Below are 72,089 nucleotides of genomic sequence, written 5' to 3'. Positions count from 1 at the left end.
TGCAACACGTGCCAAAGTAGTTGGGAAAGGGCATGTTCACCCCTGTGTTACATCACCTTTTCTTTTAACAACACTCAATAAACGTTTGGGAACTGAGGAAACTAATTGTTGAAGCTTTGAAAGTGAAATTCTTTCCCATTCTGGTTTTATATAGAGCTTCAGTCATTCAACAGTCCGGGGTCTCCGCTGTCGTATTTTACGCTTCATATTGCGCCACACATTTTCAATGGGAGACAGGTCTGGACTGCAGGCGGGCCTGAAAAGTACCCACACTCTTTTTTTACGAATCCACGCTGTTGTAACTCGTGCTGAATGTGGCTTGGCATTGTCTTGCTGAAATAAGCAGGGGCTTCCATAAAACGGTGCTTAGATGGCAGCATATGTTGTTCCAAAACCTCTATGTACCTTTCAGCATTAATGGGGCCTTCACAGATGTGTAAGTTACCCAGGCCTTGGGCACTAATGCACCCCCAAACTATCACAGATGCTGGCTTTTGAACTTTGCGTCAATAACAGTCTGGATGGTTTGCTTCCCCCTTTGGTCCGGATGACACAATGTCGAATATTTCCCCCAAATATTTCAAATGTGGACTCGTCAGACCACATAACAATTTTCCACTTTGCATCAATCCATCTTAGATGATCTCAAGCCCAGAGAAGCCGGCGGCGTTTCTGGATGTTGTTGATAAATGGCTTTCGCTTTGCATAGTAGAGCTTTAACTTGCACTTAGAGATGTAGGGATGAAATGTATTTAGTGACAGTGGTTTTCTGAAGTGTTCCTGAGCCCATGTGGTGATATCCTTTAGAGATTGATGTTGGTTTTTTATACAGTGCCGTCTGAGGGATTGAAGGTCACGGTCATTCAATGTTGGTTTCCGGCCATGCCACTTACTTGGAGTTATTTCTCCAGATTCTCTGAAGCTTTTGATGATATTATGGAACATAGATGTTGAAATCCCTAAATTTCTTGCAATTGCACTTTGAGAAACGTTGTTCTTAAACTGTTTGACTATTTGCTCACGCAGTTGGGGACAAAGGGGTGTACCTCGCCCCATCCTTTTGTGTGAAAGACTGAGCATTTTTTGGGAAGCTGTTTTTATACCCAATCATGGCACCCACCTTTTCCCAATTAGCCTGCACACCTGTGGGATGTTCCACATATGTGTTTGATGAGCATTCCTCAAATTTATCAGTATGTATTGCCACCTTTCCCAACTTCTTTATCATGTGTTGCTGGCATCAAATTCTAAAGTTAATGTTTATTTGCAAAAAAAAAAATGTTTATCAGTTTGGACATCAAATATGTTGTCTTTGTAGGATATTCAACTGAATATGGGTTGAAAATAATTTGCAAATCATTTTATTCCGTTTATATTTACATCTAACAAAATTTCCCAACTCATATCGAAACAGGGTTTGTATGACGTGGGAATAGAGTTTTTTTTTTTTTGGGGGGTGGGGGGGGCGTTTAGTTCTTTGAGCCTGTTTCAGGGTTGTACAGTATACCGGTATTAGTATAGTACCACGATAGTAAGGAATCATTTTCAGTGCTAGACCGCCTCTAAAAAGTACCCTGCGCTTTAACACATGGCTAGCTAGCTAGCAGCTAACACTCATCCGCAGTCTGCAGTGTTTTAGCTACTTCTAAATCACTATTTCTCGTCTCCATGGCGACAAATAAAGTATGTTTCTTACAAGTATCATTATCACTAGAGAACGAAGAATAACTAAACATGCTTCATTACACACCGTAGGAGGATACAATAGCTCACCGGCATCACGGCTAATGACGCCACGCCGTACTTGGGTGGAACCATACCTGACATCCACTGTAATGATACCAACCAAGTACAGGAGTGTATCTACTCGATACTTCTATGATTAAATGAATATTTTTTAGCATCACAAAATCTTCTTTCATTTTATAAACTCATGAAATACGTCCCGGGACACATGAGGACTTTGAATGTGACCAACGTATGATCATGTAACTATTTGGTATCGGACTGATACCTAAATGTTTGGTATCAGCCAAAACTAATTCAAAGTATCAAAGGAGAGAAGAATAAGTGATTATTACATTTTAACAGAAGTGTAGATAGAACATGTCAAAAGTGAAAAAAAGCAGATATTAACAGTAAATGAACAAGTAGATTAATGATCAATTTTTACCGCTTGTCCGTCATGACCTATACAAAATAATAGGTAGATAAATGACACAATATGTTACTGCATACGTCAGCAGACTAATTAGGAGTCGTTGTTTGTTTACTTACTACTAAAAGAAAAGTTCTGTAGTATGTTCACTATTTTATTTAAGGACAAACTTTCAATAAGAAACATATTTTTAATGTACCGTAAATGTTTTTGTTAAAATAAAGCTAATAATGACATTTTTTGTGCTCCTTTTTAATTATAAAAGTATGGAAATACATTTTGCTACCGGTCTCAAAATATTGGTATGGGGACAACACTAGCTTGTTTAAAACATGAATGGTCCCTTGATGATTGAACATGCCTACCTAGGTGGATTTGCCATGAGCAGTAAACATCTCTGAGTCAGTATCGCTATTGTCTACAGAATCTGTAGGCTATCATTGCGGGGTTACACCACCCTCGCAATTTCAGGCACGGCCCATCCTGCAAAGATTGCCTTTTTATGAGAGGCGGGGTCTAGTCAAACGTGCTGTAATCGTTCTGGAAACATCTCGGTGGGTTTGTCAGCAAGAAGACAACTCCTCGCTTTTTTTTCAGTGTTGCTGTCAGTCATCAAGGATCCAGGCTGCAGGTTTAGGCCTGTGTCAGAACTCTACTGTGGGAAATGACATTTTAGTGCACCTAACATGAAATTAAGAACAAATGAGAACTGGCTTGGTTAGAAAAAGTTTTCTTATTTAATGTAGAGTCATTCCGATTCAAAACTTGCGTGCGTGGCTTTTGTTTTTATTGAGATAGCGTACTTGACAGACATGAAAAAGGAATAATGGAGGGCTACCAAAGAGCCTCAAAGGGGGCTAATGTCTGCAGCAAATGCAGATTAGACTGGAATACCAAATATTATGGCTTATTAACGGTCCATCAGAAAGTAAAAAGTTTATTGGTTGTGTGTTTTGAACATGTGACTTTAGGGGTCCTCAAACTACGGCACGTGGGCCGGATCCGTATATATATATATATATATATATATATATATATATATATATATATATTAGGGGTGGGCAAATTAATGCGTTAATTACGAGTTAACTCATCAATCTATTAATGCCGACAATTATTTTATCGCACATTTGCGTATGTTGTTTACATGCTTTTATTTTGTTAACGCCTTTTCTTAACAAGATGGCGTCGCCCGGATGGGCTTCGGCGTCAAGGGGCTCTTGGTAAAGATGGAACATTTGGCAAAAATACCGGACAATTCTGCAAATTTCATGGCTAGCTTACAGCGTGGTCACTCCGGGATCTCTTACGACCGCCAGACAATTCTGGATGTGGATGGATCGGGCCGTTTTGGACTGAATGATGCGTGCTTGCTAGACCGGCTAGCTAGCATGGGAATACTTCGCCGGCTACATCCAGCAGCCAGTGAAGCAACGGAGTATATGTGTTGTCTGTCTATTCATGAATAATGCAGACGAGTGTTGGCTGAGTTCTTAACGTTTGCTTTCAGAGCGTGCATATAACAACATACAAGATGCCGTCATGGTGCACCGCGCATGCTCGTCACTCCTGTTGCATGCTGGGTAGAGTAGTTATTTTTTTCCCTGGCTCATAACATCACAATATAGTACCATGTATATGCGTTCAGTTCATCAAAGCACCAAGCAAACAATCGGAAAATTCCCATCATATCAATTCCTAGATATGGTCATAATTATTTTAAGTGCACTACGCAGAATAAACACAACATTATTAATATTGCTACTACGGAGAGTTTGATCAAAAATTCCCTAAAACAGCCCATTACCTATAATATAGGCTTTTTAAACATAAGATCCCTGATAAAAAAAAATGTTTCTGCTGTTACCTCAGAAATTGCCTGTTCAGATGTTATGATTGTGGCTCAGAGATTTGTATGTAGATTATATTTATTTTCCATAACAAACAGGATAACTTAAATACCCTTCCAGTGGCAATAAGCTTAAATATTTGTATTTAAATTTTTTGAGTTGATTTTCATAATATATGCTATTTAACTGCTACTGTTTAATAAGGACTGATTTAAATTGTGTTTGCACAACAAATGTTTTGGCGCTTTTGTTCATGTGGGGGAATATTCCAATAAAGGTGCACTACACACTACTTTTGAATTCATTATTGGGCTTTTCGTATACAATGCAGTTAATCGCGATTAATCTGAGCAATAGTGCGATTAACTTCGATTAAAATTTTTAATCGTTGCCCAGCCCTAATATATATATATATATATATATATATATATATATATATATATATATATATATATATATATATATATATATATATATATATATATATATATATATATATATATACATTTATATATATACATTTATATATATATATACATTTATATATATATATATATATATATATATATATATATATATATATATATATATATATATATATATATATATATATATATATATATATTAGGGCTGGGCAACGATTAACATTTTTAATCGAAGTTAATCGCACTTTTTCTCTGAATAATCGTGATTAACTGCATTGTATACGCAAAGCCCAATAATGAATTCAAAAGTAGTGTGTAGTGCACCTTTATTGGAATATTCTCCCACATGAACAAAAGCGCCAAAACATTTGTTGTGCAAACACAATTCAAATCAGTACTTGTTAAACAGTAGCAGTTAAATAGCATGTTTTATGAAAATCAACTCAAAAAATGTAAATTCAAATATTTAAGCTTATTCCACTGCCAGGGTATTTAAGTTATCCTGTTTGTTATGGAAAATAAATATAATCTACATACAAATCTCTGAGCCACAATCATAACATCCGAACAGGCAATTTCTGAGGTAACAGCAGGAACATTTTTTTTTATCAGGGATCTTATGTTTAAAAAACCTATATTATAGGTAGTGGGCTGTTTTAGGGAATTTTTGATCAAATTATCCGTAGTAGCAATATTAATAATGTTGTGTTTATTATGCGTAGTGCACTTAAAATAATTATGACCATATCTAGGAATTGATATGATGGGAATTTTCCGATTGTTTGCTTGGTGTTTTGATAAACTGAACGCATCATATACATGGTACTATATTGTGATGTTATGAGCCAGGGAAAAAAAGAACTACCCTACCCAGCATGCAACAGGAGTGACGAGCATGCGCGGTAGCCCGGTATAGGTTGTGTTGCCATGACGGCATCTTGTATGTTGTGGTATGCACGCTCTGAAAGTAAACGTTAAGAACTCAGCCAAAACTCCTCGTCTGCATTATTCATGAATAGACAGACAACACATATACTCCGCGGCTTCACAGGCCGCTGGATGTAGCCGGCAAAGTATTCCCATGCTAGCTAGCCGGTCTAGCAAGCATGCGTCATTCAGTCCAAAACGGCCCGATCTATCCACATCCAGAATTGTCTGGCGGTCGTAAGTGATCCCGGAGTGACCACGCTGTGAGCCAGCCATGAAATTTGCAGAATTGACCGGTATTTTTGCCAAATGTTCAATCTTTACCAACAGCCCCTCCACGCCGAAGCCCGTCCGGGCGCCGCCATCTTTATAAGAAAAGGCGTTAACAAAATAAAAGCATGTAAACAACATACGCAGATACGCTATAAAATAATTGTCGGCGTTAATAGATTGATGAGTTAACTCGTAATTAACGCATTAATTTGCCCACCCCTAATATATATATATATATACAAACTCCGTTTCCATATGAGTTGGGAAATTGTCTTAGATGTAAATATAAACGGAATACAATGATTTGCAAATCCTTTTCAACCCATATTCAATTGAATGCACTACAAAGACAACATATTTGATGTTCAAACTTATAAACCATTTTTTTTTTGCAAATAATTATTAACTTAGAATTTCATGGCTGCAACACGTGCCAAACTAGTTGGGAAAGGGCAAGTTCACAACTGTGTTACATCATCTTTTCTTTTAACAATACTCACTAAACGTTTGGGAACTGAGGATACTAATTGTTGAAGCTTTGAAAGTGGAATTATTTACCATTCTTGCTTAAGTTGTTCAACAGTCCGGGGTCTTGTTGTCGTATTTTACGCTTTATAATGCGCCACACATTTTCGATGGGAGACATGTCTGGGCTGCAGGCGGGCCAGGAAAGTACCCGCACTCTTTTACTATGAAGCCACGCTGGCTTCATAGTTGGCTTCATAGCATTGTTTCGGATGACAACATATGTTGCTCCAAAACCTGTATGGACCATTCGGCATTAATAGTGCCTTCACAGATTATTTTCCTATTTGTTCCGGAGGACACCACGTCCACAGTTTCCAAATAAAATTTGAAATGTGGACTCGTCAGACCACAGAACCCTTTTCCACTTTGCATCAGTCCATCTTAGATGATCTCGGGCCCAGTGAAGCCGGCGGCATTCCTCTGTGTTGTTGATTAATGGCTTTCGCTTTGCATAGTAGAGTTTTAACTTGCACTTACAGATGTAGCGACCAACTGTAGTTACTGACAGTGGTTTTATGAAGTGTTCTTGAGCCCATGTGGTGATATCCTTTACACACTGATGTCGGTTTTTGATCCAGTACCGCCTGAGGGATTGAAGGTCGGTCCGTAATATCATCGCTTACGTGCAGTGATTTCTCCAGATTCTCTGAACCTTTTGATTATTTTACGGACCGTAGATGGTAAAATCCCTAAATTCCTTGCAATACCTCTTTGAGAAAAAGTTGTTCTAAAACTGTTCGACAATTTGCTTACAAATTGGTGACCTTCGCCCCATCCTTGTCTGTGAATTACTTAGCATTTTATGGAAGCTGCTTTTATACCCAATCATGGCACCCACCTGTTCCCAATTAGCCTGCACACTTGTGGGATGTTCCAAATAAGTGTTTGATGTGCATTCCTCAACTTTATCAGTATTTATTCCCACCTTTCCCAACTTCTTTGTCACATGTTGCTGGCATCAAATTATAAAGTTAATGATTATTTACAATAAATGTTTTTTATCAGTTTAAACATCAAATATGTTGTCTTTGTAGCATATTCAACTGAATATGTGTTGAAAATGATTTGTAAATCATTGTATTCTGTTTATATTTACATCTAACACAATTTCCCAACTCATATGGAAACGGGGTTTGTATATATATATATATATATATATATATATATATATATATATATATATATATACACACACACACACCCTATTTCCATATAAAAAAAAAGTCATTGTACTATTGTATTTTACCCTAACAATGATGACATCACTTTATTTTATAATAAATTAAAATTACTGTAAGATTATAGTGTTTCTCCTAAAAAAATGCTCACAAACCACAACTTTGTTGAAGCGTATTAATACATATTAGCTAATGATAACACCTAATTATGTTGGATATAACTTAATTCTTGTAAAATAACTTTTTTTTACTTATGACATTATGCCTTTTTTTATTGAAAAAAATTGAACTCGTCCCACCAAAACTCTGGTAAAACTAATTTGTTGAGAAAATGTGTCCTTTTGTGTTTCTTATTATTTTTTCCTATTATTATTATTATTAGTACTATTATTATTTACGAGGGGTGTCCAAAAAAATGTTTTTTTTAATTTTCAATCTGTCCTGTCAAGCCACTCAGACAAATCCTCATGTAGATATAGATGATCCATATCTGCTGTAAACATTGACTTTAGAAAAGAGAAGAGTTGGATACTTCTCTTGCTGTGTCACGAAGTGGTGGTGACAAAACCCAAGATGCAGAGATGACAGACTTGGTACATGAAAACATGGTTTTAATGATAAAAAAAAGACAAGGAAAACACAAACCAGAAACCAGGAAACAGCAAACTGGGAAAGGAGTCGGGATCCTGGGAATAACTCACAGCATACAAATAAATGGTAGTCCACAGCATACAGGAAACAATACTCCAGCCCTAACTGGAGGGCAAGGCAGGTTTAAATAATGCTTCTGATTAGTGCTCAGGCAGCAGGTGAGCGGGCGACCACTAGTCAGAGGCAGGTGGAAATAATAAGTAATCATGGTAACTAAAACAAACAAGGGTGCACAAAAAACAGTAATCCAAGGGGTCTTAGACAGAAAGGCGACTGGTCCAGACGGTGTACCTGGGAAGTTGCTCAAAGCATGTGCTGACCAGCTCTCCTACATTATCACCATCCTCTTCAACCTCTCTTTGGCACAGGCACTCATCCCACCCTGCCTTAAATCCGCCACAATTATCCCGGTACCCAAGAAAGCTACCACAAACAACCTCAACGACTGTCGCCCAGTAGCACCCACACCTGTCATCATGAAATGCTTCGAGAGGCTGGTCCCCCCCCCACCCTAGATCCACAGCAGTTTGCCTACCGGGCAAACAGATCCACGGATGACACCATAAACATGGCTCTCCACTCCACACTGAGCCACCCGGGTAGCTAAGTCAGGATGCTTTTCATTGCTATAGCTCCGCCTTCAACATCATCATTCCAGACATCCTGGTTACAAACTGCTGGATTTTGGCCTCCCCTCACCCACCTGTTTTTGGATTAAGGACTTCCTGACCAACCGACCTCAGACAGTAAAACTTGGCCCCCATCTCTCCTCCCCCCTCACACTCAGCATCGGCTCACCACAGGGCTGTCTGCTGAGCCCTTTGCTGTATTCCCTCTACACCCGTGACTGTATTCCAACCCACTCGGAGAACATCATAATCAAGTTCGCCGATGGGGTGGTGGGTCCCATTACAGGGGGGATGAGTCTGCATGCAGAGATGAGGACCTGAAACTCTCAGCGTGGTGTTCAGTGAATAATCTGGCACTGAACACCACAAAAACCAAGGGACTCATCTTTGACTTCAGGAAAAACACTGAAGACCCCGCCCCCTTCTACATCGACGGCGAGGAGGTGGAGAGAGTCCGCTCCTTCAAGTTATAGAATAGAATAGAATAGAATAGAATAGAGTTTTATTGTCATTATTGCAATGAACAGGTTCAAAGAACAACGAAATTGGAGCAGCTCCTCCTAAGGTGCATATACAATATGGTAGTATACATTTTAAAAAATAAATAAAATAAATAAATAAATAAAAAATAAATTTAAAAAAAAAGATAGAGATGACAGATGTATCTATGTATACATACATAAAACATTATTTCACATTGTAGTCCAAAAAAATAGAAAAACATTTAAACATTACACATGAGGACATGATGGACATATGGACACTCAGTGCCTGTTTAGTGCTACTATGGCTCTTGGGTAAAAGCTATTTTTTAGTCTATTGGTGCTCGCTTTTAGCACCCTGTAGCGTCTGCCTGAGGGTAGCAGTTCCAGGTGGCTGTGCCCGGGGTGGAATGGGTCTTTCAGGATGCTCTGTGCTTTCCTGAGACAGCGGGAGCTGTACAGGTCAGCCAGGGAGGGGAGGGGGCATCCGATTAACTTCTGGGCGGTCTTTTTGACTCTCTTGAGCGCCGTTCTCTCTGCGGCCGTGCAGCTGCTGAACCACACGCAGATGCAGTAGGTCAGGATGCTCTCAATGGAGCACCGGTAGAAGGACACCAGCAGTTCCTGTGAGAGGTGGTTGTTCCTGAGTATTCTCAGGAAGTGCTGTCTCTGGTTTGCCTTCTTGATGGTAGCCGTGGTGTTGGTGCTCCAGGATAGGTCGTTGGCCAGGTGGACTCCCAGGGAGCGGAAGTCGGAGACCCTCTCCACACAGTCACCACTGATGATCAGGGGCAGGATGTCCGTTTTTTTCCTCCTGAAGTCTATGACCAGCTCCTTGGTCTTGGAGGTGTTCAGGGCCAGGTTGTTGACTTTGCACCAATCCGACAGCTTCTCCACCTCATCCCGATATGCAGCCTCGTCTCCCTCCGAGATGAGCCCCACTACGGTGGTGTCATCCGCAAATTTGATGATGGAGTTGCTGGAGTGGGCAGGTGTGCAGTCGTATGTGTAGATGGAGTAGAGAAGGGGGCTCAGCACGCAGCCTTGTGGAGAGCCGGTACTGAGGTGCAGGCTTGATGACATGTGGCGACCCAATTGCACCCTCTGGGGGCGGTTGGATAAGAAGTCCTTAATCCACATGCAGATGGAGTTCGAGAGACCCAGGTCTGACAGTTTGGACACCAGTCTATCAGGAATAATGGTGTTAAATGCCGAGCTATAATCCACAAAAAGCAGCCGCACGTAGCTTCCCCCCGTCTCCAGGTGACCCAGGGAGGAGTGTAGGGCTGTGGCGATGGCGTCCTCTGTGGACCTGTTGGCTCTGTAGGCAAACTGGTGTGGGTCGAGCTCGGGAGGGAGGACTGAGGTGATATGGGTCCGTACCAGCTTCTCGAAGCACTTCATAGCTATAGGTGTAAGTGCAACTGGACGGTAGTCATTCAGACATCTGACAGAGTTCTTCTTCGGCACCGGGATTATTGTGGAAGTCTTCAGGCATGATGGGATGACGGCCTGGGAGAGGGACTGGGTGAAGATCTTCGTAAATACTCCGGCCAGCTGGTCTGCACAGTCTCTTAGTACCTGTCCCGGGACTCCATCTGGGCCCGTAGCCTTCCTCGGGTTCACTGCCTTCAGCGTGCGTCTCACCTCATGCTCCTCCAGTATAAGGGTGCAGCTGCTGTGGGTGTTGGGTGGAACTGTTGTGACGGCTGCAGGTGTTTTTCTCTCAAATCGGGCGAAGAAGCTGTTTAACTCCCCCGCTCGAGAGGCGTCGCCTTCAGCCGAAGGGTTACTGGGTCTGAAGTTGGTCATGTCTTTTATTCCTTTCCATACCTCCTTGGTGTTGTTGCTCTGCAGGTGGGCTTCCATTTTCCTCCTATGGTCGGCTTTTGCCTCTCTGATGCCTCTCTTCAGATTGGCTCTGGCAGCACTGTAGAGTGCCAGGTCCTGCGCTTTGAAGGCACTGTCTCTCTCTTTGAGTAAGCCCTGGACTGTTTTTGTCATCCAGGGCTTCCTGTTGGGGTAGACTCGGATGCGCTTGTCCACTGTGACAGTGTCTATGCAGTGTTTGATGTACCCCAGGACTGCTTCTGTGTACTGCTCCAAGTCTGGGTTTTCAAAAACTGACCAGTCTGTTGTATCAAAGCAGTCCTGCAGCTGTTCCATGGCTCCCTCCGGCCATGTTTTGACCGTTTTGGTTGTGATAGGAGCACTTTTTCTTATTGGTGTTCCTTGGCACCCTCATATCTGCTGACCTGTCCTGGACCCAAAATACAACTGTGGTCATCCGGAAGGCCCAGCAGAAACTCCACTTTCTGAGGGTGCTGAGGAAGAACAGACTGGAGAGGCAGCTGATGGTGACTATTTATCACTCGGGTGTCGAGAGCCTGCTGACGTACTGCATAACAGTGTGGTACGCCAGCTGCACTGAAGCAGACAAGCAGGCGATTCAGAGGGTCATAAAGTCTGCACCTAAAAATCATCGGCTGCCCGCCTTCCCTCCCTGAAGGATTTACATAACTCCCGTTGCCTTAAGAAAGCAAAAACCATCACCAAAGACAGCACATACCCTGGCTACCACCTGTTCCACCTGCTACCATCGGGCAGGCGCTACAGGTGCATCAGAGCCAGAACAAACAGGCTCAGAGACAGCTTTTTTCCCAGAGCTGTCACCATGTTGAACTCTAACTTATAATAATAATAATTCACCCCTGTACAATATCCTGCCCTAATACCCTACTGTGCAATACTAGCCTTCGAGTGTTATTTATTACTTCGGTACTCTTGTCTTCTTGTGTATATTGTACAGTATTTTGTATTTCTATAGTGTTTTGCATATTGTACAGGATTGCTTGTTATTTTTATTGGATAGTAGTCTGTTTATTTCAATTGTTAGTTTTTCCTTTATTACCTCCTGTATTATTTATTTTACCCGATATTTGTTCCCACAACCGCACTTTAAATTGGAGTCTTTAATCTCGTTATATGCAAATATGACAATAAAGTCTATTCTATTCTATTCTATTCTATTCTATTCTGTTCTATTCTATTCTAAGAACAGATCCCAGATGTCCAAAACCAAAAAAACAAGATCAAGAGTCATGGGAGGGCGGGACGGGGACTTGGCGGTGGGTCGCCTGACCTAGTGTCCCCGCAACCAGCGAAGGAGAGTCAGGTGGCGGCGACGTGTAGAACGCCGCTGCACCTGACGAGGCGGGCGACCCGGGAATGGCCACATCCGTGGTCGACGAGGAGGTGGGTACGTCGCCCCTCGTTGCAGGCGTGGAAGCTGCGCGCGTCGTCTTTGTGGCAGGCGTGGAAGCTGCAGGCGGCGAAGCTTGGCGGTGGGGAGCTGCTACTGGCGACGCTTGGCGGCGTGGAGCTGCTACTGGCGGCACTTGGCGGCAAGGAGCTGCCACATTTGGAGGAGCCAGATGAGGTGGTTCGGCCATTCGGTCAGGATGCCACCCAAACGTCTCCCTAGGGAGGTGTTACGGGCACGTCCGTCCGACCGGTAGGTGGCCTTGGGGAAGACTATGTCTCCCGGATGGCCTGGGAACGCCTCGGGATTCTCCGGGAGGAGCTGGATGAAGTGGCTGGGGAGAGGGAAGTCTGGCCTTCCCTGCTTAGGCTGCTGCCCCCGGGACCAGACCTCGGATAAGCAGAAGGAGATGGATGGATGGATGGAGATTGATTTACTGTACTATAACATTTTTTCTCGTTAAGACTGCATTTTCTTTAACATTACTTCACTGTATTTTTTTTTTTGTCCATCAATTTGGCGCTTGAATGTGGAAGTATTATTGTACACAGCAGGTGCAAGACATTGAAATCACGTTGACAACTTTTTGATTTCAGTCCTGAAGTTGGGCAACTCAAAACTATCGTTGAAAGGGCATGCTTTTTGACAACGTTTATTCAATGTCAGGTTCTGACATTGATGTGAACCTTGAATTTTGGTCATTTCCCAACCAATATTCTACAACACAAAACTTACGTTGACACATTATTTTTGACGATGTTTTACGCAATGTCAGGTTGCGACGTTGATTTGACATTGAAATTTGGTAATTTCCCAACCAATATTCTACAACACCAATACAACGTTGAAACAACATGCTTTTTGACAACGTTAAATCCATATTTAGTTCTGATGTTGATTTGACCATTAGATTATGGCCATTTCCCAACCAATATTGGACACTACAAACACAACGTTGAAACGACATGCCTTTTGTCAATGTTTATTCAATGTCAGGTTGTGACGTTGATTTGACATTGAAATGTGGTCATGTCCCAACCAACAAGGTGGATCCAACATTAGAAATCAACATTGTCTCAATTTACAAATACAACTATTTTGCGAGGTTGTTTCGAAGTCACTTTTAAAGGAGGTGTCCGTATAATCAACGTTGTATCCATTTTTTGTGCCTGCTGGGACTCCTTGATAGTGTTGGTTAGTATTTTGATCCTGTGATGTCCTATGTGATGCAATAAAAGTTTTGACATGCAATACATGTGTCGATATTTACCAAGGACAGTTGTTTCCCCCCCCCCACACCCCTCACCCCCACCCCCCAGACGACGTGCAGGTAGTAAGCGTCCATAAAAGGTCTGAGCAGGATTTATGAATCCTCTTTTTACGGGCGTGTAAAACTACTCATTAACCCATGAGAAAACTTTGCTCATTTGTCACATGACAAATGGGGGGCGGGGGGACGAGGCAAGACCTCAAAAGGGAGGTCTGTGCCTGCACCACCAAGCAGAACAGCGCCATAGTAACCATGAAGACCACACTCGCCAGCGCCGCTCTCCTGGTCCTGGTCCTGGTTCTGGGCTGGAGCTGTGAGGCCTTGCAGGTCCAGGTAAGACTCTGTGCTGTCTGTTCGTCTGCAGGTGCCTTAATGCCTCCACTCCTTGCAGGAGAACGGCTTGTCCTTCTCGCTGGAGGCCGTCAAAAGGCTACAGGAGATGTCGGGGAGCAGCAACCCTCGCCTCAGGTCCAGCTCCTCGTCCATGTGTGAGGACCCCATGCTGCCCCAGGAGCTCCTGCCACTGTGCAAACAGAAGGGGGCGTCGGCCTCTCTCGCCAGACTAGGTGAGACTTCGCCACTCTCCTCCCGTCTCCTATCGTTGTGTCACCACAATAAAAGCCCACAGTGCTTTTTTTTTCTTCATATATGCGTCTTTGTTGCAGCCGTGGTGCCTCTGGACGTCTGCGAGATATGCGCCTTCGCCGCCTGCACCGGCTGCTGAGCTAACACGCTATTAAGAGCTCCTAGCTTCTTTTTCCTTCTCTTCAGTTTGCAATTTTCTTGTCAAAATGCGAGCGGAAGGAGAAAGTTTGTTACTTTCAGGCGTTTGAGCCCTTTTTCCTGTCGCTTTTATGTTTTCTTTTGTTACATTTCTATTTAAAATGTCTTCATCCTGTTTTTATTGTTTGGAATAAAAAAGTGTGCATTGCAAGTCACGTTGTTGTGTGTGCAACTTCTTGTTAGTCCAAGTCACGTTGTTGTGTGAGTCCACTTCTTGTTAGTCCAAGTCACGCCGAGAGGAATGTTGTGGGAGTCCACTTCACACCTCAACCAACACCAGAGTAGTTTTATCTTTTGTCTACATGTTCACATTACTTTAGCACATGGTACAGTACAACAACACATTGGTACAGTACTTTAGCACTTGGTACAGTACAACAACACATTTTCACAGTACTTTAGTACAGTACAACAACACATGTTCACACTACTTTAGTACTTGTTACAGTACAACATCACATTTTTACAGTACAACAGCACATGTTCACAGTACTTTAGTACTTGGTAAAGTACAACAACACATGTTCACAGTATTTTAGTACTTGGTAAAGTACAACAACACATGTTCACAGTACTTTAGAGCCTGGTACAGAACAACAACACGTTTACAGTACTTTAGTGCAGTACAACAACACATTTCCACAGTACTTTAGAACCTGGTATAGTACAAAAACACATTTTCACAGTACTTTAGTACAGTACAACAACACATTTTCACAGTACTTCAGTACTTGGTACAGCACAACAATACATGTTCACAGTACTTTAGTACTTGGTACAGTACAACAACACATGTTCACAGTACTTTAGAACCTGTACAGTATAACAACACATGTTTTTAGTACGTTAGTACATGGTACAGTACAACAACACATTTTTACAGTACTTTAGAACCTGGTATAGTACAACAACACATTTTCACAGTACTTTAGTACAGTACAACAACACATGTTCACAATACTTTAGTACCTGGTACAGTACAGCAACACATTTTCACGGTACTTTAGAACCTGGTACAGTTCAACAACACATTTCCACAGTATTTTAGAACCTAGTACAGTACAACATTAGCCCGAAACATGACTTTTATGAGTAAACAAACTATATAACATGATATATTCTGCAACAATTGTTTACCTTCACAACACGACGTAACTTTACTTAATAACACAAAACAAAAAATGTACCCAACAACACAACTACATAAAGCCACAACACAGCGACTTTACCTGACAATCACAGCACAACAACTTTACTCGACAACACAACAACATAAAGCCACAACACAACATACCTTAACCCGTGGGTGGGCAATTAATTTTTACCGGGGGCCGCATGAGCAACCCGAGCACTGCTGGAGGGCCACACCGACAATATTTCAATTAAATGTTGCTCAAATTATTTTTGACATACCGTTAAATAAATAATAATAATAATAATTTAATTTAACCTAACTTAACTTTATACAAAAGCAGATTGCTTTTGATAGTTTTATTTTTAACACTGTCTTACACAAGACTTCTTGATGTATATTACAAACCCTGTTTCCATATGAGTTGGGAAATGGTGTTAGATGTAAATATAAACTGAATATAATTTTTTTTTGTATCCTTTTCAACCCATATTCAATTGAATGCACTACAAAGACAAGATATTTGATGTTCAAACTCATTAAACTTTTTTTTTTTTTTGCAAATAATAATTAACTTAGAATTTCATGGCTGCAACATGTGCCACCGTAGTTGGGAAAGGGCATGTTCACCACTGTTACATCACATTTTCTTTAAACAACACTCAATAAACGTTTGGGAACTGAAGAAACTAATTGTTGAAGCTTTGAAAGTGGAATTCTTTCCCATTCTTGTTTTATGTAGAGCTTCAGTTGTTCAACAGTCCGGTGTCTCCGCTGTCGTATTTTGCGCTTCATAATGCGCCACACATTTTCGATGGGAGACATGTCTGGACTGCGGACTGTGGTGATATCCTTTAGAGATTGACATCGGTTTTTGATACAGTGCCGTCTGAAGGACCGAAGGTCACGGTCATTCAATGTTGGTTTCTAGCCATGCCGCTTACGTGGAGTGATTTCTCCAGATTCTCTGAACCTTTTGATGATATTATGGACCGTAGATGTTGAAATCCCTAAATGTCTTGCAATTGCACTTTGAGAAACGTTGTTACTAAACTGTTTGAATATTTGCTCATTCAGTTGTGGACAAAGGGGTGTACCTCGCCCCATCCTTTCTTGTGAAAGACTGAGCATTTTTTGGGAAGCTGTTTTTATACCCAATCATGGCACCCATCTGTTCCCAATTAGCCTGCACACCTGTGGGATGTTCCAAATAAGTGTTTGATGAGCATTCCTCAACTTCATCGGTATTTATTGCCACCTTTCCCAACTTCTTTGTCACTTGTTGGTGGCATCAAATTTTAAAGTTATTGAATATTTGCACCAAAAAATGTTTATCAGTTTGAACATCAACTATGTAGTCTTTCTGGTGCATTCAATTGAATATGGGTTGAAAATGGTTTGCAAATCATTGCATTCTGTTTATATTGACATCCAACACAATTTCCCAACTTATATAGAAACGGGGTTTGTACAATGCAAAAAAGTAAATTTTTGTCAATTTATCCTGCATCCTCTTTAAAGTTAAACATTTTTCCCCATCAGATTTGGACAACCATCTGTTGTCACACCTGCCAGCTTGTCCCATTTCAGTCCTAACATGTCCAAACACGCATTTACCTCTGTGAACAAGTCATTACCTGTGGTTGTCCCTTTTAATTGACTGCATGGCTGCCAGCTCCTCCATTATTTGAAAGTCTGCTGTTATCCCACGTAAGAAGATTAGCAGCTGGGCGGTGTCACGTACATCGCAGCTTTCATCCAAAGCCAGCAAAAAACAGTCAAAGTCGGCCGTTCCGTTTTTCAGCTGAAGCTCCAAGTTTCCAGCGATGGTCTCAACCCGCCTTGTTACAGTGAGTCGGGAGAGTGACACATTCTCAAATGCGCCCAACTTCTCCGGGCAGAGTCCAATAAGCACTCCTTAATAAACTCTCCGTCAGAAAACGCCTTACTTTTTCTGAAGATTTTGAAAGAAATGACGAAACTTATCCTGACGGCTGCATATCTGGGGGTGTGAAATTTGGCAAAAAGCCCTTGTTGGGTTTGCAGTTGCACCATCAACGCATCAGCCTCCCTTGCGCTCGCTTCATCAGACAGATTCTGGTATTTTTCCTCCTGCTTCGTCGTGTTGCGGCGATTCAAATTATATTATTTAAACACAGCAATCTGTGTACCACAAATTAAGCACACGACTTTACCTTTCATCTCTGTAAAGAAATTCTTGGCAGTCCATATCTTGTTGCAAACACGGCATTTGTCATCAACTTTTCTTTTTTTAGCATGAGCTGACTCTCGGTGGTAACCGGGGATCACTTATCGCTGTGCACCTTCACTCACAGGTTACACACGGACATACGCCCATAAATAACACTTTTCAACATAAAAGAAGCACAGTTGTATTGCACACACGTCATAGATGGTATTTTAAATTTATTTTGTAATTTGTGATTGCCGCTGTTCACAATCACTCACAATCGCGCATGAGCATACATCCACACGGAAGTAATACAAATAATGCTTTTCAAAACAAAAGCAGCACCATTGTATTGCACACTCGACAGATACTTTTTAAAATGTATTTTGTAATTTATGATTGGCCTCACGCAGCCCGAACAGGGACGCACAAATGGCCGGATGTGGCCCACGGGCCGCAGAATACCCAGGTCTGCCTTAACCCGACAAAACAACAACATAAAGCCACAACACAACAACTTTCATCGACAAAACAAAAACATAAAGCAACAATTTTTCCAAACAACACAACAACTTGGGACTTTACAGTATGTTGTGTTGTAGCGATTGCATTTGTAGTAGCTTTTGTAATGGAGTTGTGGCAGAAAGTTGTTGTGGTGTGTCTTTCTGTTGTTGTTTCGTGGTGTAAACGTACTGTGTTGTAGCTTTATGTTATTGTGTTGTAGTACTTGCATTTTAGTGGCTTTTGGAATGGTGTTGTGGCAGAAAGTTGTTGTGGCTTTTTGTTATTGTGCTGTGGTGTAAAGTTGTTGTGTTGTGATTTTACAGTATGCTGTGTTGTAATGTTTGCATTTTACAGTGGATTTTGCAATCATGTTGTGGCAGAAAGTGGTTTTGTTGTGGCAGAAAGTTGTTGCGGCGTTTGCATGTGTTGTAACACATCTCGGCCATAAAATATTTAGTGTTTTTGCATGAAATGTTCTCGTAATATTTGTATTTTTTGACGTAAAATGTCAGCGTTTTTCTTTTCTATTGAGATGTCATTTTTTTCAAGGTTGAATCTGGTAATATTCCAGAAAAGTAACTCCAAGACCATCAGCATTTTGGGACTGTAATCTGTTAGTTATTTTTCACTCAAAGTGTTTTATCCGTTTGCATGTTGAATAAGGTTGACTTCCCCATGTGACTTGAGGCAAAAGGGCTGACAGTCATCGGTTTGAGCTGGGAAACGTGAAAAGACAGGATGTATCCTCCTAGAAGAAGGCAGCCTTAGACAAACAGCTGTAGGGTTGACAATTACGTCGACAGGAAAAGGACCAATGAAACGTGGAGACAGTTTACGAGCCTCAGTTCTTAGGGGGATGTTCCGAGAAGATAACCATGCCATTTGTCCTGGTTGATAGGCTGGAGCAGGAATTCTGCAACGATCAGCCACCACCTTGTTGTGTTCGGCTGTATGAAGGAGAGCAGCTTGTGTGTCCTTCCATACCTTTGGCACCTACGCCGATGATGTTGGACAGATGCCAAGGCCAACTCCTATTCCTGCTAAGGGAATAGTTCTGGTTGATAGCCAAGAGAGGCTTCAAAGTGGGTTAAACTAGTAGCAGAACTCAATTAAGAGTTATAAGCATACTCGACCCAGGAAGAACTGGCACTCCACTGAGTCGGGTTGTCTGCTGCCACGCATCTTAGTGCGGCTTCCATCTCCTGATTTGCCCGCTCCACTTGGCCATTAGTTTGGGGGTGAAAACCAGAAGAAAGGCTGACTGTCGCTCCAATTGACTTACAGAAGAGCTGCCATACTTGAGGTGAATTATGGTCCACGGTCCAAAACAATGTCCATTGGCATTCCATGAAGGCGAAAGTCTTGATTAATAAGGAGATTTGGAAAACAGTCAATAATTGTAAGTATTGCTGTATTACCTTCGGACGGTGGCAGTCCTGTCACAAAGTCCATAGAGATATGAGACCATGGTCGAGAAAGTAAGGGGAGCGGCTGTAGAAGTCCAGAGGGTGGACGGTGTGAAGACTTGCTTCGGGCACAGACGGAGCAGGCAAGGACATACTTCCATGTGTCAGCATTTATTGAAGGCCACCAGAATCGTCGTTTGAGCAAGTTGAAAGTGCAAGTTATTCCAGGGTGGCAGGAAAATCGATTAGTATGGACCCATTGCAACACTTGAGGATGGACAGAACTGGGCACATAGAGCAAGTTATCGGGTGCATTACCTGGATCAGACTCCTTAATATTTGCTTCAATCTCCCAACTAACGGCTGCAACAAAGCAAGTGGAAGGGAGAATGGTCACTGGATCTGAGGGGGTGTCAGAACAGGTTAACTGGCAAGAGAGGGCATCTGGCTTGATGTTCCTGGAGCCTGGACGATAAGTTAGGGTAAAATTGAATCTGCTGAAAGACAATGCCCACCTGGCTTGGTGTGAATTGAGTCTTTTGACATCTGCTGAAAGACAATGCCCACATGGCTTGGCGTGAATTGAGTCTTTTGGCAGTTTGAATGTAAGAAATACTTTTAACAGTCCAGACAATAAATTGCTTTTCAGCTCCTTCAAGCCCGTGTCTCCACTCTTCTAGTGCCAATTTGATGGCCAAAAAGCTCCCGATTCCCTACGTCGTAATTCCTTTCGGTCTGCAATAAACGACAAGAATAGAAAGCACAGGGGGGAGCTTGTCAACAGAGCTTGACCGTTGCGATACGACTGCCACAACTCCATAGTCCGAGGCATCCACCTCCACAATGAACTGACGAGTTTGGTCCAGTTGAATTAAAACTGGTGCAGTAGTGAACAAGTCCTTTAGTCTCAGCCTCCTCAGTCCAAGAAAAGAGAGTATATGACGAGGTTAATTGGCAAAGGAGTTGGGCAATTGGGCTGAAGTTACGTATAAAGCGCCTATGAAAATTAGCAAAACCCATGAATCGTTGGAGCTTCCGACGACTTGTTGGCTATTTTTTGGGGGGTCGGGTCTCACTTGTCCAGCCTCAATAATAAACCCCCCAAAAAAACAGAGTCACAATGAAAATCAAATTTCTCCGCTTTTACATACAATTTGTTTTCCAAAAGCCTTTGCAAAACTAGACAGACATGATCGACATGTTCAGATGGGGACTGGGAAAAAAATTGGAATATAGTCAAGATAAACGAAAACAAAACAGTTCAGAAAGTCCCTCAGAACATCATTAACAAGTGCTTGAAAAACGGCTGGGGCGTTAGTAACACCAAAAGGCATGACCAAATATTCAAAGTGTGCTATGGGGGTGTTAAAGGCTGTCTTCCACTCATTACCTTCTCTAATACGTACGAGGTGGTAAGCATTACGCAGATCTAACTTTGTGAAAATGACAGATCCTTGTAATGGATCGAAGGCTGCCATGAGCAAAGGTAGTGGATATTTATTTTTGATGGTAATGTTATTCAGGCCACAATAATAAATACAGGTACGTATGGACTTGTCTTTCTTTTCCACAAAAAAATCCGGCACCTAATGTGACACTTTTCGCTCCAGCCTGTAATTCTACTATGTAACCAGTTGATGGTGGGGTTGTGCAAACTCAACCAAGGATGTCCCAGCACGAGTGGTGTGTGAGGAGAAGAGATTCTCTTAAACTGAATCTCTTCGTGGTGGTTTCCAGAGAAGCAAAGTGTTAGCGGGACAGTGCAGTGAGTATCATCAGCCAAAAGTTTCCCATTTAAAGAATTAGCTTTAATGGGAGCTTTAAGTGCCTGTATGGGGATGTAAGACTGTTTAGCTAACTCAAAATCTAAAAAGTTATCTCCAGCACCAGTACCAATAAACGCAGACAGAGGTAGGGAAAATTGACCCAAACTAAAAGGTAGCTGGAAGTAACAATCTGGGGCTAAACGCTATTTGAAGAACAACCCACCAATGCTCCCAGGAGTCTTGGAGAGTCTGGTCTTTTTGGCCTGACTGGACAGGTGGTAATTAAATGACACAATCCCCCACAATATAGGCACTGACCTAGCCTCATGCGCTTCTGCCGTTCTTCAGGAGACAGCTTTGCTCTGCCCAGCTGCATAGGTTCATCAGTATCCTCAGGATGGGTAGGATGGGGAATTTCTGCGGCTTTAATTGCTGGTCTGTGAATAGTTTGAGGGAATTTAGACTGACCGGTCTTCTCTTGGCGGCGCTCACATATTCGGTTATCTAAACGAATCACCAATGAAATGAGTGAACTGAAACTTGCTTCTTCGTCTCTGCAAGCCAATTCATCCTTTAGCGATTAATTAAGAACCTTAACAAAAATCTCCATAAGTGCGTTGTCATTCCATCCTGAGTCAGCTGCCAATGTTTGAAACTCTACAGAATAATCGGCAGCACTACGACTTCCCTGCTGCTTTGCTGCACAGCAAGCATAATTTGGGTGGTCAAAAACTTGTTGGAAATGCTCAACAAAGTCATTGAATCTTCTGGGTGCCAGTGGATTCTGGGAATCTTCTGCCTCTGCCCATGTTAACACCCTGCCACGCAGTAACCCAACAATAAACAAAATCTTTGACTTACCTGTAGAGAAGGTAGTTAGTCTGAGTAGAAAAACGTTGGAACACTGCAGAAGAAAGCCTCAACAGCTGCTCAGGTCCCCATGAAAAGGCTCAGGGTTTGGCACGGAAACTTCAGAAGTGGTGGCAGAGGCATGAGGTGAGTCAAGGGTCAAAAGTGACTGGGCAGAGGCTGTGGATGAAAGTCGTTTCATCAAGACAGACATTTGGTTCGTTAGTTGACTCATCTGTGATACAAGGTCCTGATTTCTTTGGACAAGATGGTGTAGTGTTTGTTCATGGAGGCCAAGCAGGATGTCTTGATGTGAAACGGCTTCCCGGATTGCCGCAAGTGTGTCCTCATCAAGGGGAAGATCTGCTGGATTCATCATGGCCAGTTCGTTTTGTTGTGACCCAAAAAAAAAAAGAATCCAAATGCAGATCAGTAAAAAATCTATAATTAATAACCAAAAACCACTGGAGAAAATACATCAGTAGTAATGAAAGATCTACTCCAGTAAAACCGAGTCAAAAGTCTGTCTTCCACCTGAGGAAATACAAAAAACAGGAATTACAAAAGGTTCAGGGCAAAGGTCAGAGTAAGTGAGCTCGGGCTGGATTCTACCACAGGAAACGGACGAACTGGCACCGGCTGAGTGGAGATCCAGGGTTTAAGTCTAGTGGTTGATTAGCAACAGGTGGGCTTGGATGACTGGCAACACACCTGGAACTAACAACAGGGTAGGAGACTTACAGACACAAGAGGGGAGGGGAGTAGGAAAACAAGAGGGGAAAAAAGCAGGAGAACTGCCTTCATGACAAGAGCAGTGTCAGTGATGGAGGAAAGACATAAAAACATCAGTAGTAAATGCCAATTACAAACACATAATAACATCAGTTTTATATGTCAAACAAACAAACAAAACATCAGGCTTTAAAAGTCAAACATAAACACATACAAACATCAGTTTTAAATGCCACACATAAAAACATCAGTTTTAAATGTTAAACAAACATAAAAACATCACTTTTTAAAGTCAAATATAAACACATACAAACTTAAGTTTTAAATGTCTCACATAAAAACATCAGTCAAACAAACACCTACAAACATCAGTTATAAATGTCAAACATAAACACATACAAACATCAGTTTTAATGTCAAACATAAAAATGTAAAACATCAGTTTTAAAAGTCAAACATAAACACTTACAAACATCTGTTTTAAATGTCATAATCACATAAAACATCAGTTTTAAATGTAAAGCATAAACACATACAAACAGTTTTAAAAGTCAAACAAACACATGCAAACATAAGTTCTGAATGTCTAACATAAACACTTACAAACATCAGTTTCAATGTCAAACATTTAAACACATAAAACGTCTGTTTTAAATATCAAACGAAAACACATTAGAAGATCAGTTTTCAATGTTTAACAAACAAATAAAACATCAGTTTTAAATGCCGAACACAAAAACATAAAAACATCTGGTTTAAATGTCAAACATGAACACATAAAAACAGCAGTTTTGGGTGTCAAACAAACACATAAAAACAGCAGTTTTAAATGTCAAACGAAAACACATTGAAAGATCAGTTTTAAATGTCAAACAAACACATACAAACATCAGTTTTAAATGTCTCACATAAAAACATCAGTTTTAAATGTCAAATGAAAACACATTAAAAGATCAGTTTTAAATGTCAAACAAATAAAACATCAGTTTTAAATGCCAAACATAAACACATAAAAACAGCAGTTTTAAATGTCAAACAAACACATAAAAACAGCAGTTTTAAATGTCAAATGAAAACACATTAAAATATCATTTTTAAATGTCAAACAAACACATACAAACATGAGTTTTAAATGTCACACATAAAAACAGCAGTTTTAAATGTCCAACCAACACATAAAAACATCAGTTTTAAATGTCAAACAAACATATAAAACATCCTTTTAAAATGCCAAACAAACACGTAAAAACAGCAGTATTAAATTTCAAACGTAAACACATACAAACATCAGTTTTAAATGTCAAACAGCCACATAAAAACAGCAGTTTTGAACATCAAACATAAACACATACAAACATCAATTTTAATGTCAAACATTTAAACACATAAAACATCAGTTTTAAATGTTGAACATGAACACATACAAACATTTGCTTTAATGTAAAACATCTTAACACATAAAAGCATCAGTTTAAAATGTCAAACATAAACACATAATAACATCAGTTTTAAATGTCAAACAAACAAAAAACATCAGTTTTAAATGTCAAACATAAACACATAAAACATCAGTTTTAATTTCATACATAAACACATAAAAAAGCAGTTTTAAATGTCAAACATAAACACATACAACCATCAGTTTTAAATGTCAAACATAAACACATACAAACATCAGTTTTAATGTAGAACATAAAAACATAAAACATCAGTTTTAAATGTCAAACAAACAAATAAAACATCAGTTTCACGTAAATGTCAATCATAAACATATAAATCATCAGTTTTAATGTCAAACAAACACATAAAAACATCAGTCTTAAAAGTCAAACAAACACATAAAAACATCTGTTTTAAAAGTCAAACAAACACTTAAAAACATCAGTTTCAATGTGAAACAAACACATAAAGCATCTGTTTTAAATGTCGAATGAAAACACATTAAAAGACCAGTTTTAAATGTCAAACATCCATCCATTTTCTACCGCTTGTTTTTTTTGGGGGGGTCGTGGGGTGTGTTGGATCCTCTCAGCTGCATTCGGACGGAAGGAAGTGCACACCCTGGACAAGTCACTCCCTCATCACAGGGCCAACACAGATAGACAGACAACATTCACAGTCACATTCACACATTAGGGCCAACAACATAAACACATAAAAACATCAGTTTTACATGTTGAACATGAACTCATAAAACATCAGTTTTAAATGTCAAATATAAACACATTAAAAACATCAGCTTTAAATGTCTAACATAAACACATACAAACATCAGTTTTAAAAGTCAAACATAAACACATACATAGATCAGTTTTGAATCTCAAACATGAACACTTACAAACATCAGTTTCAATGTCAAACATTTAAACACATAAAACATCAGTTTTAAATGTCAAACGAAAACACATTAAAAGATCAGTTTGAAATGTCAAACAAACACATACAAACATCAGTTTCAAATGTCAAACAAACATATAAAAACAGCAGTTTTAGATGTCAAACATAAACATACAAACATCAGTTTAAATGTCAAACACAGAAAAAACAGGGTCCAAGTAAACACACCTTCACTTCTGCTCATAAATCATCCATAAATGCCTCACCCTTTATAAGTTGAAGAGCCTCACCCTTTATAAGGTGGAGCCTCACACTTTATAAGGTGGAGTGCGGTCCTGCAGGAACAAAAACCTCCAGAAAAGTCAGACGAGTGTTTGGTCTCACCATGAAAAGTGTGCTGGCGTTTGTGTTGCTGTTGTGTGTGTGTGGAAGACACTCCTGTGTTCACGTCAAGGTGAGTGTGTGTGTGTGTGTGTGTGTGTGTGTGTGTGTGTGTGTGTGTGTGTGTGTGTGTGTGTGTGTGTGTGTGTGTGTGTGTGTGTTTGTGTTCGTGTTCTGGCAATGCTTACTTAATGGGGACTTCACTCTGTTTACAAAGTCACCTTTAGGGGACCTTTGACGGTATGGGGACAAAAACACAGGTCCCCTAAAGGAAAACCTTTTAAAATAATAGTAAGAACCAATCTGAAGATGCTTAAGTGATTTTTTAGCTTTTTTTTCCATAAAACATGTTTACTGGTTAGTTTGAGTGTGAGACATTTGCACAGCAGCCCCCTCATCAGCTGTAGCTGGTACTGCACTCGCTTTTCTGTGCATATCCCTTCCCTGATTAGTTATCACTACCTGGTCCCCATAAGAAAGGAGGTTTGTCTGCAGTGCAGGAGATGTCAGCTAATGGGACTCAAAAATAAGCTGTTTAAACCAAAAGGTAAGCACATCTTTCTTATAAATGGAGGTTATTGACTATCATTTGTACAAGAAACATTTGTTCATAACCAAAGTTCAGCCAAAAAATTAGGTAAGGTAGTTACATCTTGTGAGTTAGCATGGCATGATAACTAATTCCACCTGATTCGCTGGAGAAGCTAAGCTAAGCTAAGTATAGCTTGGAAAATAAGCATGTTTTATCAATATATATTTATATATTTTACTAAAAAAAATAAGGATGTATTTTTTTGTAGCAAAGCTTTTCCAACAGGTGCATTTAATTAAAAACACCAGCCTTGCTCCTAGAAACCTTTTGAATCGCTTTGTGTTGATTTTTTTGTTTGTCATTTTGACTGGAACTTAGATTTTTTACTACAAAGAGTTAAACATGTATTTTTTTGGGGTAGCACCTTAGAGAAACCTTTACCAAACGGTGCATTTAATTAAGAACTTTAGCCTTGCTCCTAGAAACCGTTTGAATTACTTTGTGTTGCTTTTTTTTTTTTTTGTCGTTTAGACTGGTTTATAGTCAAAGTAGCTCTAATTTAATGCTAATTGGTTGTCTATAAGGACTTCTAAGAAGTTATATGTATAGGTATGATGGACATTGGAAATTTAGGATATTTTACAAACCTCACATTGATTTTGTTTCACACATTTTAGATGAAAGACAGATGCCCTGGCTTAAAAAGTCCTCCAGTCTGTGACAGCACAACAGTAGACCACATGGACTTGGACGTAAACAGCATAACACCTGATGTCACTAGAACAGAGGAACCCTGCTCAAGTCAGGAAACAATTAACACCGTAGTTGTTTGTGCTTCCCTCAAAAAACATTGAAAAAGAGTTTACACCAAAACATTATTGCTTGTATTACAGTAAGCATTATGCCAAGATGGCAAGGCATCTAGAAACTCCACACAAAAACAGATTGGAAGTAGCCCCACCTCTTAGCTTTCCAACAAGTTCCATGAAGAGAAGGAAACAGCTAGAATATATTCATAATAAAGGGAACTATGCTCACAATGCTGCTATTATGGAGTCAGGAAAGGGTGAACCAGTGCCATTCAAACGACCATCTAAAGCAAAAGGAAATGATTTTATGCACTATGCACATTGCCAAGGACTGTTTACGAGAAAGGTACTGTGGAGACGCATGCAAAGTTGTCCCCTCACACCTGCATCAGTCACCCGAAAACCAGGAAATAACTATTTCCAGTCGATGTGCACATACTGTATATTGGGCCTGTGCCGTCAAGTATATCCAAACAACTGTGGGGAGTAATATGTGCCATGATTCCCACAGTGCCACATCGCTGCGCTGCTGACCCGTCTCCGCCCGGGATGGTCTCCTGCTGGCACCACTATGGACTGGACTCTCACTACTATGTTAGATCCACTATGGACTGGACTCTCACTATTATGTTAGATCCACTATGGACTGGACTTTCACAATATTATGTCAGACCCCCTGACGTCCATTGCATCCGATCTCCCCTAGGGGGAGGTTGGAAAGGGTTACCCACATTTGCGGTCCTCTCCAAGGTTTCTCATAGTCATTCTCATCGACGTCCCACTGGGTTGGGAGTTTTTCCTTGCCCTTATGTGGGCACTGAACCACGGATGTCGTTGTGGCTTGTGCAGCCCTTTGAGACACTTGTGATTTTAGGGCTATATAAATAAACATTGATTTATTGATGATTCCTGATCCAATCGCAGAAATAATTAAAGATGACCATGTCATCACAGATATTGGGTAGCATCTGTTGAACAAAAGTGGTATGTACGCAAAAAATCAACAATGTGTCAGAAACAAGATGCGGAAATTAGGAAGACTGATTCATAATGCCAGGAGAGTAACTACCTTGAAAAAATTTTCTGATTTCGTGAATCCTAAGAACTACTTTGAGATGGTCAAAGCTATCAAATGTACTTGTGGCTATGATAGTGACACTAACAAATTCTGGATTCCATCACTGGCAAATAAACTTTGGAATTTCCTGGTTAGTCAGCAAACTCTTGAAAGCACAAGGTTGGATAATGAACAATGAAGAGCTGGTAAGGAATGCCACTCAGTTTCAAAAAGTCCATCGTGAGAAGTGGAACGAGTTGATCTCTGCAACAGCCCTGAGGAACAAAGCTGAAGGAAAGTGGAATGCACCACAATTCATGCCCTTCACTGAGGATGTTCAAAAAATGCATCAGTTTCTCAGTCAAATATATGAGTGCAGCTGTGCGCTATCTGAAAATTATTTCACGAAGGCTTGGTCAGAACTGACAAAAATGTGTTTGACACAGATCATCCTTTTTAACAGACAAAGAGAAGGAGAGGTAGCAGCCATGCCCTTGTTGGCTTTTTTTTGTCATGAGACACAACTGATCCTCACAAAGATGTTGATTGGGCACTCTCTGAAATGGAAAAAAAACTGTGCAGACATTTTTCAAGGATTGTCATCAGGGGAAAACGAGGTTGACTTGTTCCTATTCCCTTGACTCCAAAAATGGTGTGTGCATTAGAATTTCTCGTTAAGTACAGGGAAACTTGCGGGGTTCTCAAAGACAACAGTTACCCGTTTGCAAGACCCACAGCGATGACACATCCCCGTGGTTCTGACTGCAGACGAGACAATGCAAAAGCATGTCATGGAAAGTATCCTGTGTCACTTACATCCACAAAACTATGAAAACATGCTGCCACCTTTTCAACTGTGCTAAACATGACAGACACAGAGATGGACCAGCTGGCCAACTTTCTTGGCCATGATATTAGAATCCAGGGTGAGTTATATAGACTCCTTGAATAGACATTGCAGCTGGCAAATATCAGCAAAGTTTTGATGGCATGCACTCAAGCAAAGTTGATTATCAGAGTTCCATGGCAAGAACTTAGATGAAATCACAATTGGTCCAAATGGTATGTTGTCATCTTTGTCGTTTCCTTTGTCTATAATTTTTTTCCATCCTTTTTGTTTGGTTTGAACTCAATTATAAGCTTAACATGGTATGTCTCCCACAGAAAGTATTGTGGAAACTGAAGAGGAATATCTAACCAGAGAGGACAATACTCATTTTTGTGGTTTATTAAATGTGGCCTATAGTAAGCATGACACTGAATGTTTATTACATTGAACCCACCAAAGAGGGGGGCTTTCCAACCACTGAGGAGGAAACAATCCCACACTCCAAGAGACTGACACAACTTTCAAGAGAAGGGGAGGTATCATCAGGAGATTGTGCAGTGAGACATTCTTCCAAAGGTAAACTATATACATAAACTGTTTTTAGTCAAGTGTTATTAGTCTTTGTTTTCTCACAAATAATGCAAATGCATATGTATTCATTGTTCTCTGTGGGTCAAAGACATTATAGCAAACACATGTATAACTTAATTTCTTAATCTTCTTTTATTTTCATACACGTTTTGTACGGCCAGCATGACACTATGGTAAGCATGACACTGAATATGTATAACTTAATTTCTTAATCTTCTTTTATTTATTTTAGTGTCATACACATGTTTTGTATGGTCAGCATGACACTATGGTCAGCATGACACTGAATGTTTCTTACATTGAACCCACAGAAGAGGGGGCCTTTCCAACCACTGAGGAGGAAGAAATCCCACCCCCCAAGAGACTGACACAACTTTCAAAAGGGGATACATCCTCAGCAGATCATGCATTGAGACATTCTTCCAAAGGTAAACTATATACAGAAACGTTTTTTTTAGTCCAGCTTTATCAGTCTTTGTTTTCTCAGAAATAATGCAAATACATATGTATGCATTGTTCTCTATGGTTTAGAGACATTATAGCAAACACATTTACACCGGTAACTTAATTTCCTAATCTTCTTTTATTTTTATACACATTTTGTATGGTCACTTGCAGGTAAAGCTACCCAGAAAAGGCGACCCTGGATACAGAAAGAGGTGAAGCCTGTCGAGAAGCACATGAAGCTATTCATCCCTTCTGGTATTGTACCAGAAAAAAGTGACTGTTTAAAATGTTTGAGGGCTGAACCGAAAGCTCTCCAAAACCGGGAACGACAAGCATTGAAGTTCTATGTGTACAATCGCATTACAGCCTACAAAAGGAGATTGCAGCTAAAATAGTAGATTAAGAGAATCAGCAAGACTTGTTAAGTAGAAGAGTTTATGTTCTTTATGTTCAATGTGGTAAAAAATAAAAAAAAGTTTTTATGAGATTGTATTTTATTTCTGTGGTTTTAGGTAAAATAAGATAATCCTTTGTTGATCCCACAACAGGGAAATGTGGGTTATTTTCTTTGCGTGTTTCAAATATTGGTAAAAGATAAAATGAATTTTCTTGAAAAGTGAGACGTGTTATCCTGGCATTAATAGTGCTGTAATTCTGTATAGTATCCATCCTTCGTTAAAACTAATATATTTGTTCCCTTTTCCCCACAAGTGATCATCAAAAACTTGGTCCCCATTCCAAATGATAACCAGTGTGTGTGTGTGTGTGTGTGTGTGTGTGTGTGTGTGTGTGTGTGTGTGTGTGTGTGTGTGTGTGTGTGTGTGTGTGTGTGTGTGTGTGTGTGTGTGTGTGTGTGTGTGTGTGTGTGTCAAGGTGAGTCTCAGGACACAACAATAGGTACACATGAATTTTTCAATGTTATGTTTTGATGCTCGTAAAATAATGTTTTGTCATATTTTATTTGGGGGAAATTCTACTTTATCGTAAACTGACAACTTATTCACCTTTTTAAAGCCTTTTTTCTCTCGTAATATTCATATTGCATTCTCGTGTGTGTGTGTGTGTGTGTGTGTGTGTGTGTGTGTGTGTGTGTGTGTGTGTGTGTGTGTGTGTGTGTGTGTGTGTGTGTGTGTGTGTGTGTGTGTGTGTGTGTGTGTGTGTCAAGGTGAGTCTCAGGACACAACAATAGGTACACATGAATTTTTCAATGTTATGTTTTGATGCTCGTAAAATAATGTTTTGTCATATTTTATTTGGGGGAAATTCTACTTTATCGTAAACTGACAACTTATTCACCTTTTTAAAGCCTTTTTTCTCTCGTAATATTCATATTGCATTCTCGTAAAATGTCTGCTTTTTTATAGGATAATTATAACTTTACTCCAAGAAATTTCACTTTTCTTTTCTCATAATTAAAATGTTTTTTTATTTTAATATTGTAAAATGTTGACGTCCTTTTTATTATTAAATCCAAACTTTATCGTAGGAATATTTCAACTTTTTTCTTAAAGTAATACCTTTTTTCATCACAATATTGCTATCTTATTCTCGGAAAATTCCGATGTTCTTCTTGTAAATTTAGAGTACATTTAACTTTATTCTTTAAATATTTTACTATTTTAGCCGCATAAAATGTCTTTTTTTTTTAATAACATTGCTTTCCTATATACTGTAATATTTATTCTCATATTTCAGTGTTATTTTGGAAAGTTAAATAACACATTTTATTTTGAATATAATGACCTAATTGTTGTAATATTTCTACTTGATGCTTTTTTTAAATATGAATATTTCAGCCTTGATAAGAAAAGAAAATTCTACACCCTCCATCCATCCATTTTCTACCGCTTGTCCCTTTTGGGGTCGTGGGAATTCTACACCCTATTTTGCAAAATTGAATATTGTACTACAGTAGTACCGTAAAATGTCAACTTTAGCATCTGGGGAAAAAAAAAAAAATGTATTTGTACTTTTTGTCTCATAAATATTTCAACATTTACTTTAGAAAATTAAAAACAAAGTTTGTTTGGAATATTATTACTTTATTATAATATAATATAATTTATATATAATTCTGCTTGAAGAAAAACCTAAATTGTAAAATTAGATTGTTCTACTTTAAATGTCACTGTTATCTGAAAAATAAAAAATTTCCTTAATATATTTCTCATAAATATTAAAAATTTATTCGGGAAAATCACAAATAAAATATATTTAGTTTTTTGTGACTTTATTGTTGTAATATTTCTGCAAGTAACTTTTTTAATATAACTTAAAATCTTCAGAGATAAAAAAAAATATATATATATATATATTGTAAAATTAGATATTGTTCTACCTTAAACGTCACTGTTATCTGGAAAATACCAAATTTCCTTATATTTCTCATAAATATTGCAATATTTATTCTCGAAAGTCACAAATTTTGTTTTTAATGACTTTGTTGTAATATTTCTACTTGATGCAAGTAACTTTTTTATTATAACTATTACAATCTTCTGAGATAAAAAAAAATTAGATTTAGGGCTGTATAAATAAACTTTGATTGATTGATTGTAAAATTAGATATCGTTCTACATTAAATGTCACTGTTTTCTGAAAAATTCCAAATTTCCTTATGTTTCGCTTAAATATTCCAATATTTATTCTGGAAAATCACAAATAAAATATATTTTTTTAAGACTTTGTCGTAATATTCATATTTGATGCAAATAACTTTTTTTAATATAACTATTACAATCTTCTGAGATAGGAAACAAATTCTTGCAAAATTAGATATTGTTCTACGTTAGTCCTGTAAAATGTCAACGTTATCTGAAAAAATACCACATTTTGTCAGGAAGTGGAGGTGACAACCCCAAAGGTGCAGAGATGGCAGATTTGATACAGGAAAACATGGTTTTAATGTCCAAAAATACAGGTAAAATACAAACCAGGAGACAGGAAACAGCAAACAAGACCCAGGGAACAGGTCACGTAAGGGAAGTGGCTAACAGCTATCAGCATACAGGATCCAGCAAACGGTCCACAGCATACACCTTACAATACTCCAGCACTGACCGGAGGGCAAGGCAGGTCTAAATAGCAGCCGGCTGATTGACAGCAGGTGTGGCCAGGTGCCAATCAGCCCAGCTGAGGGGAAACAGCGTTCAGGGAGACAAGCAGGAAACTGAAAATAAGAGAGCTGACAGGAAATAAAAACAAACACAGAGGAAAAACCAAAACATAACTAAACTGTCAGTGACAAACTCATACTTGCCAACCCTCCCGGATTTTCCGGGAGACTCCTGAAATTCAGCGCCTCTCCCGAAAACCTCCCGAGACAAATTTTCTCCCGAAAATCTCCCGAAATTCAGGCAAAGCCGGAGGCCACGCCTCCTCCAGCTCCATGAGAACCTGACTCAGTAATGTTGTGACCCTCTTAAACAGGACAATACTGCCGTCTACTGTACATGGAATAGAATAGAATGTAAATATATTCTACATTTAAGTACAGTCAAGGAACATGCATTAGGAAATCTGTTCTGAAGCCCACAGTAAAGAGACGTAACTTCATCACGTCGCCTGGTTATTGACTCCAACCCAACATATTACACCGCCGACGAGCAAAATGAAGAAATACGCTTGCAAGTTCCAGAACGATTGGAAACAAGAATTTCAGTTTATCCAGGAGAGTTCGAAGGGGAAGGGTTATGTTGCCTGTAAAATTTATAGAACAGACTTCTCCATTGAACACGGCGGCCGAACGGATATACTCAGCCATGAACGGTCAGCGAAACACAAAGCGTCCGCAGCAGCATCGCTTACAACCCAGTATCATGGGCCACCTCGCAAAATGGACACCCGATGGTGTAACTTATGCTGAGACAAAGATGGCAATGCTGATAGCTGGAAGCAACATCCCATTCTCATTTGCGGATGTCTACAACAAATCTGTGAAGGATATTTCTCAAATATTTAAATAATTATTCTGGAAATTCAAAAATGTAATTTATTTGGTAATTTATGACTTCATTGTTGTCATATTTCTACTTGATTCAAGTAACTTTTTTAATTTAATTATTACAATCTTCTAAAATAGGAAAAAACATTCTGTAAAATTAGATATTGTTCTACTTTAGTTTGAAAAATGTCAACGTTATCTGAACAATATCAAATGTTTTTCTAATAAAATCGTAATTTTAGTTTCACAAATATTTCAATGTTACTTTGGAAAGTTGAATAGCAAATTTTATCGGGCTTATTAAGACGTTATTGTTGTAATATTTGTACTTGATGCAAGTATTTTTTTTAACATATTTTTTGCAATCTTCTGAGGCAGGAAAAAAAATCTTGCAAAATTAGATATTGTTCTACTTTAAATGTCACCAGTATTATCGGAAAAATATAAAATGCATTTTTAATCATATTGTAATATTTGATTTTCATTAATGTTTCAATGTTACTCTGGAAAGTTGAATAGCAAATGTCATTTGGTATTTTATGACTTTATTGTTTTAATATTTATAATTGATGCACGTAACTTTTTATACAAATATTATAATCTTTTAAGATAAGAAAATAAATCTTCCAAAATTAGATATTGTTCTACTTTAAATGTGACCATTATTATCTGAAAAATACTATTATAATTGTTTTATACATATTTCAAAATGTATTCCGGAAATTTAAAATGTGATTTATTTGGAATTGGATGACTTTATTGTTGTAATATTTCTACTTGATGCAAGCGACTTTTTTAATGTAACTATTACAATCATCTGAAATTATAAAAAATAGATATCTTTGTACTTTAGTCCTGTAAAATGTGAACGTTATTATCTGAAAAATATCAAATTTCTTTCTAATAATATTGTAATTATTTAGTTTCATAAATATTTCAACGTTAATGAACGCTGGCGCCTGCTGTTGTCGCTACTCATCGGTTTTATCTCTTGCCTTAAGATGTTTTGGGTGCTTTTGAAGTTTCTTTTTTGACTGAATAGGCCCTGGCATATGCTGACTTTTACAGTACTTTTAAATGATTATCTTGTCATGATAATGTGAGAAATACTTTACCTGCTGATCATCAGAGTTTGGCGAAGGACACCACTTGTAGTTTGCCACCACAATGTGGATGACCAGATCAAATGTTTGGATCCCGCTGATGTGGATTTTTTTGACCCACATCCACTCTCTGACTGCTCCCCTCCAATATTCTGCTGTCGACCTCCTGCGACTCCGTTCTGGGCTGTTTCGTCCCCAGCTAGTGACGGTTTACCTCCACCGGACATAGCCTATCAGCCTTACCGAAGGTACATCCACCGTGAGTCCCGCAGAAATCACCAGCTCAGTGGCAACACGCCAATAAAATAAATTTGGTCTAAAACACGTCGCCCGCCACGGAATATTGGCCAAGGAGTCGACCACAAAGCGTCAAGTCGGCTAACCCAATACATGAAAATGACAGTGCTAACGTAAACTTTGTGTTGGGAACTCGCATGGCTGCAGTTATGTGTCCCCGATGATGCAAGAATCCAGGAGAGAGGAGTGAAGATAAGATGAATTTAATATGGAACTCATAAGAAAACAAATAAACATAAAGCAGTTGTGCAAAGTAACGTTCTCAACCTGATATTATCATCGAGCCCTGAGGATTGCTCGAGTGAAACATAAATAGACACTTGTTTGATTGACAGCAGGTGTGAACCGCTGCCAATCAATGAAAAGAGAAAAACAACAGTGCTCCATGAATAAAACAGGAAATACAACAAAATAAGAGCACTGAAAGGGAAGTAAACACAAAAACACGAAAAACTAACAGAAATGAAGTGACAGATTGTCACACTTTGTTCTTCTTAATATCTGCTCACTCACGAGCAAAGGACATCTCGTCCAGGATCTTCTTGCTGACCCTAGACTGGACTTCATCTGCCTAACAGAAACATGGCAATACCTCAGTGATTACACGGACATTAACGACGCAACTCCTCCCGGGTTTGTTTAGACTTCCAAACCTCCCGCTACTGGTCGCAGAGGAGGTCTCGCGATGATCTATCGTCAGAAGTGGAAATTCTCACCGTTGTCTTCTACCGCCCTCTGCTCCTATGAATGCACACTTTTGCAGCTATCTGGACCTACTCCCACAATCATTGCTGCTTTTTACCGACCACCAAAATACAACAAAGATTTTATTTGTGATTTTTCTGCTTTTCTTGCTCATCTGTCTTCACTTTCTCCTAATATTGTACTGCTGGGGGATTGTAATTTTCAGATGGACAGCACCAACAGTACAATTGCCTGTGACTTTTCATCTTGTCTTCAAAGCTTTGGTCTGCAGCAGTACATCACTGTAAAGGACACACACTTGATTTGGTTTGCTGTTCAGGTGTGAATATTCATGCCACTTCCAATTCACTACCTTACTCCGATCACCTGCTAGTATATTTTACTACTTACTTACTGTTAAGTTTTTTCTACAATTACCTTTCCCTGCAATATCTGTTTCGGCAAAATGAAGAACATCAACTCTGACACTTTCAATCGCCATTGACAGCCTCCCTCATCCGGTGAACTGCTCACCTACTACGACAATAATCTTCATCATCTACTGGACATGCTGGCTCCAGCAAAAATCAGAAGAGTCTTTTTTCACCAACTCTGCATGCTGGTTTACTACCACACTCCGCAAATTAAAAAGGAAGAGACGCCAACTTGAACGTCTTTACAAAAAAACTGTTCTGACTGTACAGAAGGACATGTACATCCAACATTAGAAAAACTGCCTAAACAATACCAAATCATCCTACTACACAACTTTAATTAGTTTGTAATGAAGGCAACTACAAGACACTTTTTTTTGTCTGCTTGGCAAAATTTGAAATGCTCCTCACTCGATTCCCTCTCATATGGCCTCAACTGTTTTTTGTTGTTCCCTTATGCAATTTTTAAATTCCAAAACCGCCCAGATTCACCAACAACTTCCTTCTTTTTCTCCTCAACCACAGTTCACCCCCCTCTGCCTCCCTCATCCATTCATTTTCTAGTTTTTCACTGCCTTGTCAGTTGGACATCACTGCACTTATCTGTAGATCCAAGCCATCCACCAGTCTTTCAGATCCCCTCCCTACTGCCTTGGTGAAAGTCTGCCTTGCCTCACTGATCAACCTCATCATCAATATCGTCCATTCTTCTTTCATCCATTTAGTGTTGCCAGGGAACTGTTCCCTGGCAACACTAAATGGTCCCTAGTGTGTGAATGTGAGTGTGAATGTTGTCTGTGTTGGCCCTGTGTTGAGGTGGTGACTTGTCCAGGGTGTACTCCACCTTCCGCCCTGATGCAGCAGAGATAGCCTGTAGCACCCCCCGCGGCCCCGAAAGGGACAAACGGTACAAAATGGAGGGATGGATGTAATACAAACCACGTTTCCATATGAGTTGGGAAATTGTGTTAGATGTAAATATAAATGGAATACAATGATTTGCAAATCCTTTTTAACCCATATTCAGTTGAATGCACTACAAAGACAACATATTTGATGTTCAAACTCATAAACTTTATTTTTTTTTTTGCAAAATAATAATTAACTTAGAATTTAATGGCTGCAACACGTGCCAAAGTCGTTGGGAAAGGGCATGTTCACCACTGTGTTACATCACCTTTTCTTTTAACAACACTTAATAAATGTTTGGGAACTGAGGAAACTAATTGTTGAAGCTTTGAAAGTGGAATTATTTCCCATTCTTGTTTTATGCAGAGTTTCAGTCGTTCAACAGTCCGGGGTTTCAGCTGTGGTATTTTACGCTTCATAATGCGCCACACATTTTCTGGACACAGGTCTGGGCTGCAGGCGGTTCCAGGAAAGTACCCGCACTCTTTTTTTACGAAGCCACGCTGTTGTAACACGTTCTGAATGTGACTTGGCATTGTCTTGCTGAAATAAGCAGGGGCGTCCATGAACAAGACTGCACTTAGATGGCAGCATATGTTGTTCCAAAACTTATATGTACCTTTCAGCATTAATGGTGCCTTCACAGATGTGTAAGTTACCCATGCCTTTTGCACTAATGCACCCCTATACCATCACAGATACGGGCTTTTTAACTTTGCGTCGATAACAGTCTGGATGGTTCGCTTCCCCTTTGGTCCGGATGACACGATGTCGAACATTTCCAAAAGCAATTTGAAATGTGAACTCGTCAGACCACAGAACACTTTTCCACTTTGCATCAGTCATTCTTACATGATCTCGGGTCCAGAGAAGCCGGCAGCGTTTCTGGATGTTGTTGATAAATGGCTTTCGCTTTGCATAGTAGAGCTTGAACTTGCACTTACACATGTAGCGACAAACTGTATTTAGTGACAGTGGTTTTCTGAAGTGTTCCTGAGACCATGTGGTGATATCCTTTAGAGATTGATGTCGGTTTTTGATACAGTGCCATCTGTGGGATCGAAGGTCACGGTCATTCAATGTTGGTTTCCGGCCATGCCGCTTACATGGAGTGATTTCTCCAGATTCTCTGAACATTTTGATGATATTATGGACCGTAGATGTTGAAATCCCTAAATTTCTTGCAATTGCACTTTGAGAAACATCGTTCTTAAACTGGTTGACTATTTGCTCACGCAGTTGTGGACAAAGGGGTGTACCTCGCCCATCCTTTCTTCTAAAAGACTGAGCATTTTTTGAGAAGCTGTTTTTATACCCAATCATGGCACCCACCTGTTCCCAATTAGCCTGCACACCTGGGGGTGTTCCAAATAAGTGTTTGATGAGCATTCTTCAACTTCATCAGTAATTATTGCCACCTTTCCCAACTTCTTTGTGACATGTTGCTGGCATAAAATTCCAAAGTTAATGATTATTTGCAAAAAAAAAAAAATGTATCAGTTTGAACATCAAATACCGTATTTCCTTGAATTGCAGCAGGACATATAGTATGCGCCTGCTTTGAATTACTGCCGGGTCAAACTCGCTTTCGCTAAATAATTAGCGCATGCTTAGTATTACCGCCTGGTCAAATTCGTGACGTCACGAGTGACACTTTCTATGTCATCATTTTTAAAATGGAGGAGGCTGATTTCAATACCGGTAATTTGGAATCGCATAAAGGGAAGAAGATTAAGAGCTATTCAGCAGGATTTAAGGTCCAAGCTTTCATCATACTCCAATTTTTACTGAATGCCTTTGGTAAGTGCCGGAGTGAGAAGCGGTTTTAAAATAATTAGCGCATGCTTACTTTTACCGCATGCCTTTGGTAAACGCAGGAGTGAGAAGAGGTTTTAAATTAATTAGTGCCCCGGCGGCAATTCAAGGAAATACGGTCTGTTGTCTTTGGAGCATATTCAACTGAATATGAGTTGAAAATGATTTGCAAATCATTGTATTCCGTTTATATTTACATCTAACATAATTTCCCAACTCATATGGAAATGGGTTGTATTTGATTTTCATAAATGTTTTAATGTTACTCTGGAAAGTTAAATGTGAAATTGTTTGAGTTCAGTATTTATTCTGGAAAATTAAAAATGTAATGTATTTGGAGTTGTATGTTGTATTGTTGTAATATTTCTATTTAATGCAGGTAACTTTTTTTAATATACTATTACAATCTTCTGAGATAGGAAACAAATTCTTACAAAATTAGATATTATTATACTGTAAATGTCACCATCATTATCTGAAAAATACCACATTTCTTTATAATGATATTATAATATTTCTCATAAATATTTTAATATTTATTCTGGAAAATCCCAAATTCGTTTGGAATTTTATGACTTTTTTGATAAAATATTTATATTTGATGTGTTTTTTCATGTAACTGATTTTAATTGTGTAAAATAGTCCCAACTTAAATTCATAAAAAATGTATTGTTGACTTTACTGTTACTATATTTTGTACTATTTATGATTATTAGTTCCCTGTCGTAGAACTGCATTATTATTATTTTGAAATGGTAGCTTTATCCTGTTTGACTTCGGCCAAAAGCAGCAGGTAGAATGTGTGCAGTGTTTGTATTTCTTCCTAAACGTGTGTACACTCAAAGTCTGACTGTGTTGTTGCATGAAGAAAATGTCAATATTGATGTTCGGCGTCCAAAGGTCGACGTGGAATACAAAACAAAAACAAATGTTTGCACTGTGACTTGAAGGCTTTAAGTCCTTTCAGCACATCTTAAGTGGCGCTTCAGTCACACCTTGACCTACCAGTCCAGCAGAAAGTGCCGACATCTGGTTTTAGTCCTGTGAGTAAACCAGGTCTTTTTCACCAAAACCTCCCTCCAACGCTCTTCTTCTCTTTCCCCTTCCTGCCAGGATGGAGACAAGATATTCCCCCTGCAGGCAGTGAAACAGCTCAAGGCGCTGATGGACGTCGGCCCTCACCTCGCCCAGAGCGCCACCGAGGCTGTGTGTGCCGACCCCATCCTGCCTCAAGTCTTCTCCCCTGTGTGCCAGGACGGAGAGGCCGCCGCGGTTTTCTCCAGGCTTGGTAATAAAAAAACAAGCCAAAGAGATGTAAATATGTTCAATAAATGCAACATTAGGCTACAAACCTTTTCTTTAAAATTCAACAGTCATTATTATTGTTGGCATCATTTCAAGTTGTCAACATACTTAAAGGGGAACAGCACTTTTTAAAAGTTGCCCATCATCCACAATTCTTATGAAAGACAAAAACACTCATCCTTAATTTTTCTGTGCAGAAAACTGTTAGTAAGAGGCGGCTAACAATGCAGGAAAAGGGGATACAATCTATCCCGCTTATACAGCACATTAAAAACTATTTAAAGAGCCCCACACGGTTTTATATACATGTTGTAAATACGTACTGTATTTTCAGAACTATAAGCTGCATTTTTTTTCCCACGCTTTGATCCGTGCAGCTTATAAAACGGTACAGCTAATTTATGGATTTATTTTTGATAAAAATGTTTTGTATTCAATAGATAATTTTTCTAAAACACCAACAGAGACCCTGAGTGGGTGTGTAGTTGTCTGTGCTATGGCGCCATCTTTTGGACGGGTTTGCTCAACAGAGGTGCTGCAGGTTGAACATCTACAGTGTTTCCTTCTGTTTAGTGCCTTGAACACAAAGTACAAATGCCGATTTGTCTACCAGTGGTCCATAGCGTTTTCTACCCGTATGGATTCTTCGTTCATCATTTCACGTTTTCAAGTTCTACACAATAACTAAAACAATTCATGCTTACTAAACTGTGGGTTCTTCCGAGGATGTCGTAGTGGTTTGTGCAGCCCTTTGAAACACTTGTGATTTAGGGCTATATAAATAAACAATGATTGATTAATTGACATGTCTTCAAGAGTATTTTATGCATATTTTTATGTGCTATCGTATTGTAGTCAAACTAGCACAGGTGGCATGAGCCAATATTCTAACACGTTTGTTAATGTCTGTGTTAGTATTATCAACTTACAACAGTATTCAGTTTTGTAAATTCACCAAGACGTCACAGTGCAGAGTTTGAGTCTGTTTAGCTGATTTTTGTATTGTTTGATCAGCCGTTTTACTGCCGTGTTGCAGACGCCGTTTGGAAACAATTTGGAAACAATTAAGGTAATTGTTAATAATAATAATAAATGATAATAAACATTTATTAACTATTTCTGTGTAAATAACTCATTTCAAAACAAGTTTATATCTGCGGCCTATAATCCGGTGAGGCTAATACATGGAAAATATGTATTTATTAAAAAATTAAGTTGGTGTGAAATACGGTAATATAATACATTTTTGTAATAATAAAAATTTTGTCAACAAATATTTACAAAATATTTTTTGCAAGGTATATATATTATGATCCGTGGCCCAGGTCATGTTTTTTTATGTTCCGTTATTTTTGGACTCCCTTAGTTCCTGTTTTGTGCACATCTGGGTTTGTTTTGGTTTCTCTGGGGATTAATTGGGTTCACCCGCCTCTGGTTAGTGGTCGGCACGCTCATCTGCAGTCAACCACTAATCAGAGAGCTATTTATTCACCTTTCTCGCCATGCTCAGTCAGGCTTCTTTGTTTTCTCCACGCAACAAGTTATGTTTGGTTATTCGTGTAATTCTTGATTCTTGTTCCAGCGCTAAGCTTCGCCATAGAGTCCCATGCTATCGGCCCGCTTTTCTATTTATTCTTGTTTTGTCTGCTTTTATCTACGGTGTATGATTTATGAAAAATAGATAATATCCTACCTTCACGCTTTAGTTCGGAGTTCTCCGTTCGGCGTCTGCAGTAAGTTGCAACCCCTTAGTAACAATATATTTGCGCCTTAAAATAAAATGTTTCTCTAAAATTCAGTGGGTGCGGCTTACATACCAGCTTATATAGTACGGAAAATATTAAATGTAATGCACGCACTCAGGATAAATATGTAATATTTACAGTACTTTGCTCATTTAAAGCATTACCATAACTTATTTCCTCTGTGTACGATTTTACATAGCAACAAACTTCACTACCCTCAACAACATTAAAAGCATTTTCCGTGTTTGCTACGACTAATGGCGGACTTCCTGGTAGCCTTGGAGCGTTATTAGTAGTGATGTGCGATACCACCAATTCGATACCGAGTAAAATTTGGGTTGGTATCGGTGATCCAATACCGTTACTTTATATGTCTGCTAAAATGTCAAAAGTTGTGTATTTCAAATAATACCATGTGTCCATGTAAAAAAATACAAGACAGAGTTGTTTATTTACTTCAAACTCTGAGGTATATTGAGGTAGTGGCGTGAATAACAATATAGCCCAGCTAATGCTGGATAAATTCCTACAAAGTACATAAAAATGGTGTTTTAAACCATGAAAAAAGGAAATGAGAAAAAAAATAACAGCATGAAAATAAACGTACTATTAAGAACCACTATTAGCACAAAAAACTAATTCACAATTCAGTATGTTACCGTGAAAATAACACTCAACACAATCATCCAACATCGTCATATTGCCTCATTTACAAGTTATAATATTTTTACAGTGTTGATGATACATATTATTTAAAATAACTCAAGTCTTAATACCATATCATTCTGACAGACGGACTGCACATCTCAGCATGCCTCTCTGTATTAAAGGGTGTGCCTCAGGGGTCCATATTAAGTCTGTTGTTGTTGTTTTCCATCCATGTAAATAATCTCTGTGATAAAGTGTTGGATGCATTTATATGCAGATGACGCATATATTTGAATTGTTCAAACCCCATTGTAGCACAAACCTTTCAGGTCCATCAGTTTGCTTTGATGTTGTTCAGTACCAGATGATTTGGCTGAGGCAGCATGGAATTTGAGGGGTTAGTGCATCTGAGTAGTCCTGAGTTCAATACCGGGCTCGGGATCTTTTTGTGTGGAGTTTGCATGTTCTCCCTGTGACTGCGTGGGTTCCCTCCGGGTACTCCGGCTTCCTCCCACCTCCAAAAACATGCACCTGAGGATAGGTTGATTGGAAACACTAACTTGGCCCTAGTGTGTGAATGTGAGTGTGAATGTTGTCTGTCTATCCGTGTTGGCCCTGTGATGAGGTGAGGACTTGTCCAGGGTCTATCCCGCCTTCCACCCAAATGCAGCTGAGATAGGCTCCAGCGACTCCAAAAGGGACAAGTGGTAGAAAATGGATGGTTAGCTGGATAGTGCTAAATGAATAGAAATCAAAGATTATGTTATTTTTAAATGATAAACATCTGCTGTTGAACATTCCAAAAATGTCAATTGCTCATAAGGTTGAACTTGAAATGGTTACGATATACAATTGGGGTTTGTTATTGATGACTACTTGTTTTTGAAGTGTCACACAAAAAATCTTCTGGCTACACCTAAAAAGTAATAGTTGTTTTTTCTTTAGAAACAACGGCAAACTGTCCATCTTTGTCAGTCTGCAGATATTCTCAATGGACGTTTTTTGATAAAGAGCTCACTTCTTGGTCTGGTTCCCCCTTATTTGTATCCTATTATGTGTAGAGACTACAGTCGCTACAGTTAAGGGTCACAGGACATACTTGGCGTGTTGGTTCCTAGAGCCAACACAAGCCTTGGTCAAAAAGCCTTCAGATTTGCTGCTCCATGGTCATGGAACAAATTACAAAATGATCTGAGGCTCCCTGAATTCATCCCATTGGGGGAATTTCAGGCCATTTTAAAAGGATCAAGAAGCTGTTTTATTGGCCACTGAACATTTTCTTAAACTTTTATTTATTTTATTTTTTTTACCTATTACGTGTTTTTACGTTTATTTTGTAAGTCATTTGTACTGTACTTATAGTGTGTGACTGCTCCTGTTTGTTGTTGTTGTTGTTCTATTTATTTATGAAACTTGTTTTTGCTGCCCTCTTGGCCAGATCCCTATTGGAAAATATATTTTAATACTCAATTTGATTTTTACCTGTTTGAAAATAGGAAAAAGTGAAAAAAAAAAATCCAAAGTATCGATATTTTGATTTGAGAATCAATATTACAGAATAGATATCTGGTATTGATGGTATTGATACTTCAGTATTGATCAGCACATCACGGTAATCAAATTGGAAAATAAAACCATGACTTACAGTGTCCGCTCTCACTGGGATGTCGACTGCTGGGACGGTTGTATCTTCCAGAACTTGAGCTCTCATTGAGCTGGAAAATTCCTAATAATCCTCATTCCTTGGATAATAAATGCTTCCAGCCATAAAATATCAAGTTGATGAACCCTTCAGCTTGGTGCTGCAACCTAGGACAATACAGGTGAATCATGATTAAACCTTGCGTTAACTCTTCCAAACTCCAAGGCAATACAGCAACAGCAGAAGCAGCTTATTTTTACGGTGGGTCGCAACCAACTTTATTAGCAGCTTAAGCTAGCTAGTAGCTGGCTACTCGCTAGTGGTCAAAGGAGCAAAAAGGAGTTCCTCTGTGTTTGCTCTTACAATAACAATGTTGCGATTGCTTGGTTAAAATGCAGGACACGGCATTTAAATTGAGCGTTGTTGGCGTTTTTTTAGAGGAGTTACTGAATACCGCATCTTACTAGCAGTTTTTCACTATTTGGTATGCACATTAAAGTGAAGACGTGTGTTCTTGCCTCACCTAAGGATTGTGACATATGGACAAATGGAAAAAAGTGCAGTTTTCCTTTAAGAACGTACCAAATCTTGGTGCAAATGTCCATTTTTAAGCGTCCCAATCACAATCTTTCCAAAATCTGCTGCACAACTTCATCACGCAGTTGGCCATTTTGTTTGCAGATGCCATTTTTGGTGGATTTCATTGTTCTTTGCTGTTCCCTGTATCATGTGATTTGGTACATTCCCTGCTTGGTAGACTTAGACTTAGACAAACTTTAATGATCAACAAGGGAAATTCTTCAACATAGTATCTGACTTTCAAAGGATGGAAAGGGTAAGAATTTAAAGGATAATGCACAGAAGGGCACAAAAAGAGGGCGAAAACAAAAAGTATAAAGTAGACTAAAAATGTACCATAGTAGCAATGTAAAATATAACATATATGTAATATTTACATATTATATATCCATCCATTTTTCTACCGCTTATTATATATACAGTATATAATATATACTGATGTATTATATTTTTTTACATTATATTATATTATATTTGTATAATATATGCAATATATAACAAATCCCAATTTCCATGTTCAATATTACAGTATAAAATGAATAAATAAAGGCCAGCAGAAAATTAAAAATAGATCCAGCAGAAAATAGACATTATAAACAAAGAGAGGTAGCTAACATGTCAGGGGTCAGGTAATATCCTTTATTGCTGTATGGCCAGTGTTTTATACAGCTGGATGGAAGGTGGAATGAAGGCGTTCTTTAATGGAACACTGTGGGAACCAAGCTGAAATAGCCTGTTGGAGTATGAACTCCATTGTCCCTCAACTGCTGGACTGGATTGTCCATGATGGCCAGCACTTCGTCCAGTGTCCTTCTGTCCCTCACTGACACAAACACTTTACTTTGTTCTCCTGTCCCTCACTGACACAAACACTTTGTCCTCCTGTCCCTCACTGACACAAACACTTTGTCCTCCTGTCCCTCACTGACACAAACACTTTGTCCTCCTGTCCTGCACTGACAGAAACACTTTACTTTGTCCTCCTGTCCCTCACTGACACAAATGCCTCCAACTGCGTGCCAATAGTTTGGCTGGCTTTCCGGATCAGTTTGTCAAATCCGGTTTTAGTCCCTTTTTGCTGGTGCTGCTCCCCCAACAAAGCAGTGCAAAGTACAGGGCACTGGCCACAAAAATTCCAAGACACATTAAAGGACCTAAGCTTCCTTAGGAAGAAGAGTCTGCTCATGTCCTACTTGTAAACAGCTTTGCTGTTGTCCTTCCAGTCCAGTCTGCTGTTCAAGTAAAGTGAAGATAATTATATTTATATAGCGCTTTTTCTCTAGTGGACTTCCAGGTACTAGTACTGCCACCTCCCGGCCCTAGATCTTGATGGGCTCCACAGGGGTCATTCTCTTCTTGGAGTCGATGAAATAATTGATAATACCTTTTCACACACGGCTAGATATGGAAGGGCCTTAACTGGACAGTTTCAGTGAAACCAATCTGCCTTTACAAAGCTAACAATGACTTGTGTTATTATCATTATAATGTATATATTTTTCATTTCAAGTGAATGTCCTGGTGTCTTCGGACCCGTGCGAGATATGTGCCAACCCCTCCTGCTTCGGCTGCCTGAAATGAGGCTGTTCTTCATCCCCAGCAGTGGAATGACTCTTTAATGCTTGTTTTTCAGGCAGTTGACGGCCAAATAAAGTGAATGTATCGTTTTGTCATTTATGGACTATTGTCCTGCTGATAAAAATGTCTTCTTTGCGTACCTGCCTGTGCTTTTTGTACTTATTCTATGAAGGTTTTCATGATGTCCTCTCCTACTGTCGTCCCCCAACTACATCAAAAACTGATTTCTAGGAGACTATTTAGTTGTTTTTTCTGCTCATTAGAGGCGTCACTAAGTTTTAGGGAGAGGAAGGTCCCTACCTCTTTGGTCCCTATTGAGTTCATTACCTTGTCTCTTATTGCCATAGTTTTATGAACTACAAACTAGGGTGTACGGGTTATTATAGTACGGCGATACTAATAAATCATATTCGGTACTAAAAAACCTATAAAAATTACCGGTTCCCCAAATTCCCACCCCCCATTGTCGTCACATCGTGTCATTGCTGGTTTTACGAGCAGATGAGCATGTTTGGCAGCACACAATCACTGAGTACTTACAAGCAGACACAGTGTGTAGACAGAAGACGGAGAATGGACACATTTTGGTGTAAAAAGATAAAGGTAAAACACCCTCAGGAAGAGGTGCTTTGAGACATGGCTAGCTAGCTAGCGGCTAAAGTCCATCCATAGTCTGCAGTCTAAATCACTAACTCTCGTGTCCATGGCGACAAATAAAGTAAGTTCCTAGCAAGTAACATTTTAGCTGGAGGACTGGGAATAGCTAAACATGCTTCACTACACAAACCGGATTTGATGCTCACGGGCATCAAAATGTAAACAAACGCCATGGGTGGATCTACACCTGACATCCACTGTAATGATACCAAGTACAGGAACATATCTCGTCGATACTACTATGAATACATCAATATTTTTAATCATCACAAAATCTTCTTTTGTTTTTTTAAAGTTTTTTATTATGTTTATAACGTCAGTAAATATGTCCATGGACACATGAGAACTTTGAATATGACCAATGTATGATCCTGTAACTACTTGGTATCGGATCGATAACCAAATGTGTGGTATCATCCCAAACTAATACAAAGTATCAAAGAAGAGAAGAATAAGTGACTATTATATTTTAACAGAAGTGTAGATAGAACATGTTAAAAGAGAAAATAAGCAGATATTAACAGTAAATGAACTAATGGATTAATAGGATTTTTTTACATATTGTCCTTAATATCCATCCATCCATTTCCTACCGCTTATTCCCTTTGGGGTCGCAGGGGGCGCTGGTGCCTATCTCAGATACAATCGGGCGAAAGGCGGCGTACACCCTGGACAAGTCGCCACCTCATCGCAGTTGTCCTTAATAACGTTGACAAAATAATAGGTAGATAAATGACACAATAAGTTACTGCATACGTCAGCAGACTAATTAGGAATCTTTGTTTGTTTACTTACAACTAAAAGACAAGCTGTCGTGTATGTTCACTATTTTATTTAAGGACAAACTTGCTATAATAAAAAAATGTTTAGTGAACCCTAAGATAATTTTTTTTAAATAAAGCCAATAATGCAATTTTTGTGGTCCCCTTTATTTATAAAAAAGTACCGAAAAGTATCAAAATACATTTTGGTACAGGTACCAAAATATTGGTATAGGGATAACACTTCTACAAACTAAAAATGACAGGGTTATTTTTCTACCCAAATGAGCCTGTTGGGTCATATAAATGGGTTATTGCTAAGGAGTCACCCAGGCAGGTGCAGTACAGATACCTTCTGGATTTAAGTGAGGACAAAAAGTGATGAAAAGATGACGAAAAAGCACTGCAAGATGAAGTCAAACTACACGGGAGTAGCAAAGGGAGACAGTGGAATGTATGAACAGTGTCTCAGAGCGATAAACAGAACACAAACACTGAATCAGCCAGGTCCAAATGAGCATAATGGCTGCAAGAGAACCCTTCAGCTTCCCGTACCAGCAGTAAAGCAACTATAACACCACACAAAACGAGGAAAAATGTGAAGAACACAAGTCCAAGCAGTCGGAACCTGAACACCCAAATAGTCTTGATGGAACCATTCAAATTAGGGTTAATCGTGTATGCCAGGGGTACGAAATCTATGGCTCTAAAGCCCGACTTGGCTCTTTTGATGACTACATCTGGCTCTCAGATAAATCTTAGCTGAAATTGCTTAACACGATAAGTAATGAATAATTCCGCTGGTAATCTCAGTGTTAAAAATAACGTTCAAATTATAAAACATTCTCATGCATTTTAATCCAACCATCCGTTTTCTATCTCACCTTTTTAAGATGTCGCATTAATGGTAAGAAGCATTATATTTGTTATTGGTTAACTTTAGAACAACATCCATCCATCCATTTTCTGCCGCTTATTCCCGTTCGGGGTCGCGGGGGGCGCTGGCGCCTATCTCAGCTACAATCGGGCGGAAGGCGGGGTACACCCTGGACAAGTCGCCACCTCATCGCAGGGCCAACACAGATAGACAGACAACATTCACACTCACATTCACACACTAGGGCCAATTTTAGTGTTGCCAATCAACCTATCCCCAGGTGCATGTCTTTGGAAGTGGGAGGAAGCCGGAGTACCCGGAGGGAACCCACGCATTCACGGGGAGAACATGCAAACTCCACACAGAAAGATCCCGAGCCTGGATTTGAACCCAGGACTGCAGGACCTTCGTATTGTGAGGCAGACGCACTAACCCCTCTGCCACCGTGAAGCCCTTTAGAACAACAATGTTATTAAAAAGAATAAGAGAACTATTATTCTCTAAAAATGTTGGTATCACTTAAAAATGCACACATTTAGTTGTATTCAGTGTTGTAAAATATTATATGGCTCTCACGGAAATACATTTTGAAATATTTGGCATTCATGGCTCTCAGCCAAAAGGTTCCCGACCCCTGGTGTATGCAGTACTGCTGTTGCCACCAGGGGCAACAGCGAGGCACAATGAAGCAGTGGAGTCGAAGAAGACTTCTCATTCAACCTTAAAACAAATACAATCAAAAATGTGACTTTTAACAACAACAAAGTATGAATGTTCTGCTCCAGTCTTTGTTTCCTGTCGGACATTATAAGCGGCGGACAAGCAGCAACAATGCTAGCAATCCTAGTAATCTTCATCATGACCCTTGGTCAAATATGGAAGTGAATATTGTGCATGAAGATATTTACTTTGTTTTGTATTGAAATTGCTCACTTGGGGTGTGTTTTGTGTTTGTGGTCGTGTTGTCTTTTGTCCGAGAGTAACTCCGGCAATCAAAGCTCATTTAATACATGTTGCGCTAAATTTGACCAGTAGAGGTGGATAAGCCGTGTGTTGAGTCACATTCATTGTGATGTGGATGTTGTTGAATTTTTATATGTGCGAACAACTGCACTTTATTCTGGTAATGTATTCTATATATAAATATTGTAAGCGTCTATATTAGCTATATTAGCCTACTATCAAAATGACTTTAAAAGTCTTAAAGTCTTTGAAAGTGTTATAATGATAGATAGATAAATAGATAGATAGATAGATAGATAGATAGATAGATAGATAGATAGATAGATAGATAGATAGATAGATGGATGGATGGATGGATGGATGGATGGATGGATGGATGGATGGATGGATGGATGGATAGATAGATAGATAGATAGATAGATAGATAGATAGATAGATAGATAGATAGATAGATAGATAGATAGATAGATAGATAGATAGATAGATAGATAGATAGATAGATAGATGGATGGATAAATAGATAGATAGATAGATAGATAGATAGATAGATAGATAGATAGATAGATAGATAGATAGATAGATAGATAGATAGATAGATAGATAGATAGATAGATAGATAGATAGATAGATGGATGGATGGATGGATTTATGGATTTATGGATGGAGGGAGGGATAGATAGATAGATAGATAGATGGATAGATGGATAGATAGATGGATAGATGGATAGTACTTTATTGATTCCTTCTGGAGAGTTCCCTCGGGAAAATGAAAATTCCAGCAGCAGTGTACAGAATTGAGTTTGAAATTAAAAAGTAAAAAGTAAATATTTGGGGTATAAATGGAAACAAAATAGAAAAATATTACAATAAGAATAAAAATAAATAAGCAACAATGACAATAAAAGTATAACAGTAAAATAAGAATATGGTGGCAACACATGATGTAAGTGTCTATATTAGCCTACAATTGAAATGACTTTAAAAGTCTTATATAAGTGTTAATAATGAAGACAACACATGATGTAAGTGTCTATATTGGCCTACTATCAAAATTACTTTAAAAGTCTTCTGTCGTGTAAATGGTCCCTAGTGTGTGAATGTGAGTGTGAATGTTGTTCATCTGTATTGGCCCTACAAAGAGGTGGTAACTTGTCCAGGGTGTACAGCGCCTTCCGCCCGAAAGCAGCTGAAATAGGCTCCAGCACACCACGCATCCCCAAAAGGGACAAGTGGTAGAAAATGGATGGCTGGATGGATGGATGAATAGATGGAAGGATGTTATGTTTAATACATGTAGCACTAGATTTGACCAGAAGAGGGCGGTAATGCCTGTGTTGAGTCACATTCATTGTGATGTGGATGTTGTTGAATGTTTATATGTGTGAACATCTGCAGTTTGTTCTGTGAATATATTAACACTAAACCCTCTATGTAAAATACACAGTGGGTATTATAATTTTGTAACGTTTATTTTATGTACATATGTTCACTCTTGGCACCACGGTGGAAGAGGGGTTAGTGCGTCTGCCTCACATCACGAAGGTCCTGAGTAGCCCTGGGTTCAATCCCAGGATCAGGATCTTTCTGTATGGAGTTTGCATGTTCTCTCTGTAGCTGCGTGGGTTCCCTCTGGGTACTCCGGCTTCCTGCCACCTCCAAAGACATACACCTGGGGATAGGTTGATTGGCAACACTAAATTGGCCCTAGTGTGTGAATGTTGTCTGTCTATCTGTGTTGGCCCTGCGATGAGGTGGCGACTTTTCCAAGGTATACCCCGCCTTCCGCCCAATTGTAGCTGAGATAGGCACCAGCGCCCTCCGCGATCCCAAAGAGAATAAGCGGTAGAAAATGGATGGATGGATGTTCAGTCTTCTGCGATGAGGTGGCGACTTGTCCAGGGTGTACAGCGCCTTCTGCCCAAATGCAGCTGAGATAGGCTTCAGTGACCCCCCGCCACCCCAAAAGGGACAAGCGGCAGAAAATGGATGCATGGATGTTCAGTCTTACAAACTTAAATGAAGGGAGAAGTATAAACAATTATAATAAAGGAGGGCAAATAATTGAAAAAAAGGAACATCAATCCTCAACAAAACGTCTAGGGCTTCTGTTTCTTCATGCGGTTAACTATCTGTCTAGCTGCACGCGCTGGAAACGAGTAGCGGGGTGGATTAATGAGTGTGAAAGCCAATGTGTTTCCTTTGCAAATCAGTAAAAACAGTCTCAAAGAAGTACAGTATAATCTGTAGAGGCAGTTTTTTTTTAAACATCCACATTTCGATGTCCGGCCCCTGAGACCTTGGGCTCTAGAAAATATAAACATAAAATGAACATCACAAAAAGTTTAATGTCCATTGTGTATTTCAAATGAATAAAATAGAAGGTTTAGTGTCATCACATTCACACAAAGAGCTACAGATGTTTCACTTCTATAGAAATCCAAACTCCACAGCCTGAGGCGCAGCGTTGTCGCCCTCTAACGGTCAAATGTGTTAAATGCGCTTTGGTGGCCCGAGTTGCTCGGCAAAAAAAAACACAACTACGATTATAAAATCATTCCGTGGAATGTAATTACTGCCAAAACTCCACAAACGCAGGTTTTTACTTACACTAAACGACTTGCAACTAAGAAAAATGTGTTTTTGAATCAAACGAATGATTTGCAAGTAATAAAAACATTTTTTTGTTTATCAAAAAACAATTCGCAAGTAAAAAAAAAAAAAAATATATATATATATATATATATATATATATATATATATATATATATATATATTCCAAATAAAAAAAGGATTCGCACATTTGAAAAAAACTATTTTCTTCAAGTAATAAAAATTGCAAGTAAAAATATATATATATATATTTTCTGCAATTAAAAAAAGATTCGCTAGGTAAAAATGAACTTTTTTCTTCAATTAAAAAAAATATATGCAAGTAAAACAAAACAATTTCTGCAAATAAAACGGATTCGCAAGTATAAAATCAATATACTTCAATTAAATTAAAAAAAATGTTATTTATTTTTTTTCTCCGACATAACGAGTGTTAGTTTAATTTCACAGGTTGAAAAAAATTATCTTTATTTTATACATACTCACTGCTGAATGAAAACAACAAATAACTAATTGTTTTAAGCAGAACTGTGGTTGTAGTGTTAAATTCCTTCAACTAAAATACACTTGATGTTATCAAGAGTTATCTAGTTGACAAAGCCAGGAAGGTTGAAAATCGGAATTAGCGCCGCGGAGTGACACATCATTTGGAATCTATTTTGTCTGCCTCCTTTTTTGGAGTGAAGCTTGGGAAATGTTTATATCAATCCTGACGCACAAACCTTTTCAGCGACTACTATTGTTGGGTTATAATAGTTCTGGGAACCAGTGCGTGGCTCGTTGGTCTAGGGGTATGATTCTCGCTTAGGGTGCGAGAGGTCCCGGGTTCAAATCCCGGACGAGCCCGTCTTTTAACGATTGTTAATCCACATAAAAAAGTGCGTCATTTTGTACACATAGGGACAAGCGACAGAAAACGAATGGATGGATGGATATTTTAAACGAAGAGACCCCAACTTTAGTTAGCGGCTGTTTGTTCTTGTCCTCCATTTCTTTAACGACCACCAGAGGGAAAGAATAAACAAATTTTTCCAGCTAAAGCCTCCTGCTGAGGCCTCAAGGCTGTTCAGCCTGTGGATTGAAACAGTTTGTCCTGTTTTTGTCTTCATGAGCAAGATACCTCCCTTTTTGTTGTTGTTGGCCACGTTCTTAGCAAAATCACAAGCAGGGAGTAACTATCTCGAGACCATAAACGACGTCAAGAAACATTTGACAAACGAGAAAAGGAAGGGTGCTCTGACATGGAACACAGCAATGGACCCGACATTTTAAGTTCCAAAAGTTGTTACTTTTAGAATACGAATGTTGAGTTCTGGCTGCCTGTTGTTTCTTTTCAATATAATTTTAATAGTGTACAGAAGGTCTCTGACTGTGGCTACAGTGGCTTTGCAGTTCAGGGTGAAGCTGTTGAAGAAGTTCCAGGCACAGACCAAGCAACATGCCAATTAAAAAACATTTTACTGTTGTCTTTAAACTGGAGGACAGGCACTCTCCAGGATCAATCCAAGTATTGATAAGTAACTATACCAATAGTTTCAGTATTGGATTAATACTATCGTGATGAGGTCGACATTTTTCAGCTTTGTGTGTGTGTTGATTTGGGGGCCAAGGATTTTAATAAGCCAATAGTACATTATAAGAGCACTCTAGTTGACCAAAGTTGTCCAAACGATGGCCCATGATGTCATGAAGTCAATAAAGTATCATGGCCACAGGGAGATTGCATTCGTTTAAAAAATCTCTTATGTGTCTTTATTGTCGCCGTCTAGTGTCCAGTACAAGTTTTTCAGGTCAATGTCCTTTAATTATACTGCGCAAAAGGCAAAACACAGCAATTTATTGTACGACCCAATGCAAATAACCTTCCCTAATCATGGTGGAAAAAAAATCCAATCAGCGCAATATGTCAACAGACATGGTCACTGACCTTTGTGGATATTGTGAAAAAAAAAGTCCATTCACCATAAGAAATTCAACATTACACCCATTTAAATCCATTACAAAGCATGACGGGAAAAAAGCCAAACACTCTCCGCACTAATCCATGTTTGTTGCATTTTAGCTGCTTGATATTTCTGATGGATTAGAAAACTTGAAGGTCGGCAGGGAAGTAAACAAGGAAGGAGTCAAACTTTCACATAGTCTTAAAATCCAATTATATTGATTATATACCCATTATATTAATATTATATGTACACACACATATTTGTATAGGGCTAGAATATATATGTGTAGGCTATATGAATATATATACATACATATATATACATACCTGTATATATATATATATATATATATATATATATATATATATATATATATATACATAACCCAAAAGCAGTAAAGTTGTCACATGGTGTAAATGGTAAATAAAAAGAGAATACAATGATTTGCAAATCCTTTTCAATTTATATTCAATTGAATTGACTGCAAAAACAATATATGTCATGTTTACAAAGAGAAACTTTGTTATTTTTTGCAAATATTAGCTCATTTGGAATTTGATGCCTGCAACATGTTTCAAAAAAGCTGGCACAAGTGTCAAAAAAGAGTGAGAAAGTTGAGGAATACTCATCAAAGACTTATTTGGAATATCCCATAAGTGAACAGGCTAATTGGGAACAGGTGGGTGCCATGATTGAGTATAAAAGCAGCTTCCATGAAATGCTTAGTCATTCACAAACAAAACAAACAAATGTTGGACAAATATGTGAGCAATTGTCCAACAGTTTAAGAACAACATTTCTTAAGCCATGTAACAAACTGGTAAAATAGCCTTGTTTTGCAATGTATTTCTCCCATTAAATTCTAAGTTCATGATTATCTGCAAAAAAAAATAAAAGTTTCTCAGTGTGAACGTGAAATATCTTGTCTTTGCAGTTTTTTCAATTGATTATAAATTGAAAAAGATTTGCAAATCATTGTATTCTCTTTTTATTTACCATTTACACAACGTGACAACTTCAATGCATTTGGGCTTTTTGCTGCCCCCAAGTTTAAACATTCAGACACGCCTGAAACTTTTTGATTTCAGAACCCTGTTCGAGTTCTTAAATCAAGGTGATACTTACTTGTAATCTGTTCGATACCAACATTTGCCGACCTCCTGTCTAAAGTTCCAAACTATAATCAGTCCTTCTAGTGGCTAATTGAAGTATAAGTAAGAGGCTCTCCTTACTTTTTAACTTTGAAACTTTATTCTTTATTTTATTTCAGGGATTCTATCCAGTGTGGTAATAAATCAGGTATTAGTCATCATACCATGTGACCTTCAACTGAATATTTATATTTATGATCAACAATCAATTCAGTTTGTCCTTGGAATTTAAACAACAATTTCTGAAATAAATTGTTGTCATTCAAAATGATTAGTGTAAGTAGAACATCAAACATGATCCATCCTGGAAGGTATGTGAATATAAATATTATTGAATTTAAAAAAAAAAGTTGTACTTTGACATTTTGTGCAGTCAACAAACTCATACAAGTGTACAAATAAGTCTTAAAACAATACTTAAGAACAATTAAACAAATAATAATATTAAAAGATAAAAATAAAAACATCGGTGTTAGCTCTGCACTAGATAAGTGTGTACCAATAGGACCAACATGCATCGCAATCAAGCCTGCTTTGCCTCCTTTGGGTCATTTTGTGGTACGCTGCCTTGTTCAAGGTGCTGAGAAGCTGTGTTTCGCAGCACAAATAGTTGACTTTCCTTCCTTGCAGAGTTTTTGCAGAGAGATCATTTTCCCTGGAAAGTTGGTGCAGCTGTGATTTTAGAAGACATAATATCACACCAGCACGCACACACCCGCGCGCACTCTCTCTCTCTCTCACTCACACACACACACACACACACACACACACACACACACACACACACACACACACACACACACATAAACACCCACGAAAAGACATGAGCTGTTTTTTCACTCTGTTTAAATACATAAGTCATGTAAGGTGAAGTTATTCCCCCAGTGTAGGTACAGAGGTGGGTAGTAACGCGCTACATTTACTCCGTTACATTTACTTGAGTAACTTTTGGGATAAATTGTACTTTTACGAGTAGTTTTTATGCAACATACTTTTACTTTTACTTGAGTATATTTATAGAGAAGAAACGCTACTTTTACTCCGTTCCATTTATCTACATTCAGCTCGCTACTCGCTACTTTTTTTTATCGATCTATTAATGTTTGTTTTGGTTAATGACAGCTTCAAAGTAGAATCTACGCATGCCTGCGTTTCACCAATCACATGCAGTCACTGGTGACGTTGGACCAATCAAACAGAGCCAGGCGGTCACATGACCCGATTTATACAAGTTGAAAATCGTATTGGGGTGTTACCATTTAGTGGTCAATTGTACGGAATATGTACTGTACTGCGCAATCTAATAATAAAAGTTTCAATCAATCAATAAAAAGTGTAAAGGAAAAAAGGCACTTTTTATTTCAACCGTACTTCCCGTCAAAAGCCTACAGACTGATCGCACAGTTCCTGTCTTCACAATAAAAGTGCTGCTCCATCGCGCCTGCGCTAACAAAATAAGAGTCTCCGAAAGCCAGCGCAAACAAGCTAGCAAACTACGGAGTTTGCCGCCAATGTATTTCTTGTAAAGTGTATTAAAACGAATATGGAAGCTGGACAAATAAGATGCCAAAAACCAACGACTTTCATGTGGTATTAGACAGAAAAGAGGAACTTATTTCTCCTCCATTTGAAAACGTGGACGTTTGAGTCCAATCATTGCAAGTCATCAGAATCAGGTAATACACCAATTTATATTCTTGTCTTCATGAAAGATAGGAATCTATAAGTTAAACATGCTTGTATATTCATTAAAACACCTTCAACATGTGAACAAAAACGGTAAAATAAATAAATATAAATTATATACTGTATATATAAATGTATATATATATATATATATATATATATATATATATATATATATATATATACATATATATATATATATATATATATACATATATAATTTGTGTGTGTATAAATGATTTGTGTGTGTATGTATGATATGTGTGTGTATAAATGATATGTGTGTGTATAAATGATATGTGTGTATGTATATGTATATATGAGGTAGATCACCTTGACTTGGTCTTTTACTAAGTAATTGATAAACGTTGAAAAACTTATTGGGGTGTTACCATTTAGTGGTCAATTGTACGGAATATGTACTGTACTGTACAATCTACTAATACAAGTTTTAATCAATCAATCAAATCAATGAATGCCTACTGAGGCTATGGTGCTGTTAAGTTATTGTGGCTCAATGTGCCATTTTTTTATTTTATTTTAATGTACTATTATTTAATATATATTATTGTTTTAGTTGCTTAAGAGATATTCCTGGCTCTGAATTTGCTCATTGCTATTTTTATGTTTTTGTGCATTATTTGTTGCCGTAATCAGGTTACTCATCAGTTACCCAGTACTTGAGTAGTTTTTTCACAACATACTTTTTACTTTTACTCAAGTAAATATTTGGGTGACTACTCTTTACTTTTACTTGAGTAATAAATCTCGAAAGTAACGGTACTCTTACTTGAGTACAATTTCTGGCTACTCTACCCAACTCTGCCCTCTATATATATATATATATATATATATATATATATATATATATATATATATATATATATATATATATATATATATAGATAGATAGATAGATAGATAGATAGATAGATAGATAGATAGATGGATAGATATATATATATATATATATATATATATATATAGATATAGATAGATAGATAGATAGATAGATAGATAGATAGATAGATAGATAGATAGATAGATAGATAGATAGATAGATAGATAGATAGATAGATAGATAGATATATATACATCCATCCATCCATCCATTTTCTACCACTTATTCCCTTTTGGGGTCGCGGGGGGCACTGGCGCCTATCTCATATCTCAGCTACAATCGGTATATATATATATATATATATATATATATATATATATATATATATATATCCAGTATGGAATAGAAGTTCCCAAATTCCAATGGACCATACAGCAGAAGGAGAGTTTGTATATGTGTATATATATATATATATATATATATATATATATATATATATATATATATATATATATATATATATATATATATATATATATATATATACATATATATATATATTGGAAATGGCCTGAAACTCCCCCAAAGTATTTAGTTCAGGTATAGCCATCAATCATGGAGTAGCAAATCTGAAGGGTTTTTTAACCGAGACTTGTGTTGGCTTTAGGACTTTAGGAACCAACATGGCAAGGATGGCCTGTGACCTTAAACAGGAACAACTGGAGTCTCTACACATAAAATTACATAAATACGGAGGAACCAGACGTAGAAGTGATTTATATATTTAAAAAAAAAACACCCATCAAGAAAATCTGCAGACTGCCAAAGATGGACAGTTTGCTTCTGCATACAAAGTGCAATGGTGAACAAGGTTGCCACAACATGGTTTGTTATTTCTTTGGACAGAAGAGGTCAACTTGATGTTTGTTTCAGCAGGAGTCGTAAAAATGAACATGAGAAAAGAAACAAATGAAAAGCAGCAGCTAGCATACACCCATGCTGTGGCGGATGCAAGTCAGATGTCAGCGTGACCTTTCTTGAAGGGAAACAGCACGTCCTTATGGAATGTTGCTCATCATCCACAATGCCTAAGTGAGAAAATATCTCCTTCCCTTTTCTGTGCATTATAAAGAGTAAAAAAAGGCATCAAACAATGCAGGTAATGGAGATACGATCTATGAAACACTGAAAACTTCCATGACCGTTTTATAAACATGCCATGAGTATGTATGTAATGTAGTATCAGGTACTGACTGACTGACTGATGGGATGGTTGTATCTTTCAACATTGTTTTTTTTAAGCCAAATAGTATCACTCTAAAAATGCTGGTTTGAAAAATACCCAATCTGGGTTGTTTTCTACCAAGCTGCTCGGTAACTAACCAACGCTGTGTTAATTTAACCCAGCAAAGTGGGTTTCCCTTTTAACCAAGAGAGATGGGTTGTATATTCAACCCAAATGCTGGGTCATTTTAACTTGCAATGCTGGGTTGATTTTGCTACATGAATTGGTTATTCTAACCCAAATGCTGGGTCATTTTAACTGCAACGCTGGGTTAATTCTACCAGCGTATAGCTCGGTTGGTAGAGTGGCCGTGTCAGCAACTTGAGGGTTGCAGGTTCGATTCCCGCTTCCACCATCCTAGTCACTGCCGTTGTGTCCTTGGGCAAGACACTTTACCCACCTGCTCCCAGTGCCACCCACACTGGTTTAAATGTAACTTAGATATTGGGTTTCACTATGTAAAGCGCTTTGAGTCACTAGAGAAAAGCGCTATATAAATATAATTCACTTCACTTCACTTCACAAATAAATGGTTATATTTTCTACACAAATGTGGGGTCATTTTAACTGCAATGCTGGGTTTATTTTACCAAATAAATGGTTATATATTCAACCCCAATGCTGGGTCATTTTAACTGCAATGCTGGATTAATTTTACCAAATAAATGGTTATACATTCAACACAAATGCTGGGTCATTTTAACTGCGATGCTGGGTTAATTCTACCAAATAAATTGTTATACATTTAACACAATGCTGGGTAATTTTTTATGCAATGCTGGGTTAATTCTACCAAGTAAACAGTTATATATTCAACCCCACTGCTGGGTAATTTTACTGCAATGCTGGGTGAATTCTACCAAATAATGGTTATATATTTAACACAAATTTTGGGTCATTTTTAATGCAATGCTGGGTTAATTCTACCAAATAAATGGTTATATATTCAACACAAATGCTGGGTCATTTTAACTGCAATGCTGGGTTAATTCTACCAAATAAATGGTTATATATTTAACAGAAATGCTGGGTCATTTTAACTGTAATGCTGGATTACTTCTACGAAATAAATGGTTATATACTCAACACAAATTCTGAGTCATTTTAACTGCAATTCTGGGTTAATTTTACAAAATAAATGGTTATATATTCAACACAAATGTTGGGTCATATTAACCGCAATGCTGGGTTGATTCTACCAAATAAATGGTTATATATACAACACAGATGCTGGGTCATTTTAACTGCAATGCTGGGTTAATTCTACCAAATAAATGGTGATATATTTAACACAAATGCTGGGTCATTTTAACAGTAATGCTGGGTTAATTCTACCAAATAAATAGTTTTATATTCAACCCCAATGCTGGGTCATTTTTAATGCAATGCTAGGTTACTTCTACCAAATAAATGGTTATATATTTAACCCCAATGCTGGGTCATTTTCAATGCAAGGCTGGGTTAATTCTACAAAATAAATGGTTATATATTCAACACAAAAGCTGTGTAATTTTTTAACTGTAATACTGGGTTAATTTTACCAAATAAATGGTTGTATATTCAACACAAATTTTGGGTCATTTTAACCCCGCCTTCCGCCCGATTGTAGCTGAGATAGGCGCCAGCGCCCCTCGTGACCCCGAAAGGGAATAAGTGGTAGAAAATGGATGGATGGATGGATTAACTGCAGTGCTGGGTTAATTCTACCAATCAAACGGTGATATATTCAACCCCAATTCTGGGTCATTTTAACTGCAATGCTCGGTTAATTCTTCAAAATAAATGGTTGTATATTCAACACAAATTCTTGGTAATTTTAACTGCAATGCTTGGTTAATTCTACAAAATAAATGGTTATATATTCAACACAAATGCTGGGTCATTTTAACTGTAATGCTGGGTTAATTCTACCAAATAAACAGTAATATATTCAACCCCAATTCTGGGTCAATTTAACTGCAATGCTGGGTTAAATATACAAAATAATAAACGCGATGAGGTGGCGACTTCCGCCCGATTGTAGCAGAGATCGGCACCAGCGCCCCCTGCCACCTCAAAGGGAGTAAGAGGTAGAAAATGGACGGACGGATGGATGGACGGATGGATGGACGGATGGATGGACGGATGGATGGACGGATGGATGGACGGATGGATGGATGGATGGATATTCAACACAAATTCTGGATCATTTTAACAGCAGTGCTGGGTTAATTGTACTAAATAAATGGTTATATATTCAACCCCAATTCTGGGTCATTTTAACTGCAATGCTGGGTATATTCTACCAAATAAATGGTTATATATTCAACAAAAAAGCTGGGTCATTTTAACTGTAATGATGGATTAATTCTACCAAATAAATGGTAATATATTCAAAACCAAAGTTGAGTCATTTTAACTGCAATGCTGCGTTGATTCTACCAAATAAATGGTTATATATTTAACACAAATTCTGGGTAATTTTAACTGCAATGCTGGGTTAATTCTAAAAAATAAATGGTAAAATATTAAACACAAAAGCTAGGTCATTTTAACTGCAATGCTGGGTTAATTCTACCAATTAAACGGTAATTTATTCAATCCCAATGCTGGGTCATTTTACCCGTAATGCGGGGTAATTTTACCAAATAAATGGTAATATATTCAACCCCAATGCTGGGTCATTTTAACTGTAATGCTGGGTTTATTCTACCAAATAAACGGTAATATATTCAACCCCAATTCTGGGTAATTTTGACTGCAATGCTGGGTTAATTATACAAAATAATTACTGTGATAAGATGGCGACTTGTCCAGGGTGTACCCCGCCTTCCGCCCGATTGTAGCTGAGATTGGCACTAGCGCCCCCCTGCAACCCCAAAGCGGGTAAGCGGCAGAGGTGGGTCGTTAGGCACTACATTTACTCCTTTACATCTACTTGAGTGACTTTTGGGATGAATTTTACTTCTAAGAGTAGTTTTAATGCAACATACTTTTACTTTTACTTGAGAAGCAACGCTGCTTTTACTGCGCTCCATTTATTTACATTCAGCTCGCTACTCTCTACTGATTTTTATCGATCTGTTAATACACATTTTTTTTGTTTTGGTATTGTCAGACATACCTTCAAAGTAGGATCAATCAATCAATCAATCAATCAATCAATGTTTATTTATATAGCCCTAAATCACAAATGTCTCAAAGGACTGTACAAACCACTACGACTACGACATCCTCGGGAGAACCCACATAAGGGCAAGGAAAACTCACACCCAGTGGGCAAGGAGAACTCACACCCAGTGGGAAGCCAGTGACAATGATGACTATGAGAACCTTGGAGAGGACCTCATACGTGGGCAAGCCACCCCCTCCCCCCCTCTAGGATCTATCGCATGTCTGCGTTTCACCAATCAAATGCAGTCACTGGTGACGTTTGACTCCGTTTCACCAATCAAACAGAGCCAGACGGGCACATGATTAACCGCCCAAAAAGTTTCAGCGGCAAACAACAATGGCAGAGACGACAACGAATGCAAACACCCCTGGCCTCACATAGAATCGACGTTCACGCTTCAGACAACCAAAAAAACAGTTATGTAGGGCGTTGTCATATGTGTCTCCTTAAACAAGTGGACATTTCAGCTTACATGAACTCAACGTCAAATTTGAGGAAGCACATCGCGGTAAGTAACGTTAGTAGATATGTTGGCTGTCACAGCAGGCTAATGTTAGCTTCCCTGCTATGAATTACTGTCAAATGTACGTAGTATGGGTATAATTTATTAACGTACTGCAGCCTCATAGAGAGACAGAGACACACACACTCACGCATGCATACAAACACCAATCAGAAGTGCGCATGTGTTCCCAGGTGCAGCCCACACCTATCAGACTTTATGATCCGCGTAAAGGCTAACTTTTGTCCTGAGTATGACGTTAAACTACATCCAGGCATGAGATGGGAGGTTGTGTGTGGGATTAGTGAGTCCCAACTAACGTTTATAAAATGCACACAAAGAACCGTTTGCACCTTCTCTTGTGACAGGCTGGCGGTCAGCGCCATAAAAAGCTGAGCGGGTCCCTGGGTAATTGGGGCGTGGACAACCAACAGGACAGGCTAAGTTCAACAGCCCAGTAAGGCCATTAGTCTAGGAGAAGGATCTCTGATATAAAATACCCCTTCCAACCCGCACCAAGCCAGCGTGGAAGGTGTAGGCTAATAACCAGCATAAAAGTACGCCAAGAAGATCGTTCACTATGGCATTAAACAAGCTGAGGCTTTCGTCCAGCAGAGGACTGACAACGGCTGATGATGATGAAAGGCTAACTTGTTATTTTCCTTTGTAAATCTCTGCCTACTGAGCCTATGTTGTTACGTTATTGTGGCTCAATTTGCATTAACTGTTTTTATGTTAATGTATTATTACTTAATATATTTTAATATAGTAGTATATTAAAATAATATATTTTTCTCCTCTGGGATTATTAAAGTATTTCTGATTTCTGATTATGATATATTATTGTTTTAGTTGCTTAAGAGATATTCCTGGCTCTGAATTTGTTCATTGCTATTTTTATGTTTTTGTGCATTATTTGTTGTGATCCGGCTTCCTGATCACACATCTAGTTTGGTTAAGTCCCTTTTGTATTTTCATATTATGTATTTTCTTATATTTGGACTCTGCCAATCCCATTATTTGAGCACTTCCTTGTTTACATTCGTTACCATGGTTTTCATCATCTGTTTCACCTGTTCTTACTTTCGGACGAGCATCGGTTTCTGATTGTTGTGTTGATATTTAAGTCCACCTGTTACCTCAGTTCCACCTGGTTGGTTCGTTTGCTCACGCAATAGTTACGTGACTAATTTCTCCTTGTATGCACTCTGCTAAGTTTTAGCTTAGCTTCGCGCGCTCGGCTCGCGCTATTGTTTGGACTTGTGAACTCTACCCTTGCTAACTTTAGCTTCTTGCTATCCGTGCATTGGCACACTTTTATTTTAGCCCTTTGTACTAGTGTTCTTTTGTTGTATTTATAATTAAAACTTGCTACTGCCTTCACTCCTGCCTGCGCCGGTCCTTTGGGATCAAGAGGTCGACACCTCCGCGCATCGCCATGCGTTCCCGGCGTAACATTATTTGTTGCCGTCATCATTAAACGAACTGGTTACTCATCAGTTACTGAATACTTGAGTAGTTTTTTCCCAACATACTTTTTACTTGTACTCAAGTAAATATTTTGGTGACTACTCCTTACTTTTACTTGACTAATAAATCTCTAAAGTAACAGTACTCTTATTTGAGTACAATTTCTGGCTACTCCACCCACCTCTGGTAAGCGGTAGTAAATGGATGGATGGATGGATATTCAACACAAATTCTGGATCATTTTAACTGCAATGCTGGGTTAATTCTACCAAATAAAATGTTATATATTCAACCCCAGTTCTGGGTCATTTTAACTGCAATGCTGGGTTAATTCTACCAAATAAATGGTTATATATTCAACACAAATGTTGGGTCATTTTTAATGCAATGCTGGGTTAGTTCTACAAAATAAACGGTTATATATTCAACCCCACTGCTGGGTCATTTTACCTGCAATGCTGGGTTAATTATACCAAATAAATGGTTATATATTCAACACAAATGTTGGGTCATTTTTAATGAAATGCTGGGTTAATTCTACAAAATAAACGGTTATATATTCAACACAAATGCTGGGTCATTGTATCTGCAATGCTGGGTTAATTCTACCAAATAAATGGTTATATATTTAACACAAATGCTGGGTCATTTTAACTGTAATGCTGGATTATTTCTACCAAATAAATGCTTATATATTCAACCCCAATGCCAGGTTAATTCTACCAATTAAATGATTATATATTCAACTCAAATGCTGGGTCATTTTAACTGTAATGCTGGGTTAATTCTACTAAATAAATGGTTATATATTCAACCCCAATGCTGGGTAATTTTAACTGCAATGCTGGGTTAATTCTACCAAATAAATGGTTATGTATTTAACACAAATGTTGGGTCATTTTAGCTGAAATGCTGGGTTAATTTTCCCAAATAAAAGTAATATAATCAACCCCAATGCTGGGTCATTGTAACTGCAATGCTGGGTTAATTGTACCAAATAAATGGTTATATATTCAACACAAATTCTGGATCATTTTAACTACAACGCTGGGTTAATTCTACCAAATAAATGGTTATATATTCAACACAAATGCTGGGTAATTTTAATTGTAATGCTGGGTTAATTCTACCAAATAAATGGTTAAATTTTAAACCCCAATGCTGGGTCATTTTAACTGCAATGCTGGGTTAATTCTACCAATTAAATGGTTATATATTCAACACAAAAGCTGGGTCATTTTAACTGTAATGCTAGGTTAATTCTACCAAATAAACGGTAATATATTCAACCCCAATGCTGAGTCATTTTAAGTGCAATGCTGGGTTGATTCCACCAAATAAATGAATATATATTTAACACAAATTCTGGGTCATTTTAACTGCAATGCTGGGTTAATTCTCCAAAATAAATGGTTATATATTCAACACAAAAGCTGGGTCATTTTAACTATAAAACTGGGTTAATTCTACCAAATGAATGGTAATATATTCAACCCCAATCCTGAGTAATTTTTAATGCAGTGCTTAAATAGTTCCACCAAAAAAATGGATTATTTAATCTTTTTTGATGCCCAAACGTCATGATGATTTACGACCCTTAAAGTATATGTATATGTAAATTACATATACTTGAAATTTGTAATTTCAAATATATGTAATTGGAAATTACATATACTTGAAATGTTCAAAACACAAACTGCTGTTAAAAATCTTTAACAGCAGTTTTTCAAAACTTGGAATGGACAGAAAAGAGAAAGTTGTGTGTTCTTGTTTTTATAATTTATAGAAACTTCCACTATCCACCATCTTTCTTTGTAGGGCAGATTCACTGCAGAGTATGTACTTTGCCTATGACAATGTCATAAAACTAGGTTGACCATACGTCCTTTTTTCCCCGGTCATGTCCTCTTTTGCGGCGTTGTCCGGCGTGTCCGGGCGGGTTTTTTCAAATGCGTCAAATGTCCGGCATTTTGAATTAGGGTTGCGTGTATTTGTTGGCTGACTCATTTCGGCCGCTTGTACCCGTGATCTTATCCTTTCGGTCATGACCCAAAGCTCATGACCATAGGTGAGGATGGGAACGTAGATCGACCGGTAAATTGAGAGCTTTGCCTTCCGGCTCAGCTCCTTCTTCACCACAACGGACCGGTACAACGTCCGCATTACTGAAGACGCTGCACCGATCCGCCTGTCGATCTCACGATCCACTCTTCCCTCACTCGTGAACAAGACTCCTAGGTACTTGAACTCCTCCACTTGGGGCAGGGTCTCCTCCCCAACCCGGAGATGGCACTCCACCCTTTTCCGGGCGAGAACCATGGACTCGGACTTGGAGGTGCTGATTCTCATTCCGGTCGCTTCACACTCGGCTGCGAACCGATCCAGCGAGAGCTGAAGATCCCGGTCAGATGAAGCCATCAGGACCACATCATCTGCAAAAAGCAGAGACCTAATCCTGCGGTTACCAAACCGGAACCCCTCAACGCCTTGACTGCGCCTAGAAATTCTGTCCATAAAAGTTATGAACAGAATCGGTGACAAAGGACAGCCTTGGCGGAGTCCAACCCTCACTGGAAATGTGTTCGACTTACTGCCGGCAATGCGGACCAAGCTCTGGCACTGATCGTACAGGGAACGGACCGCCACAATAAGACAGTCCGATACCCCATACTCTCTGAGCACTCCCCACAGGACTTCCCGAGGGACACGGTCGAATGCCTTCTCCAAGTCCACAAAGCACATGTAGACTGGTTGGGCAAACTCCCATGCACCCTCAAGAACCCTGCCGAGAGTATAGAGCTGGTCCACAGTTCCACGACCAGGACGAAAACCACACTGTTCCTCCTGAATCCGAGGTTCGACTATCCGACGTAGCCTCCTCTCCAGTACACCTGAATAAACCTTACCGGGAAGGCTGAGGAGTGTGATCCCACGATAGTTGGAACACACCCTCCGGTCCCCCTTCTTAAAGAGAGGAACCACCACCCCGGTCTGCCAATCCAGAGGTACCGCCTCCGATGTCCACGCGATGCTGCAAAGTCTTGTCAACCAAGACAGCCCCACAGCATCCAGAGCCTTAAGGAACTCCGGGCGGATCTCGTCCACCCCTGGGGCCTTGCCACCGAGGAGCTTTTTAACTACCTCAGCGACCTCAGCCCCAGAAATAGGTGAGTCCACCACAGATTCCCCAGGCACTGCTTCCTCATAGGAAGACGTGTTGGTGGGATTGAGGAGGTCTTCGAAGTATTCCTTCCACCTATCCACAACATCCGCAGTCGAGGTCAGCAGAACACCATCCGCACCATACACGGTGTTGATAGTGCACTGTTTCCCCTTCCTGAGGCGGCGGACGGTGGTCCAGAATCGCTTCGAAGCCGTCCGGAAGTCGTTTTCCATGGCTTCCCCGAACTCTTCCCATGTCCGAGTTTTTGCCTCCGCGACCGCTGAAGCTGCACACCGCTTGGCCTGTCGGTACCTGTCCACTGCCTCAGGAGTCCTATGAGCCAAAAGGACCCGATAGGACTCCTTCTTCAGCTTGACGGCATCCCTCACCGCTGGTGTCCACCAAGGGGTTTTAGGATTGCCGCCCCGACAGGCACCAACTACCTTGCGGCCACAGCTCCGATCTGCCGCCTCGACAATAGAGGTGCGGAACATGGTCCACTCGGACTCAATGTCCAGCACCTCCCTCGTGACATGTTCAAAGTTCTTCCGGAGGTGGGAATTGAAACTTTGTCTGACAGGAGACTCTGCCAGACGTTCCCAGCAGACCCTCACAATGCGTTTGGGCCTCCCAGGTCTGTCCGGCATCCTCCCCCACCATCGCAGCCAACTCACCACCAGGTGGTGATCGGTAGAAAGCTCCGCCCCTCTCTTCACCCGAGTGTCCATAACATGAGGCCGCAAATCCGATGACACAACTACAAAGTCGATCATGGAACTGCGGCCTAGGGTGTCCTGGTGCCAAGTGCACATATGGACACCCTTATGCTTGAACATGGTGTTTGTTATGGACAATCCGTGACGAGCACAAAAGTCCAATAACAAAACACCACTCGGGTTCAGATCCGGGCGGCCATTCTTCCCAATCACGCCTCTCCAGGTTTCACTGTCGTTGCCAACGTGAGCGTTGAAGTCTCCCAGTAGGACAAGGGAATCACCCGGGGGAGCACTTTCCAGTACTCCCTCGAGCGTTCCCAAAAAGGGTGGGTACTCTGAACTGCTGTTTGGTGCATAAGCACAAACAACAGTCAGGACCCGTCCCCCCACCCGAAGGCGGAGGGAGGCTACCCTTTCGTCCACCGGGTTGAACTCCAACGTACAGGCTTTGAGCCGGGGGGAAACAAGAATTGCCACCCCAGCCCGTCGCCTCTCACTGCCGGCAACGCCAGAGTGGAAGAGGGTCCAATCCCTCTCGAGAGAAGTGGTTCCAGAGCCCTTGCTGTGCGTCGAAGTGAGTCCGACTATATCCAGCCGGAATTTCTCGACTTCGCGCACTAGCTCAGGCTCTTTCCCCCCCAGTGACGTGACGTTCCACGTCCCAAGAGCTAGCTTCTGTAGCCGAGGATCGGACCGCCAAGTGCCCTGCCTTCGGCTGTCGCCCAGCTCACAATGCACCCGACCTCTATGGCCCCTGCTATGGGTGGTGAGCCCATTGGAGGGGTGACCCACGTTGCCTCTTCGGGCTGTGCCCGGCCGGGCCCCATGGGAACAGGCCCGGCCACCAGGCGCTCGCCATCGTGCCCCACCTCCGGGCCTGGCTCCAGAGGGGGGCCCCGGTGACCCGCGTCCGGGCGAGGGAAATCTGGGTCCATGATGTTTCTTCTTCATAAAGGTCTTCGAGCTGCTCTTTGTCTGATCCCTCACCTAGAACCTGTTTGCCTTGGGAGACCCTACCAGGGGGCTTTATGCCCCCGGACAACATAGCTCCTAGGATCATTGGGACACGCAAACTCCTCTACCACGATAAGGTTGCAGCTCAGAGAGGAGTCATAACATCACACTAGCTGTAAATATTGTAGTGGCTGGCTCCGGGGTGTTAGCCAATGGCTTTGGTTGGGGGGCGGGACTTTCGGGGAAGTTAGGGAAGTGACGCTATTGACAGAAAGTGTTGGTTCGAGTTTTGCCGGGAAAAGGAAATAGACTTCTTGGTAAACACTAAGGTGAGTGTAAGACTCCAGAGATTTAAGCGTTAAATATAAAATGTATGTATGCCCTGGCACACAATTATTATCATTTCATGACCCAAGCAAAACACTTTTTACACTTTTATACTGAAATAAATACACCTACAACTTATTAAATAAAAACATAGGAAAAACTACCAGCAGCGGTAAAGTTTAGATCCATGAAAGAAAGAAGAAAGTTCCGGGTCAACGTGAATGACTGCTCGCTGACTGCTCTTGTTGCAAAAAAGCTAAGTATCGTTCTATCTGTGTGATTTTAACCGTTTTGCAGCTTTATTTACAACTTCTCGAACATATTTAATAGTTCAATTTAACTTGCAAATCACCCGATCTCTGTCTCACCACTCCGCCCTCAGCTAGGCTAACGAGGCTAGCGGAGAAAGGCAGCGCCGGTCTGAAGGAAGCTTCTCCCCCGCCACCGTGACCACCACTTCTCGAAGACAGCTGGCACTCCACTCGGCGACGGGAAGTTTCTGTGAGTATGGATTCCTGCGCTTCGTGCACTTTACTTATGGATAAGTTGGTTTTGCTAGAGAGCCGTGTCCGCCAGTTAGAGCAGTGTAATTCCGTAACTTTAGATGTTGCGGACACATCTGCTAGCGTTAGCTGTAGCGAGCTAACTAGCCCAGCTTGTAGCAGCTCTAAGCGGCCTACAAGCTACGGTGTACCGGTTGAGACACATAATAGATTTAGCCCTTTAGCTAGTCCTACACCCCAGTCTACCGGGCACCACACTTTAGTCATAGGGGACTCCATCACCCGAAACATAATGCTTAGCAAACCAGCCACAATTAAGTGTATTCCCGGGGGCAGAGCACCTGACATTGAAGCTAATCTTAGGGAGCTGACTCGCAACAGGTCTAGTGAACACGTACGGCAGGCTAACCGCACCACTAGTTATGCGAATATAGTAATACACGTTGGCTCCAATGACGTTAGGATGAGACAATCAGAGATTACAAAGTGAAACATAGCCAGGGCTTGTAATCTCGCCAGAAAGATGTCCAGGCATTGAGTAATTGTCTCTGGCCCCCTGCCTGGGAGAGGTAATGATGAGAGATATAGCAGATTAGTCTCTCTTAACAAGTGGCTGGATAGCTTCTGTAGACAACAGGGATTTACGTTTATTGATAATTGGCCCTCTTTCTGGGGCAAACCTGGCTTGCTGAGGAGAGACGGCCTTCACCCTAACCAGGAAGGCGCTATCCTCTTGTCTCGGAACATAGATTTCGCACTGAGCCACATTTGACTAACTGCACTAGAGCAAGCCCGGTCACAGGCAATTACAGAGCCTGCTAGCCTGGGTATGGAGTCAGTTAAGTTAGAACTAGCCAGCGCCAGGCTGGATGATCCCTGTACACATAGCAATTTTCGTAGAATAATACACAACTCACAAAATGTTTTTTCTGCTATGACTATGACTACGTCAGAGTTAGACATGGGTTCTACTGAGGTGGCAAATTATGATGCGTTCAGTTTATCGCAGCACCAAGTAGACAATCTGAAAATTCCCGTCATATCAATTCCTAGATATGGTCGTAATTATTTTAAGTACACTGCGCATAATAAACGCAACATTATTAATATTGCTACTACGGATAATTTTATCAACAACTCCTTAAAAAAGCCCACTACCTATAATATGGGCTTTCTAAACATCAGATCTTTGTCTCCCAAAACGTTATTAGTTAATGAGGTCATTAGAGACAACAACCTTAACGTCATCGGTCTTAGCGAAACCTGGCTTAAACCAGACGACTTTTTTGCGATAAATGAGGCATCCCCTCCTAACTATACGAATGCACATATTGCCCGTCCCCTTAAAAGGGGAGGGGGGGTCGCACTAATATACAACGAAAACTTTAACTTTAGTCCTAACTTAAATAATAAATATAAATCGTTTGAGGTGCTTTCTATGAAGTCTGCCACACCTCTGCCTCTGTGCCTGGCCATTATCTACCGCCCCCCAGGGCCCTATTCGGACTTTATTAGTGAATTCTCAGAGTTTGTTGCTGATCTAGTGACACACCCCGATAATATAATTATAATGGGGGACTTTAATATCCATATGAATACCCCATTGGACCCACCGTGCGTGGCGCTCCAGACTGTAATTGATAGCTGTGGTCTTACACAAATAATAAATGAACCGACGCATCGCAGCGGTAATACGATAGACCTAGTGCTTGTCAGAGGTATCACCGTTTCCAAAGTTATGATACTCCCGTATACTAAAGTAATGTCCGATCATTACCTTATAAAATTCGAAGTTCAGACTCATGTTCAGCAAGCTAATAATAATAAAAACTGCTATAGCAGCCGCAACATTAATGCTGCCA

At 39.4% G+C, this 72,089-nt stretch overlaps 2 protein-coding genes, 1 long non-coding RNA gene and 1 other non-coding gene across 4 annotated transcripts; all 4 read left to right on the top strand.

Moving 5' to 3' along the window:
- The first annotated feature begins 13,789 nt into the window (after positions 1–13,789).
- Positions 13,790–14,571, top strand: si:ch211-220m17.5 (guanylin family protein). The gene is made up of 3 exons (XM_061886375.1): positions 13,790–13,966; positions 14,025–14,199; positions 14,299–14,571. Exons 1-3 carry the CDS (start codon positions 13,805–13,807, stop codon positions 14,355–14,357), a joined length of 396 nt encoding a protein of 131 aa, XP_061742359.1. The 5' UTR covers positions 13,790–13,804; the 3' UTR covers positions 14,358–14,571.
- Positions 14,572–25,633: 11,062 nt separating this feature from the next.
- Positions 25,634–46,800, top strand: LOC133535006 (guanylin-like). The gene is made up of 3 exons (XM_061874403.1): positions 25,634–25,787; positions 40,278–40,452; positions 46,594–46,800. Exons 1-3 carry the CDS (start codon positions 25,719–25,721, stop codon positions 46,662–46,664), a joined length of 315 nt encoding a protein of 104 aa, XP_061730387.1. The 5' UTR covers positions 25,634–25,718; the 3' UTR covers positions 46,665–46,800.
- LOC133535012 (uncharacterized) lies at positions 25,794–30,432 on the top strand. Its single transcript, XR_009802123.1, has 4 exons — positions 25,794–26,261; positions 26,924–29,517; positions 29,844–29,960; positions 30,151–30,432. It is a non-coding gene; the product is annotated as an uncharacterized LOC133535012 (long non-coding RNA).
- A 6,503-nt stretch (positions 46,801–53,303) lies between the features above and the next one.
- On the top strand, positions 53,304–53,375 carry trnap-agg (transfer RNA proline (anticodon AGG)). Its single transcript has one exon. It is a non-coding gene; the product is annotated as a tRNA-Pro (tRNA).
- Positions 53,376–72,089: the final 18,714 nt, after the last annotated feature.

This window comes from Nerophis ophidion, linkage group LG02 (assembly GCF_033978795.1).
Source record: "Nerophis ophidion isolate RoL-2023_Sa linkage group LG02, RoL_Noph_v1.0, whole genome shotgun sequence".
Taxonomy (NCBI): domain Eukaryota; kingdom Metazoa; phylum Chordata; class Actinopteri; order Syngnathiformes; family Syngnathidae; genus Nerophis; species Nerophis ophidion.
The sequence above is the reverse complement of the archived record's forward strand: the minus strand, read 5'-3'. Positions and strand labels throughout refer to the sequence as shown.

Excerpts from the sequence above, each read along its gene's own strand:
- si:ch211-220m17.5 (XM_061886375.1), top strand. The coding sequence starts at position 13,805 with ATGGGGGGCGGGGGGACGAGGCAAGACCTCAAAAGGGAGGTCTGTGCC. Across the intron at positions 13,967-14,024 it reads GTGAGGCCTTGCAGGTCCAG|GAGAACGGCTTGTCCTTCTC; the intron begins GTAAGACTCTGT and ends CACTCCTTGCAG. Across the intron at positions 14,200-14,298 it reads GGCCTCTCTCGCCAGACTAG|CCGTGGTGCCTCTGGACGTC; the intron begins GTGAGACTTCGC and ends TCTTTGTTGCAG.
- LOC133535006 (XM_061874403.1), top strand. The coding sequence starts at position 25,719 with ATGAAAAGTGTGCTGGCGTTTGTGTTGCTGTTGTGTGTGTGTGGAAGA. Across the intron at positions 25,788-40,277 it reads ACTCCTGTGTTCACGTCAAG|GATGGAGACAAGATATTCCC; the intron begins GTGAGTGTGTGT and ends CCTTCCTGCCAG. Across the intron at positions 40,453-46,593 it reads CGCGGTTTTCTCCAGGCTTG|TGAATGTCCTGGTGTCTTCG; the intron begins GTAATAAAAAAA and ends TTTCATTTCAAG.